This window comes from Hemitrygon akajei, chromosome 32 (genome assembly GCF_048418815.1).
Source record: "Hemitrygon akajei chromosome 32, sHemAka1.3, whole genome shotgun sequence".
Taxonomy (NCBI): domain Eukaryota; kingdom Metazoa; phylum Chordata; class Chondrichthyes; order Myliobatiformes; family Dasyatidae; genus Hemitrygon; species Hemitrygon akajei.
Window position 1 is genome coordinate 4,347,192 of NC_133155.1, and position 55,309 is coordinate 4,402,500.

A 55,309-nucleotide genomic window follows, 5' to 3' on the forward strand; every position below is an offset into this window, starting at 1 on the left:
CTCCATTTGGCCCTTTGAGTCTTCTCTGCCATTTCATCATGGCTCATCCAATATTCCTCTCGGCTCCAATCTCCTGCCTTCTCCTCGTGTCCCTTCATGCCCTAACCAGTCAAGAATCTATCAACCTCTGCCTTAAATATACATTAAGACTTGGCCTCCACAGCTGCCTGCGGCAAATAATTTCACAGATTCACCACTCTCTGGCCTTAGACTCTCCCACCATAGGAAACATCCTTTCCACATCCACTCTATCAAGGCCTTTTACCATTCAATAGGTTTCAATGAGATCATTGAGGTCACCCCTCATTCTTCTGAATTCTAATCAATACAGACCCAGAGCCATCAAACACTCTTCATATAACAAGGCATTCAAAAATGGAATCATTTTTGTGAACCTCCTTTGAGCCCTCTCAGGATTAGAATCAGGTTTATTATCACCGGCATGTGATGTGAAATTTGTTAACTTAGCAGCAGCAGTTCAATGCAATACATAATCGAGCAGAGAGAGAGAAAAAATAAAATTAAACAAATAATAATAATAAATAAACAAGTAAATTGATTACAGTGCATGTATATTGAATAGATTTTATAAAAATGTGCAAAAACAGAAATAGACAATAGGTGCAGAAGTAGACCATTCGGCCCTTTGAGCCTGCACCGCCATTCTGAGATCATGGCTGATCATCTACTATCAATACCCGGTTCCTGCCTTGTTCCCATATCCCTTGATTCCCCTATCCATAAGATACCTATCTAGCTCCTTCTTGAAAGCATCCAGAGAATTGGCCTCCACTGCCTTCTGAGGCAGTGCATTCCAGACCCCCACAACTCTCTGGGAGAAGAAGTTTTTCCTTAACTCTGTCCTAAATGACCTACCCCTTATTCTTAAACCATGCCCTCTGGTACTGGACTCTCCCAGCATCTGGAACATATTTCCTGCCTCTATCTTGTCCAATCCCTTAATAATCTTATATGTTGCAATCAGATCCCCTCTCAATCTCCTTAATTCCAGCGTGTACAAGCCCAGTCTCTCTAACCTCTCTGCATAACACAGTCCGGACATCCCAGGAATTAACCTTGTGAATCTACGCTGCACTTCCTCTACAGCCAGGATGTCCTTCCTTAACCCTGGAGACCAAAACTGTACACAATACTCCAGGTGTGGTCTCACCAGGGCACTGTACAAATGCAAAAGGATTTCCTTGCTCTTGTACTCAATTCCCTTTGTAATAAAGGCCAACACTCCATTAGCCTTCTTCACTGCCTGCTGCACTTGCTCATTCACCTTCAGTGACTGATGAACAAGGACTCCTAGATCTCTTTGTATTTCTCCCTTACCTAACTCTACACCGTTCAGATAATAATTTGCCTTCCTGTTCGTACTCCCAAAGTGGATAACCTCACACTTATTCACATTAAACGTCATCTGCCAAGTATCTACCCACTCACCCAGCCTATCCAAGTCACCCTGAATTCTCCTAACATCCTCATCACATGTCACACTGCCACCCATCTTAGTATCATCAGCAAACTTGCTGATGTTATTCTCAATGCCTTCATCTAAATCGTTGACGTAAATCGTAAACAGCTGTGGTCCCAATACCGAGCCTTGTGGCACCCCACTAGTCACCACCTGCCATTCCGAGAAACACCCATTCACCGTTACCCTTTGCTTTCTATCTGCCAACCAGTTTTCTATCCATGTCAATATCTTCCCCCCCCAATGCCATAAGCTCTGATTTTACCCACCAATCTCCTATGTGGGACCTTATCAAATGCCTTCTGAAAATCGAGGTACACTACATCCACTGGATCTCCCTCATCTAACTTCCTGGTTACATACTCGAAAAACTCCAATAGATTAGTCAAGCATGATTTACCCTTGGTAAATCCATGCTGGCTCGACCCAATCCTATCACTGCTATCTAGATATGCCACTATTTCATCTTTAATAATGGACTCTAGCATCTTCCCCACTACTGATGTTCGGCTAACAGGACGATAGTTCTCTGTTTTCTCCCTCCCTCCTTTCTTAAAAAGTGGGATAACATTAGCCATTCTCCAATCCTCAGGAACTGATCCTGAATCTAAGGAACATTGGAAAATGATTACCAATGCATTCGCAATTTCCAGGGCTGCCTCCTTTAATACCCTAGGATGCAGACTATCTGGACCTGGGGATTTGTCAGCCTTCAGTCCCATCAGTCTACTCATCACCGTTTCCTTCCTAATGTCAATCTGTTTCATTTCCTCTGTTACCCTATGTCCTTGGTCCATCCATACATCTGGGAGATTGCTTGTGTCTTCCCTAGTGAAGACAGTTCTAAAGTACTTATTAAATTCTTCTGCCATTTCTCTGTTTCCCATAACAATTTCACCCAATTCATTCTTCAAGGGCCCAACATTGTTCTTAACTATCTTCTTTCTCTTCACATACCTAAAAAAGCTTTTGCTATCCTCCTTTATATTCCTGGCTAGCTTGCGTTTGTACCTCATTTTTTTTCTCCCCGTATTGCCTTTTTAGTTAAGTTCTGTTGTTCCTTAAAAATTTCCCAATCATCTGTCCTCCCACTCACCTTAGCTCTGTCATACTTCCTTTTTTTTAATGCTATGCAATCTCTGACTTCCTTTGTCAACCACTGTGGCCCCTTTCCTCCCTTTGAATCCTTCTTTCTCTGGGGGATGAACTGATTTTGTACCTTGTGCATTATTCCCAAGAATACCTGCCATTGCTGTTCCACTGTCTTTTCTGCTAGGATATCCATCCAGTTAACTTTGGCCAGCTCCTCCCTCATGGCTTCATAGTCTCCCCTGTTCAACTGCAACACTGACACCTCCGATCTGCCCTTATCCTTCTCAAATTGCAGATAAAAACCATAGAAATGCTGTATATTTTAAAAAAGTGAGGTAGTGTCTAAAGATTCAATGTCTATTTAGGAATCAGATGGCAGAGTGGAAGAAGCTGTTCCTGAATCACTGAGTGTGTGCCTTCAGGCTTCTGTACCTCCTACCTGATGGTAACAGTGAGAAAAGGGCATGCCCTGGGTGCTGGACGTCCTTAATAATGGACGCTCCCTTTCTGAGACACCGCTCCCTAAACATGCCCTGGGTACTTTGTAGACTAGTGCTCAAGATGGAGCTGACTAGATTTACAACCTTCTGCAGCTTCTTTCGGTCCTGTGCAGTAGCCCCTCCATACCAGACAGTGATGCAGCCTGTCAGAATGCTCTCCGCAGTACAACTATAGAAGTTTTTGAGTGTATTTGTTGACATGCCAAATCTCCTAAAACTCCTAATAAAGTATAGCAACTGTCTTCCCTTCTTTATAACTACATCGATATGTTGGCAACTTGAAACTGCTCACAATACTCCCAAGTGAGGCCTCACCAGTGTGTTTTATAAAGTCTCAACATTACATCCTTGTTTTTATATTCTAGTCCACTTGAAGTGAATGCTAACTTTGCACTTGCCTTCCTCACAACAGACTCAACCTGCAAATTAACCTTTAGGGAATCCTGTACAAGGTCTCCCAAGTCCCTTTGTGCTTCAGTTCTTTGTATTTTTTCTCCTTTTAGAGAATAGTCTACCCATTCATTTCTTCTACCAAAGTGCATGACAATACACTTCTCACCATTGTATTCCATCTGCCACTTCTTTGCCCATTCTCCTGTCTGAATCCTTCTGTAGTCTCTCCATTTACCTTGCTATCATCTGCAAACTTTGCAACAAAGCCATCAATTCTATCCTCCAAATCATTGACATATAATGTAAGAAGAATCCGTTCCAACACGGAACCCTGTGGAACACCACTAGTCACCGGTAGCCAGCCAGAAAAGGCTCCCTTCATTCTCACTCTTTACCTCCTGCCAATCAGCCACTGCTTTATCCATGCTAGAATCTCTCCTGTAATACCGTGGGCTTGTAGCTTGATAAACAGCCTCATGTTTGGCACCTTGTCAAAGGCCTTCTGAAAATCTTAGTACACCGCATCAACTGATTCTCTTTTGTCTATTCTTTTTATTTCCTCAAAGAATTCCAAAAGATTTGTTCAGGCAAGATTTTCCCTTGAGGAAACCATGCTGACAATGGCCTATTTTATCATGTGCCTCCAAGTACCCTGAGACACCATCCTTAATAATCGACTACAGCACCTTCTCAACCACTGAGGTCAGACTAACTGGCCTGTAATTTCCTTTTGTTTGCCTCTCTCCCTTCTTGGAGAGTGGGGTGACATTTGCAATTCTCCAGTTTTATGGAACCATTCCATAATCTAGTAATTCTTGAAAAATCATTACTAATGGTTCCACAATCTCTTCAGCCTTCAGAACTCTGGGGCGTACACCATCTGGTCCAGGTGCCTTACTTACCTTCAGACCTTCCAGTTTCCCAAGAACCTTCCCTCTGCTTATGGTAACTTCACACACTTCATGCCCCCTGACTCCTGGAACTTCCACCATAATACTAGTGTCTTCCATAGTGAAGACTGATGTAAAATAATTATTCTGTTCATCTGTCATTTCCTTGTCAGCAATTACTACCTCTCCAGTAGTCTGATATCCACTCTTTCCTTTGTTTTACACTTTATGTATCTATAGACAGGAGTTAGTATTATTGGCTAGCTTATTTTTGTATTTCCTCTTAATGACATTTTTATTTGCCTTCTGTTGGTTTTTAAAAGCTTCCCAATCCTCTAACTGCCCAAGAATTTTTGCTCTAATATATGCCCTCTCTTTGGCTTTTACTTCTCTTATTAACCACAGTGGTGTCATCTTGCCTTTAGAATACTTCTTTCACTTTGGATGAAATTATCTTGTGCCTTCCGAACTGCTTCTGGAAACTCCAGCCGTTGCTGCTCTGCCATAATCCCTGCCAGTGTTCTTTTCCAATCAATTCTGGCCAACTCCTCTCTCATGCCTCTGTGATTCCCTTTTCTCCACTGTAATACCTATACATCTGACTTTAGCTTCTCCTTCTGAAATTTCAGATATAAAACTCTGTATTAGTTCCACTAGTTATAGACAGAGGAATTCATCCAGTGTATGAAATGAACAAAATCGGCGCAGACGTATAGTACAGATAATGGACTTCCTTCATACAATGGTATTGACAACTGCATCCTCCAAATCTTCAATTTCATTACAACATTCAAGCAACCTTCAAATTCCAACTTGTTGAGGTAGTAAAATCACTTCATTTTCATTCCCAGCCATTTCTGGCATCTCCAAGCCTGAACGCCTGAAACCCCACAATGAGTAAAATGGTTCTGAATTGTCTTTCTGCTTATTTCGCATCAACTATCAGTGACACCAATCACTGTTTTTTGAACACAAGCGCATGAAACAGACACTATTTAAAAACTGTTCACTCTAAGTATGTTGTAAGTGCAGGCATTTGATGCTAGTTAAAACTGTTCAGCAACCCTCTCCTGTCCCAATTAAGTGACAATGTGTCCCAAATAAACAAAGGGAATCCTGGCTATTTTCTTGATTAGTTTTTGTTCTTTAAGAGTTGCCCCAAATAAGTGGCTACCCTGATTAAACAATGGCCCAATTAATTGGAATCCACTGTGTGTGTTGTATGTACATATGTGTGGTTATTGAATTTACACGTGTATTTATTTTCAACACTTGAGCATGAAGGGCATAATTTTAAAGTTTTCAGATAATATAAACCAGATAACATAATAAACAGAAGGTGCAGAGCAGGATTCAGGAGAATATGGAGAAACCTAATGGACCAGATCTTTCTGGATCCTGCCTGCTGCCTGGTATTGCTGGCCACACTTGCACAATTGAGATAGATGTGTCTGTGCAATGTTGCCTGGCTTCTGTGTCTAGGTGGTGCTGCTTAAGCCTTAGAGATGCCTCAGTAGTGATTAGACCTCAAATGGTGTAGGGCTGAGTCCCACCCAATTGCATCGATCACACCTTTCTATCCAACGACTCAGAAGTCAGTCATCTTCCTGATATATAATCTCTGAGTCAAGGACATGCTTGAATGCATGTCACCTGCCAGAACAGTCAAGGAATCTGACAAATTTCAAATACCTCAACACTTGTTCCCCATTCTGTAGGGTACTCATTCTGATTCCATTAACTCCATCTACACTTCTTTCTGCAAATAAGATAATCAAAGAGCCCTCCCAACAAGAATAACATGATTTTAAAGTGAAAGAGGAAATGTCAAGTTTAAATTCATTGTCGTTCAACCATACACATGCAAACTGCCAAACAAGACAACGTTCTTCCGTACCACGATGCACAAAACAGTTCATATAACTCACACACATAAACTAGCAAATAATATGGTGGGTGCATATACAACACAAGTTAAAAAGTAAGCAGTATTGGTGCTTCATATGTGATGAGACCTGGGTGGTGGCAGGTAGTTCAGTAGCCTTATGGCCTGGGGGCGGAAACTGTTTCCCATCTGAACAGTTCTTGTCCTAATGCTATGCTACCCATTGCCTGATGGTAGGGGGCATCAAAGAAATTATTGGAATCACTGATAATGCTAAGGACCCTGCGTACGCAAAGTTCCTGATAAATATCTGTAATGGGCGGAAGAGAGACTCCAATGATCCTCTCCGCAGTCCTCGTGATCCTTTGTAGGGACTTGCAAGAATAATATGACTTTAAAGTGACACAGGAAAGGAGAGATCCATGTTTATGTCTGGAAAATGGTACGTTAATGCCGGCAGTTCAAGTTCAGAATGCCTTGACTTTATTACTATAAGAAAGAAAATAATTTGAAAATGACTTGTGTTGATATTTTGTCAAAGATGCATCCAGCTGGGTGTTTAGGGCCACTATTTAGGAAGGATATAAATTTCTTGAAGAGGTAGAGAGAACATTTACTGAAATTATACGAGAGATGAGGGACTTGAATGTGCAGAGGCTGAGAAGCCGATTTTGTTCCCTTGGAAAAGATAAGGTAGAGATGCAATTTCATTAGTGTGTTCAATATAATGAATGACTTTAATAAAGTAGAAATAATTTCCAAGGCAGCAGTTTCAATAATCAGACAACTCATGCTTGAGGTCTGGACAGAAGAACCAGCAGGGAGATGAAATTTGTTAGTCTAAGATCAGATGACTGAAAGGAGATGGAAGCCAATTCAATATCAACAATCAAACTGGATGGAGGAAGAGTCACACTGCTATGAAGAAAGTGGAACATAATCTACTCATGATGGAACCTTTGCAAATAGAAACTTTACCTCTCTTTCGTCAACCATGGATACGGCCCAAACCTGGTACGTAATTCTGGCTTTGACACTAGAAAGGAATTTAAGATCTGAGAGAGAATGCAAACAGAACTATTGGAGTTCTTAGACTATTTCATGGAATTTGGGTGGCAAGTTAGCGTTACAGATAATGTAGTGGTTTACAGTGCCAGCGACCGGGGCATCAATTCCTATTCGACGTACTTGTGACAATTGAAGGTAATCATTCATCTTTAAAAAAATACTATAATATTTCAGTTACAAGGTGAGACTGGGATTGTTCTCCATAGAGTGAAGGAGGTTGATGGACTTGTGAAGGGGTACAGTACCATAAGGTTTTGGTTTGGTTAGGGGAAATAGAAATTGTTTCAATTACCAAGTCTGTCTGTTAATAACATGCCGAATATTTCGGGATTCATTCCCCTTTTATCATCCTTTAATTTAGCTCAGGGGTTTTCAAACTTCGGTCCATGGACTCCTTGGTTAATGGCTTAAAATAAGTTGGGAACGCCTGATTTAGTTATTTGCAAGCATCGAGTAGCTTGGCAGATGGGCTGAGTGGGCTCCCGCCGGAAGGTGTGGGATGGAGGCCGGTGGCAGGGGGCGCTGTGTCAGGAGGACGGCGTGAGCCGGGGCTGCTGTGATCCTGAGGGGGGCGGGGGAGTGCGCGGGGCGAGCTCGGTGCGCAGGCGGTTCTCTTGTAAACTGGGTTTCCGCTGTGGCCCATGTGAGCGGCGCTGCCATTGTGTGAGGGAGGGAGCGAGTGAGCGAGCGGAGCAGCGGGCCCTGACGGGGAACGACCAGTGAGCGGCGAGCCGTCGAGAGAGAGAGCGCTCACAAGACCGGCGGCGCGGATCGACCGGTCGGGGAGGTGGAGGAAAAAAATAAATAAATCCCGATCTCTGCGCGGCGCCCTCCCGCACCCCCACCTTCGACAGGCCGCTGGAGCCCAGCCCACAGCCTCGGGACCCGCGTAGCGACTCTCCCCCCTTCCCCCTCCCCACCCCCCGGTTTCGGTTCATGAAGAAATGTCGGCCACCAGCGTCCTGGATCAGGTATGGACCGTCAGTGTTTACCGGCCGGGGTCGGCGTTCCGATTTCTACACGGGGAGACGGGGCAGGAAGGCGGGCAGGGTGGTGGTTGTGGCTGTTAGGCCGCAGCCTCGGCATTCCATTAATGATCTTTCCTCTTTTCTTCTCTCTCTCTTTGCTCACCGTGGTGGAAACCTGCTGCCGCAGAGACCGAAAGGCCAAGGAAACAAAGGTAAGAAAGTGTGGTTCGCTCCCTCCTGATAGGCCGCCGGGGCGGCGGAAGGCCCTGCCGTTTCGGCCTGTCCGGGGGTTTGATTCTAAAATGGTGGCTGGGGCCGCGTGTGAAAGGCGGGAGCGGGGCTTGGTTCTTCCTCCTTTCGCAAGAACGGGCCTGCCTTCTCGAATCTCGCCCCTGATATGAAGAAAACCTTGTGTGCTTGGTGAGGGCAAGAGGGAAAGGGCAGTAGATAGGCCTGAAAGCCTGGGTCTCGAGTTGAGTCAGTCCCCTGATACATCTGTTGAATTGCCTTCCCGCTCCAATTATCTTTCCCTTCTGACGCACCCCAACCTTTATACCTCTTAAGGTGTGAACCCAGAATAGGAGTTTGTCTTAAAATAAGTTTGTTATAAGACGCACATTTCCCCATGAACAGGAAGAATGACTAATGTATTTTAATACCATCGTCATTTTATATTCTCGAATATTGATCGCAATTCTTCGCGATATTTAGGTTTTTATTTCAATTGTGGCGCAGTTCCACGAGTTGAGGGTGTAAGATTATACAAATAAATAGTCTTTGTATTCCACTTCCGTAAATTGGGGAGTTTTGGTTCAGGGAATCGACCATCGCATTAACTCTGATACTGCTTGACCCTCTTGAGTTCCTTCACCCAGTTTGCTCTTTGCTGCAGATCACTGCACCTGCCGTCTCTGGTGTCACAAGTTTTATTGAATAAGTAATCTTAAATAATAAACTCTCCAATGAAAAGACTACCTCTAACTTTATAAACACATTCACCTGCTGGGGATGCTTGGATCCATTTTGTACTTTTAGCTATGTCATGTCCATAATATATTTCCTGTGTTTAAATGTAAACATTTTAATAAATGTAATTTGGTATCAATTAGGTGAACTAAATATGCTTATTATTATGCTTTGTATCATTTCCTGCAGCAGGCAACATTTTGTTTCCATTTTTCTTAAGTCTTTTTACTGCTCACTCATTTTTTTGAGGCAACAATTTTTTCCCCTTCCATAGTTTATTCTTGTATAGGAAATGAGTTTGTGTTGGTTTGAGTGTAACCTGTAGTTCTGCCTTTGTGGAAAAATAAACATTTTTTCAAATATAAATATGTTTGTAGTTACAACACATGCTTTTACATCATTGTTGTATCAAAATTAAATGCTTTCCCATTCTAATTATTGCATTAATTAGTAATTGATCTCTGCCAAACAGCACATATCCTTTGCCCATAACAAGTTGGTTATTTAAGTCTTGATGAATCTAACCTTCCAGATTATAACATTTTCTTTGTCCTGAAATCTTTTTCTTGTATACTTCACTGGTTATCTGGCAATGGGTCCCAAGTACAGGTTAAATATATGTGGGAACTGAGTAAAGTTAATCCCTAGACAGGTTTCAGGCTGGCCAATAATTTAACTAAAAGGACGGATTAGGATAATCGTTTCACATTTTTGGGCTTGTGTTTGCCAAATTAATGTTTGTGGAAAGATGCATCTGGATTCTCTGCCAGCGTTGGTGTGTGAACTCTAAATACAAGTCCAGCACAAATGAAAGCATTTGTGACTGTGTTCATAAAGGTTGCGTTATCACTTGCTGCAGTTATTAGCATAGTTTAGAAGCTTCCAAAGATTTAGCATTCCCACTTAAAGTAGTGTTATTTTTAGTGTGATTTTAGTTGTGATGCAAACAGCAGCTGATTCGTCATGGCAGGTATCAAACCAGAAACTTGGCTTGATATTTCCAATCTCGATTTTCCTTGTTAATCCCCAAATTTTCTTCCAACTTGTAACACAAATTGTCTGCCACATAAAGATTGGCCATTTATTGCATGTGAGCTCCAATATTGTTGGGGTGCTGTTTGATTGGAAGGATTAAATTTTGTGTTTTATATGTCAAGAGCTTTGCGTTTTCTTCAGGGGTCATTGTATCTTTGTACCTCCTTGGACATGCATTGCTGAGACATTATAGAATGGTCATGGAATCAAATCTGACTTTCCAGTTTGTAACTAAATAGCATACAAGACAGTACACTTATTTCATTTATCTTCTGTGGAGTTGTAGTTCATGTTAATATGAAAGTAATTATATACCAGTATCCTCTATTTTCTGGTGCTTCTGAAGTGTATTCTGGTTAATTGGGACACATCGGGGCCAGTACATTTTAGCTCAATTAAGTGGCTGTCCTAGTTAGCTGAAGTTTCATGGAAAGAGTTAAGGTATTTTTTTAAAAAAGCAGATTACCATCTAACTAACAAATGATTTATTTAAATGAGATTCAGGACAAATTTGTAAACTATTACTTATAATTATTAATGGAGGAATTCATCCACTGTACACTGCCATGTTCTTTTGTAAATGAACTAAATCAGCGCAGATGCCTACTTCAGATAATGGACTACCTTCATACAATGTTTTCAATGATTGCTTCCTCCAAATTCTGATTTTCATTGTAACGTTCGAGGTGATTGTCCATACCTTCAACTTCTTCATAGTCCCCAACTTGTTGAAGTAGTGAAATGATTTCATTTTTGCTGCTGGCTGTTTCTGGCATCTCTAAGCCTGAATGGTTGAAATCGTAGTGAGCAAAACAATTCTGAATTGCCTTGCTGCTCATTTCTGGCCAATAGTATTTTCTGACAAAAATCACTGCTTTTTGAACACACACATGCAACTGACACCATTTTTTAAAAACTGTCCACTCAAAGCATGGTGTAGTGTTATAACAGCCTCACAAATATATGTGACTGATGCTAACTGGAACCTGCTCAACAACATTCTCTTGCTTTAATTAAGCGGTGTAGTGTCCCAAGTAAATGAAGGGAATCCTGGTAATTTTCTCGATTCACTTTTGTTCTTTAAGCATTGTCCCATATAAGTGGCTGCCCTTATTAACCAATGGCCCAGTTTGTCTGGAATCCACTGTACTTATTCCAAGTGTTGGACAAGGAACTTATTATTGGTTGCCTGGAGTTTTAAAAGTGGTGATATGCCCTATTAACAAAAGCATGCAACAGGAAAGCTAAGCTGCTATTCATAGGCATTAAGCATTTTTATCTTGGCAGGAATGCCATATCTTTGAATGGTTACACCACGTGCTTGTCTGGCCTACTGAGTAAATGGCGAGTTAGTGAGTCATGCAAATCAAACCGTTGCTTAAGTGCAAGAGTAAGTGTCTGGTAAGGATGCAAATATGATTAGTTTTGTTGATTCTCTTTCTGAAAGCTGCTCTTTAGGAGAGGCTAAAAGAGGTGGTTTTCTCTTTGCCTGATTTTATATCACTCCTCAATTTTATTTGGAAGCAGATCAATCTTGGTTATTTACTTGGCACTATAGTTGATCTTTGGGTGTTTTCTGCTAGTGTGACCTAAAAATCTTAGGTTTCATTGCATTTTTGTCTCCCATTTCTTTCCCATCGCCATGTAATGCAGGGGCTCCCAACCTGGGGTCTACAGGCCCCCTCGTTTAATGGTAGGGGGTCCATGGCATAAAGAGAGGTTGGAAAGATTAGAGCTTCTGCCTTGCAGCTTCAGTAACCTGGTTTCAGTCCTGACCTGCTGAGCTTGTTTGTTCATGTGACTGTGTGGAATGGAGACATCTCTTTCTCCCTTAGTAGGGAGAACGAGGGCCTGTGGTATGTCGAGTACTGGGTGAACCTGTAGTGCAAGTTTGCTTCTTTGCTGTTGCTTTTGCTACACGCTTGAGTGCTCGGTGGCGGGAGTTGTTGCTTGCTGTTGCTTACGTGCAGGAGGGAGGGGAGCTGGACGGGAGACTTTGGGGTTCTAACATTTAACTGTCATTCATTCTTTGGGGCACTCCTCTGTTTTGCAAAGAAAAAGCATTTCAAGATGTATATTGTATACATTTCTCTGACATTAAATGTACCTTTGAAACCAACCTTTTTTATCCCATGGAGCCTTATCATTAACCGAGGGGCTTGTGGACTCCAGGTAGGGAACACCTGCCCAAGGTGCTCTGGTGTCCTTCATCACAAAGTTAGATTGGTACGTTAATTGGCCTCTTTAAATTGTCTCTAGTGTGTGGATAACTAGTAGAATCTGGGAATGGGATAGTGTCGGAATGTGTGGAGGAATAGATTGTGTTATAGTAGGACCGGTGTTTGTTGATTGTGGTCAGCTGAAGGGCTGATTTCTGTGCTGCATCTCAATAATCCTTTGATTATTTCTTTTATAGTGCAAAATGGAGCGGTTCACCAAAAGGATGCACTGAATGATGATGATTTTGAGCCTTATCTGAACACTCAGACTAGGCAGGTGAGTGTGTGGAATTTTAATAACAATTTGTGCTTTTTGGGAAAGAAAATTATGTTTAATCAATGTTATAGCACAATGGAATTAAGCTGTGATTTATTCTTCCAGAATAATGTTACCAGCACCCCAGCACAAGGTGAAATGAGAGACCAATTTTCTGGTGTTATTTTCAATATATAGCCTTTCTTCAGTTACTCTTTGCAGTTACAATATGTAAATATTTTCATGAGAAACACTTGTGTCCAAGCAGCCCAGTATTTTCAGTGTTCTTGGATTTTATAGGAATATCATAAATAGGCTTTCCACATCCGTTCTGTATCTTTTCTTTTTTTCCAGCCACAGCTTAACTGTGAACCATTTCCTCAGTTGAGGTTGAAATCGGTAGTGTGGCTTTCCATGGAGCAGGAAGATGTGAAATAAAGAAAAGGACATAAAATCTAACTTGGCAAACAGTCAGGACCTAAGTATCAGATTCCTTGACCCAAAACATTTTGTCTTTCCTAACTCAACACTATCACAACTGATTATGTTGGCCCCTCATGGGGTTCTTTAGTTGACCATCAAATTAGTGGGTGAAGAAATTTGTGCTAACTCAGTCATAAAGTACTGTCCCCTTATTCTGAGGCACTGTCAGCTAGTAGTGTATTTACCACTTTTTTCCAGTATTAGTGACCTTTATGTGGCATATTAACATTTTTACGGCTCTTGGTTGTTTAGGCCTTCTGTGACGACACTTGAGCAAGTAGGTGAACAATAGTATCTGAAATCAATAAACTGTTTGCTGAGGAGATGTTTCCAAAATTTCTTGGAAATCCTCTGTTTTGCTTCTTGGTTCCCAACAAATAGTTTTTGATGTGAAGAAAGACACGTTCTTTTATTTCGAGATAATCTGAAAAGCAACTTCCAGTATTTGCTTTAAGACGCAGGATGATTGAAAATTATATTTCATCCTTGCAGGGGTTTTCAACATATGGTCCATAGACCTCTTGTTTTAATGGTGTTGGTCCATGGCATGAAAAAAGATTGGGAGCTCTTGCTTGAATGTGTATTCTCAGCTTGTATTTCTGAATAAATAGATAAACTGCTATGATGGGGGCAAACTATTTTGAGTTCTCATGAAGTTTTTGATGAATTTTTGCTATTGTTTAAGTAATAGTATCCTTTAGTCTACTTCATTGTCCCTGGGGTAAATGTTGAGTTGAATTCATTTTGAATTAATGGCCAGTTTTAGAAAGCAAAAATAAAATATATAGAAGAGCTAACATTTACGGTATTATGTTTAATAGCTCTTTGTATAATTTTTGAAATATGTTTGGTAATGTTTTTGCAGAGTATAGTTGGTGTGAGTTTATTGTGGGAAATTAGAAGCTGTCTGTCCCTCTGATTAAATTCTGACTGTCAAGCTTGTTGAAAAATGGGTGCTTTGGGAAGCTAATCAAAAAAAGAAAAGCAATTTTGTGCTTACTGGTATCTTATGAAACACAAGATGGACAGGATGAGAAAGGTTGGCTTTCATTATTGTTTTTTATTTCCTGTTTTTCTTGATTCTTCACTTCTAAAATCTCCCTTAAGCAACTAAACTTAATTTAGTTCTTCATCTGCATATTCAAGTAGAGTATTGGAATACCCACCCAGGTATTTGAAGCTTTTTTCGCAAAATGTCTGTTGGCCTAGTGCAATTGTGATTGTCTGGAACAGAGGAATTAAAAGGCAAAAATAAAGGACAGGAATGCTGGCAGACTTATTTAATATTTCTAATCTTTGGTGTTTTCATGGCTGACATAAAAAAGCAGTCCACTCTTTCTGAAATGTCTTCTAAAAAATTCTCACCACGGGAGTCTAGTCATAGTTGGTCGACATGATTTAATGTCATTGTTGACTTTGTTGATCCTAATCGGTATGGCTCCAAAAAGGATTAAAACTGGATTAAAATGAAAACCAAAAATTTGGCGGATACTTCATAGTTCAGACCTCATCTGCGGAGGGGTTTAATATCACTGAGTTTTCAGTGCTAGTATTTCCAGCGTGTTTTTATTTCGGGTTTTCAGCATCTGCAGTGTTTAAATTTTAAACGTCCTCTTCCTGGCTCAGGTAGCAAAACTGTAACTGCAGACACTAGAAATCTGAAATATTAACAAAACACAGGAAATAATAGCAATGGAAGATCATTGGCCTGAAATGTTAACTCTTCTGATGATGCTGCCTTGATGCATATACCCCGTACTTCCTGTTTTTGTTTGAGATGGAGAGAAAGTGAAGATGTATTTATTCCTTTTCCACAAGGACTATTCTTGCTAGCTGTTAGATGCTTATTGAAAATAACACTGAGTTCATTAACTCATTAGAAGGTAAATGTCACTTCCAAACGTACAATAACATCCGAACTTCCATTCAAGCTTGCTGTTGTTGGACCAAGCTGTTTATTAAATATTTAGACTTGGATGTTTCACCCATCTTTTCCCTCCTTACTAATTGCCCTGTGCCCCTCTACAACCCAGGCCTTGGTATCCTGCTGAAGCTTTTCCTCAGTCACAGACTCTCATCCTAGACTCCTGTGGTAAGAATTTTTAGAAGACATTTCAGAAAGAGTGGACTGCTTTTTTTTTTAATGTCATCCATGAAAACACTAAAGCTTAAAAATATTAAATATGGCTGACAAGACTTTCATTTCTTGTCCTTAACCACACCCTCTTATTACCAGAAACCTAATGTTTGAGTCATTTCTGGAGTCAAGTCTCCCTTATCCTCCACGCACTATAATGCTGATCTTTTTGATGGAGATAGAGCTGCTGTCACAAATCTGCATTTTGATTCCTGTCTGTAGGGCTATTCATTTATTTTTTACCTGTGTTAAGGTCGCAAATTCCTTTTGGATTTAAAATTTTCTGTCCGCACATTAACTATCCATGTTTCGGCTGTACTTCAAGCTCTGGCTTTTTGTACAAGGATGGCAAAGGTTTTGACCACTTTTGCTTTTTCTTTCTAATTTTATACCTAATATTTTGTTGACTTTTCTCTCATCTTTTCAATTTTCAGTCTTCCAATCAACTCTTATCATTTCAGATTAGCCATTGATAACTTTTTGGATTAATAGGTTTATTTGCTATTGTGGGATCTCTTCATTCTTATGTGTTGCAGTAGACTTGTGCAGACTATTGTGTTGACACAATCTGGTGGCGTAAGTATGATCCTTTATGATTGCCAGATTTAACTTAATTCCAGTCTTTTCAGAAATCAGTAAACAAAACATCATGTGTGGATTGTTCTTTTTAGAGCAATTTGTCACAAAGCTAATTTGCAGTAAAATGAACAACTGCCTCTCTTTTGTGGATTATTTCTTTTTTGAACATTAAAATCCTTATCCCCAAGTGCCTCCAATGTCACAAGCTAAGCATTTCCTTCCTCCTTTCTCCAATCATAAGTTCTGCTCTCCATTCTCCCCTGCCCCACCACATCCCTGCTAATTCTTCTCTTCAGTAAGTTACTATTTCAAATTTGAGCTTTTGCTAGGAGCAATTGAAAACTGTTTTGTTCTCTTTTCCTGTCCCATGACAAATGTCTTGGTTTCTGATTTTTTTTTGATGAAATATTGCTTTAGATATCCTACAATCTTTATGTTCCCGAACTGCTCCTATTTGCATTTTTGCCCCCTACTTTTGGTGAAATTTAACAGAAAGGAAGACCTTGATTTCTAAGAAATGACTTGGAGTATCTGAGGTGTGATATTGACTGTTGATCATAGGTAGCAGTTTCCGTATGTTTTTATAATTGTAGACAGTTGCAACTTTTTCTTGAGTTGGTGCATATTCAGTTTGTTATATTGAGTTCCAGGGATATCTTAAGTTAAAAGTAGCTTCATAAATATAAGTTGTTAAGTTCTTGTCTATCTTTGTTATGCCTTTGAGAAGAAATGGGGGAAGTCACTTTTGCCTCTTCCTGATTAGATATCTAAGTGTGAGAACAGTGGGAATTCTTTCCTCTCCCCTCAATATCTAAGGGTATAATTTGTTGGGTAGTTGACTGTGCAATCAGTTCATGCTGGAAAGCCCCTCCAAATAAGGTATTAATTCAATCCTGCTAGACAATGATGTAATGCTTTTTTTTGTGTGTGCCTTTCCAAAGGATGTTTCTTGGGAGTTGTTACAGCAGAATTGAATCACTTCTCTGTTATGTTCTTGCAATTATAATAGGGTATAATTGTGCATAATTTTGGTTTCAGCAATCGTAAAAAAGATTGCATTTATGTACTTCCATGGAGATGCTTGTAGGCAAGCTCCTTTGCTAAGCCTGGTCTATATTTGATCGAGCAAATTTATTTTAAAATAATGTAATACAAAAAAATAGTAATTGATCTAGCTTAACAAAGATTTATCCATTCATTGTTTTCATTACTCTTCATCAGACACTTTGACTTGTATTGGCTTCTGTATGCTGTTCCTTTTGCAGTTATGTGTGATTTTGACATGTGTAGACTAAAGGAAACTTTCACAAGTTGATTTTAAAAGTATAATACTTGACATTGTGAGTGATATTAATGTAAAGGAAAGGTGTAAATAGCCAGTATAATCCCAACTATGACATTATTTTAACCCATGTACTTCACCTTGAGCATCAAGACATGTGTTGGTGTTTGCTACTTTCTGAAGTACCATCTCGTCTTTCAATAGGCTAATACCTATTTTCTGTTAATTTAGGAGTGATTTTGTGCTAGATTTAGATATGTAATCCACAGTATTTTCACTAAAGATGGAATGCTACCAAAAATAATCTTCATACCTTTGTGCTGAGTTCAACGCATTCTGCCCTTTGACCAGATTTCATGTGTAGAATTTCCCAATAATGCAATTGTATATGCAATCTGTTATCAAAATATCTTGGGTTTGAAAGACCCCTTGTGTAAAATCTGTAAAATAATTTTTTTTTTTAAAAAAGCAAGCAAAATCTAAGGAAATATAAACCTGGGAATCTTAATTTCAGGATTTTTAGTGTAGTTTATGCATTTATCACATGGCTTTTAAGTTCTATACTTCAGTATTAGCCAAAATGCCTTGTACCAAGAAATTCCCAATCATAACTCTGCAGCAGTTTTATAATCACGGAAATAAACTCTATCATTTTGAAACTCCTGTTGAATTTTTTTTTCTATTTCTAGTCGAAGTGATATGTGAAAAACTTTAACCGTAGTAATGGTGTGAAATATTTCCACTTTTTTTTGGCAGTTAAGCTGAAACTTTAAATGTTATTTAAATTCTTAAAAGATACTCATTCCATATGTCTTTCTTTACTGAATATATTCATTTTTGTTTTGCAGAACAATACCTATACTGCCATGTCTGACTCCTACCTACCAAGTTACTATAGTCCGTCTATAGGGTTCCAGTATTCATTGAGTGAGGCTGCTTGGTCTACAGGAGGGGATCCACCTATGCCCTATCTGACATCGTATGGACAGCTAAGTAATGGAGAGCATCATTTTCTACCTGATGCCATGTTTGGACAGCCAGGGACTTTGGGTAATACTCCTTTCTTGAGCCAGCATGGGTTTAACTTCTTTCCTAGTGGTGTGGACTTCTCGGCTTGGGGGACCAGCAGTTCTCAGGGACAGTCCACTCAGAGCTCAGGCTATAGCCCCAGCAGCTATGCCTATCCTCCTAGCTCTCTGGGTGGAGCTATGATGGATGGACAGTCAACTTTTGCCAACGACACACTGAATAAAGCACCAGGTATGAATAGCATTGACCAAGGAATGGCAGGACTGAAAATAAGTGGTGGCGAGGTGGCTAGTAACGTCTCTAAAATGGTAGGTTCAGCTGTTGGGAGCAATCCTATATCGACTATTTCAAATAATGCGATACCTTCCAATCCCATGCCACCAACTACAATTGCTCCTCCCAAGCCAGCTTCATGGGCGGACATTGCAAGCAAGCCTGCAAAACCCCAACCCAAGAAAGCAAAAGGTGGGTCCAGTGGGCCATCTCTACCACCACCTCCAATTAAACATAATATGGATATTGGTACCTGGGATAACAAAGGGACAGTGGCCAAAACTGCTCCTCAGCCGTCAACTCAAGCCAGTGGCCAGCAACAAGGTCAGCCACCTCCTCTGCCGGTGAACCAGCAGGTGGTCAATATGCAGCCTCAGCAAGTGTCCTCAGGCCAGCCGCAGCAGCAGGTGACCCCACAGCCAGTGCAGCAACAGCAGCAGCAGCCACAACCAAATCGTTGGGTTGCACCACGTAACCGTGCAGCTGGCTTTGGCCAAAATGGAGTGGATGCTGGAGGTATTGGCCTGGTGCATGGGAATTCAAATTCTGCCTCAGTGGAAGCACATCCTGTTTTGGAGAAATTGCGTTCTGTCAACAACTATAACCCCAAGGATTTTGACTGGAACCCCAAACATGGACGAGTTTTCATCATAAAGAGCTACTCTGAGGATGACATCCATCGCTCCATTAAATATTCCATTTGGTGTAGTACTGAGCATGGCAACAAGAGACTGGATGCAGCCTACCGTACCATGAACGGCAAGGGTCCTGTTTACCTCTTGTTTAGTGTCAATGGGAGTGGTCACTTCTGTGGTGTTGCCGAGATGAAGTCGACTGTAGACTACAACACTTGTGCTGGGGTATGGTCTCAGGACAAGTGGAAGGGACGGTTTGACGTCAGGTGGATATTTGTGAAGGACGTGCCCAATAGTCAGCTGCGGCACATTCGCCTGGAAAACAATGAGAATAAACCTGTCACCAACTCCCGAGACACTCAGGAGGTGCCCTTGGAAAAAGCCAAGCAGGTTCTGAAAATTATTGCCAGTTACAAGCATACGACCTCCATCTTTGATGACTTTTCTCATTACGAAAAACGTCAAGAGGAGGAGGAGTGTGTTAAAAAGGTTGGTCATACTAAAAAATGTTAATTGGAAAGCTGTAAGATGGTGAAAATTGTCAACTTTTGAAAGTCAATTGAAACTTTTGGAGTATTAAGTTTCTTTTAAAATATATATATATATATATACACACACACACACACAAGCCAATCTGTTTACTTCAACCCTGGTAATCCTAATTTTGTCTGAATTTGATGATTTATGAATGTTACTGGGATCTCAGAAAACAAAATGGAGGGATGCAAAAATGTTCAGTGTACTCTTGCACTGTGATCCCTCACTGCAATTATTAACGTTTTAAGTTTTGTCCTTCCAAACTTGGATAGAATCTGGAAAGTATTCTTGATTTGTATTACAACAGGATGAAGCATTGAGAGAAATTTAAGGTGTCACTCAAGTATATCATAATAAAAGTGTATTGGCATAAATGTGATTTCTTTTTCACTTGTAGTTTGAAAAACAAAACTGGTGATGACGACACTGGCCATGTTAATATAAGATTTAGCTACTTGTATAGTTAAAGGAATTATGTGGGTAATTTATTTAAAGGATTAAGGTACAGCTACTGAACAGAATAGTGGTGATGACCCACTTTTAGTTTTTAAGAAAATACATTTTCATTTTGCGGTGTATCACCAGTAGAAAAAATTCTGACTCTGAAGTCTGGTCAATGAATTAGTTTAAAGGATTCATCTCTAGATTTAAACCACTGTGGTTTGCATTTTAGACCAGATCCTGCTGACAAATTAAATGTTTGTAATGTTTGAAAAAAATTTGGGAGCATCTCTGTTTCAGTTGGATTTTAATGCAATGATGTGCAATATCGCTTACTTTGATATTGTGGTGGCAATCTACAGAAAGATCACAATGGCTGCTACAGTAAACCATGATTTTCTTGAACAGTAGATTACTTTAAGTTCTCTAAAACCAAACAAGGGATGTCTATTTTAGCTGAGAGGTTTGGTTATGTTAGTGAATGAAATCAGTGTTAAATTCCTCACATTAATAGTCTGGATAATCACTAAAGGTAAACCGATCTCTGAAGTTCCATTTTCTGTTGTTCAAGTCAGATATTGTATTCAGTTGTATAAAAATACCAAGTGATGTATCTTGCGAGGCACCTGCTTGTTGGATTTTGTTGACTCTCCATTGTTCAGGTACAGTGATGCAGTAAAAACCATCTGAAAATTGCAGACTGATGCCCCTCAACCTTGAAATCGCATCATTTTAGAAGATTGTGGGTAACATCACTTTCTCACCATCTGCTATGGGCATGAATACCTTCGTTATTGCTGGTCATAACTCTTGAGCCTGGTTAGCAGAATGCTTCCATTATTAAAGTTGTAACACCTCCAAGTTCTAAATTGCAGCTAGAATGACCCTTGCAAATGGGGACCTAGCAAACTCGCCTTCAACGGGATCTGTCTTGTAAGCACGACCATTTGGTAGTTTAGGATTCAGGATGGTTACCATTAGTTTCCATTTAAACTTGCACTATTATACTGATGGAAGGCAAAAGATATTGAAATCAAAGTATTTAATTACTTGTTGTTTGAATTTAAAGTAATTAAATAACCACAAAGGGAAAGTTATTTAATCCTGGTAGTCTGAATAGATCTAAATTAAATATTTATTTCTTCCATCTGATAAAACAGTCTTTTAACCTGAGTAACGCATTTGGCTTTCACCAATTGAACTGGTATTCATTTCTGCCATGGAGTCGCTTGTTCTCTTGCTGAGAAATTTGTTGTAAAAAATGATTAAGTTGGCAGTTTTAAATCAAAAATCATATACATCTCTGCAGTTCAAAAAAATTGAAAACTGCAGATTTGTTGGTAAAGGATTTGTCAAACTTGAATGTATTCCATGCTGCCCTTCCAAAGTTAGGGGTAAGGTGGGTGGGTTCTGTGGTTAGTCCAAGATTTGAACGTATACAGACTTGTTTGACGCTTCAGTATTGTGAGTAAGAGGTTGCATTACTAAAGATGCAGTTTTTTTGGGTGAGAAGTTGTACTTTTAGACTCACTTTTAGTTTTGTGATTAGCTTGGAGGAACAGTGTCCCATTGTAGGAAATTTGTATTTGCTCATAGTAAAAGCTAGATTATGCATTAACCAATATTCTCTCGTACAGTGGAAAAGTTGAGTAATTTTGGTCTTTCTCATAATGCTGACTATATGCGCTAATCCCATTAGGTCAATTTCCTCTGTGCCTTTCCTTTGGGAGTACCTGTCCAAATGAGTTTTCAGTGCTATTATTGTAATTCATACTTACCCCTTAGATCTCCTTTTTAAATTTCTCTCTCCCTCCTACCTTAAATCTGTGCTCTTTAGTTCTGGATTCCCCAGACCTGGGGAAATTATTCAAGACCTTCATCCTTTTATAAGCCTCTTTACAAGTCTCCCATCAGCCTCCTGTATTCTAGGGCAAATAAATCCAGCCTGTCCGAACTCCCTATAAATGCCGTCCTCCATTCCAGGCAACATCCTAGTGAATCTGTTCTGCACTCTTCCTGAATTAAATTTCATTTAAAGCTGTAAGACACTATACAAATTGAGGTAATTGTTGGCCAGGATTTTTTTTCTTAGCCACGATGCCAATAGCCAGATGAGTGGTCTTTAGCTGTGCTGGATTTTGCAAATGCAGCACCAAGAGCAGGCAGCACAGTGACATAATTAACAGCTGCTATCTCAATTCTAGGGACCTGGGTTACATCTCAACTTCCAGTACTCTGTAGAGTGTACATTCTCCCCGTGACCACATGAGTTTCTTCTGGTGCTCTGGTTTTCTTCCACATTGCAAAAAGTGTGTTGGGAAGTTTAATTGTCAATGTAGCTAGGAAAACCTGTGGGGATGGGAGGGTAGTTGATGCTGATGTCGATGACCATTTAGTGTAGATGGGTACCCAGTTGCACTTGCTGTGTCTAGGGGCAGTTTATGTGCTGTGATTCTGACTAGGTGAAATAGTACAGATTGAATATGGGAATAATGGGTAGCTGGATATGGTGATGGAAGAATAAGTAATGGTTAGAGGGATGGGATACTGTGCATATGACAACTGACAGATCAGTGTCTAATAAATTCTGTACCTTAAAAGTAACATTTTGTTCAGTGTCTGGTGTGCTACACTGCTGATCTGTAAATTAACAGTTTAAAGTCTGAATCACCAAAGTAAATTGTGATACTTTAGCATAAATGGCTGATTTAAAACTTCTAATTTTTGTATTTTTTAATAAAGTATTGATATGTACTTTTCAATCAGAGTTTAATGCTATATTGCGGATGGGTGGCATTTTCTATATTTTTTTTGCCACTGTTTCACTTTCAATTTTATGAACATGTTACTTTATTGAATCTTTCTAATTAATGAATTTATCAATTTGGTTATGCAGTGAAAACTTACAATGTAAATATTTAATAAAACTGTCATTGAAGAGTTGTTTAAAAATAGAATGCTTTCCTCTACATGCAAATGGAGAAAAGTGCAAATTGGCTGTCATCTGAAACTGGTACTGCCTGTGTTGGCATTTAGCTGCATTCTAAAGTTGCTGTGTTTCTGTCCACAAAAGTGACTGCTGTTTTCTACAGTACTGAGCAAGTCTTGAGCACACATTAAAAAAATAATTCTATAGAATGAAGATGCTTTCAAAATTAGTGAAATGGAAAGTTTTAAAATATCAAATTTACAATAAAGAGCAGTAAATAGTAAAAAAAAATCAAGTCAATATTTGGTGTGACAACCCTTTCCTTTTATAACTACATCAATTTTCTTAGCTACACTGGTGTACAGTTTTATAAGAAAATTGGCTGGTAGGTTGTTCCAAGCATCTTGGAGAACTTGCCACAGTTCTTCTGCAGACTTTGGCTGTCTTGCTTGCTCCTGTCTCCAGGTAATCACAGACAGTCTCAATGATGTTGAGATCAGGGCTCTGTGGAGGCCGTACCATCTGCTGCAGTGCTCCTTGTTCTGTTCAGTGAAGATAGTTCTTTGTCCTTGTTTTTCAGTTATTGGTACTGCAGGATGAAGTTGGGACCAATCAGGCACATCTGATGATATTGTGGGAGGGATGGTAATCTGCTTGTACTTCTCAGCACAGAGGATTTCATTAATTCTGACCAGATCACCAATTCCATTTGCAGAACTGCAGCCCCAACTCTGCAGGGATCCTCTGCCGTACTTCATCTTTGGCTGAAGACGCTTGTCCATGTAGAGCTGTCCAGCTCTTCTACGAATTGCCTCCTGTTTCAGCTAAACATTTCAAATTTTAACTCGTTAGTTCAAAGCACTTGCCGCCATTGTTCAGCACCCCAGTCCTTGTGTTTTTGTGTGTAGGTGAGTCTCTTGGTTTCAGAAGAATAGCTTTTTGGTGGTAACCTTCCATGAAGGTTCTGACAAGACTTATCCAGATAGTAGGGGTGTATCAGATAGTACTTGTGTTCCAGTGCTTTCTGCAAGTTCAAAGCTGATAGCAGTGCTGGACTAATTCCAATTTAGAACGGATGTTAGTTTAATGTATCTCTTGTCTGGTGCACTCAGTTTCTGTGGCCGATTTCTGTTTCGGGTCCTCAACCTTGCCAGTTCCTTTGTGCTTTTTCAGAAGAGCTTGGGCAGCACATCTTGAAACTCCTGACTGCCATGAAATTTCTGCTTGCAAAAGACCTGCTGATGCTGGATGACCACCCTTTCTTTTCGCTATGCTCACACTTACCATGGTGCAAGAATTGATTTAAAGGTTAACCTGTCACACCCTCATCTTTTAGTTTGATTTCTACTGCAGTCGTTTCTGTTTCAGTTAATAAGTTAGTTCATTCAGCTTATGTTACTGATCATTAGCACCAGTTTGTTATCTTTGTTAATCATGCACTGGGTAAGACACCTACAAAGTAATCAAGTTTTTATTTGAAATGTGGTCTAATGCTTAATATGTTACTTTTAACAAAGTACACAAAAAGCTCATTTGGAAAATGAATGTTTGGATATATGGGTGCCTAAGACTATACCATATATGGTCCAGCTATTTTATTTTCAATGCAGCCCATCTAAATTTGAGTATAGCATTATGCTTTAAATGTGAATGGTTTTGAAATTAATTGTGCGTAAATGTCACCTTTGGGTTGTCTTTACCATATAGGTTGGATTTTAGCACAAAGATGATCATTTTTGTACTTCAGTATGATTTTGCAACTTGGCTAGGCACAGTTCACTGGTTAGCTGAATAGACCAGAATATGCTTGTATTCTAGGTGAGTGCATTAAATCTACCTGGTGCCTTTGGAGTCTTCTACCTTTGAAGGGGAATATCTGATTCTGGTTTGGGTCTGATCATTCTGGTACAATTTTGGGATGGGATAAATGCAACTTTTTTAACATTGTTTTATGTTAAGCTCTAACATGTTTTCCTACAATTTGGAAGGATTGGGTTTAAATTTTATTTTTTGATAACTAAACCTGGAAGTCTAATCTGTATTTTGATTGGTGTGTTTAGATTTTGAGACATATCCTTGTCTTTTCTGGCCAACTTCAAATGAACTGTCTATTGACCATTAGATGCTGTGTTACCTCTGCATCTATAGGGATTTCCCAGGTTATGAATGACCTGACTTGTGGGAATCTGACTTTACACAAATTCCTTCATAAACTTTTAAAACATTTTGAAAACCAATATAATGTTTGACAATATTTATTAATGACTGGATATAGAAAATATTCCATTATCTTAATTATGGATAATGATTATGTGACTATTCAGTGAAATGAAAGAATTATAACAAATGTAGAGAAATACAATACTATAGAAAATGGATGTTTTTGACTTGTGAAAAAATTGGCTAATAGACAACACTCGGATGCAAAGGTCTTGCATAACCTGGGGATTGCCTGTGTTCTGAAATCTCTCCAAGCCCTTACCCAATTGAGATATTAAGGGAATACCACATTGCTTTTGGGAAGGTATAACAGATTCCAAAGCACTAATTTACAAAAAAAAGGCTCTGTAAAAAGATATTGACTCTGTTCTCAAATGTTCGTGCCTTTTGAGCTTCTTTTGTAATCTCTGTGATGTTTTCAGTTCTCTGTAACTGTTCTATTGCTTGAGGCTGGCTTTTTTCCCCTCTGATAAGCAGTTAGAAATGTTTCACTTTTAGTTGCTATATTAATGAAACATCTGTTAACCTATTGAGATAACAGTAACAATGGGTGGTAGAGATTACTACAAAGCTATAGCTTGTTAACAGTTACATGATGTACTAGAAGTTTTGTTTTTGCAGTTATCGGTTTTCTTTTATTAAGCAATATCTGCAGTAAAATAGGCATCAATTTCAAGAGTGTTGGAAATACAGAAGGGGGTGGACAGTGGGTTACGAAACTGAAAATGCAATTGATTGCAAATGTACAATCCTCCTTAACCACTTGGAGAGTCATAATCATAAGGCAAGAAACATGCTATTTGGCTCCCAATTGTACCCATTTTCATTAATTCCACTTACCAACATTATGCCAGTAGTCTTCTATACTTTGTCAATTCAGAGTTGTCCTAATGCTTCTTGAATGTTGTGAGAGTACCTCCCTCTGCTAGTTAAGGCAGTATGTTGCAGACTTCACCATCTCTAAAGGGGTGTGGAGGTGCAAATTTTTGCCCTTGCATCACCCACTAAACCTCCTACCTTCCACACTGTTCCCTCTTAGACACTCTTTGCCAACCACCACTCCTCACCCCACCCAATAAAGAAAATGATATTGGCTGTCTCATAACTTTATTTACCTCTATCAGGTACTTAGCCTTTCCTACTCTAATGAAAACAAATATAGCCTTAAACTTAATAATTTAATCAAGATATAGACTAATAACTCTCCTTACACACCCTCTGACACAATCACATCCTTTATAGAGTGTGACCAATGGAACTCTTGTGTGCCAGACCAATCTTTTATAGAAGTGTAACAGGAAATCCCAGCTCTGTTCATTAACCAAATCCTAGAACCTAGAATTTGCTTTGTAATCCTACACTCACTTGCTTTGCTAGAAGCATTAATTTGTAGTTAGGCTGTAAGATATAGGAGCAGAATCAGGCCATTTGGCCATCCAGTCTGCTCTGCCATTTCATCATGCCTGATGTATTTTTCCCTCTCAGCCCCATTTCCCTGCTTTCTCCTTGTCTATATACTACTAAAACTCTCATGCTCCGTTTGTCTGTTTTTGACCTCCAATTAGCGCAAACGGTGCATTACAGCGGCACTAATTTTGGGTAAATCAACTTAAAATGCGCTAACTTACAGAATGCAGGCAAAGTGAGATTGCTCACTTGCCAAAATCAACAGCGTCGCTTTCACCCAAGAGACAATGTCAGCCATGATGGAAACCACGATGCATGCACACGGCCAGCCTCAGAAGCTACTCACGATTCTCACAGCAGCGACACCAACTGGAGCAAAAGGGCAGGGCAGCTCTATTTCGAGCGGTCACATACTGCTGATCACCATCAGCATGTGCAGGATTGGGACAGATCTAACTCCCACCCATCAATAAGAGATAATTAAATCTTATTGTAATAACGTACTTTGAGACACCCATCAAATCCTTTGATGCAGTCAAAGGACAGTGGGGACTATATCACGTCCATTTAGGAGAGCGCCAACCACATCATCAAGAATAATCAGCATCCTGGAGGGTTTGGTGTTACTGCTTCATATCTTCTATCCAGCATTAGGGTAAAAACAATATAGTCAGCCTAGTTATGCCGCGTGGCAAGAGAAAGGGGTATATTATGATCAAGAGATGATGCCAAATGTCGTTGGAAAGCGGCAGGGAGAGAACAAGAATCAGATGAGGCCACGGCTGCACGACTCCAGGATCAAAGAGTCAGGACAAAAAAGATGAGAGAAGAGACAGAGGAGGGGAGGAATGCACTTCTCCAGATGACAACAGCTGGCACAGAACGAGGAGAGGAAGAGACAAAGGAGCTGAGAAAAGCACATCTCCAAGCTCAGAGACAAAAATAAGCAGCAGAAGAGATGGCAGATGAAAGGATTGCTCGTCTCCAGAATGCCAAGGAGAGGCACAAGGGTGGCAGATCACCAGGAATTATGCCATCAAAAGTGTCCTGTGTTAAATGAGGAGGAGCTTGCTACGCGTCGTTCTTTAATAAACTGAGGTTTTATTCAATTTTCAAAGCAAAGTGAAACCAATAGCATACAGGAAAATGTAATATTCATTATGGTCACGTCAGACTGCACTACCCTTCTCTCAAAGGGTGCCCCAATGGGTCACCCTGTTGCCTAGTATTCCTTCATGGCCTGACCAATCAAGAATTTATCAGCCTCGTCTGTAAATATACCCAATGGCTTGGCCTCCACAGCCACCAGTGGCAACAAATTCTACAGATTCACCACTCTGGCTAAAGAAATTCTTCTTCATCTCCATTCTAAATGGACGCCCCTCTATTCTGAGACTGTGTCCTCTGGTCTTGGACTCCCCCGCCGTGGGAAAAATCCTCTCCATGATTAAAAGCTATTGCTTTGCCAAATTTTTCCCAGCTGATCAGTGACATGCTTTCTTAAACAGCCTCCTTTGCTATCAACAACGTCAACTTCATATCATCTGCAAATTTATCCTGCCTTGTATATTCAATTCCCAGTGAACACAGTGTAATTGTGGGGGGAAGCAATGGTGTTTTGTCTTGTGCTTGAGAACCTTTGTGGATGGGAAACTAAAATTGCATTATGTTGTGCCTGCTGGACCTGTGGACAAGAGTCCTACAGCCATACAGAAATGTCTTTTTAGCACGTCTACACCACTCATCCGGCACCCGTCTATATTGGTCAGGTTTACCTGCACTTGGTCTATAGACTCTTATGTTCATCTGGGTACTGTCAGTATCTGTTTGCACCTTCTCAGTCAATGCTTTTAAGATCACAGCTATCCTTTGGGTGAACAAATCCTTCCTCTCATCTTCATTAATTCTTTTACTCCTTGCCTTAACTTTGAAGGCAGAGGTTTATGGTGGGGGGGGGGGGGAATTTAATGCCTGTCTGTGCTTATAATTTTGAATAGTTTACCAGGTTCCCTCTTAAGCCACTGCCTTTCCAATGAAGCAAACCTGGCCTATCCATTCTCTTCCTAATTGAAATGTTCTAAATAAGTCGCATCATTCACCTCATCTAAAAGAATGTTGTTCTTAATTGATCAAAACTTTGTTTAATATTATCAATAATGTAATTGTATATATTGAGATTCAGTTACAATTTATGAGCTCCCCCACTCCCACCCATTGTGCTGTATTCACAGCAGTTAAGCTAATTCTTACCAGCGTTTAATTTATTTGCCTGTTCTTTGGTAATTACCTTTGTTATGTAACTGGTGTGAGCTCTATGAATGAAATGTGTCAGAAAATACTCGCTTCATGTAGAACACAGACTGAAAATTATACTTTAGTGAAATATTCAATTATCATGTTTCATTAGTGATGATGCAGCCGATTGTATATAAAAAAAAGTGGAGTATTCTATGTTCAGATTCTGAAGGTTGGCATTCAATGCCAGCCGTTTATTTTAGTAACTGATTTTGACCACAAACCTTTGGGTCCATTTCATAATTGTTGGCTGGATGTATTTGCCTCAATGATATGCAAACTTGATTTAGGAAAACAATGCATTTCTCCAGGACCCAGTTCAAAATGGCTCCCTTGTTGATTTTGTCAATCACTTGGAGGTTGTGTTGTATCAGCATTTCTTGTGGAGTGCTTTTAATTGCTGTTTCTAAATATAACTCACATATTAAATCCCAAAAGCATTTTAGATGTTTGTGAAATGAAGTGCGCACATTAATTTATATATGAAGTAAAATCTAATGCTGAATATGGGTAGTTGAGTATTAGGTGTGCAGAAGGCTGTGAAGACAGCATGCAGCAGGTAACATTAGTATGCTATGCAAGGACAGATAAGTACTATAGAGTGACCATTTTTGCCACAGCTGAGAAATACTGTGCTTATTTTTTTAAATCTGTTAGTGAATCCAGCACTACTCAGAATCTTTGTTACTGAAGTAAGGTGGTACTTATACTGAATACCTCTGTGCTTTAAGTGAATTCTTGTAATATTGGACAAATGTTGGATTTTTATGTCCTTGGGTGGTACAGAAACTTGCAAGGTAGTTCAGCTTTTCCGCAAGTGTAACTAGTGTATCATTGTGCATGGAGGTTCTGTAGATGCAGCATTACATTTGGAGGAAACAAATGTGATCCAGGAAAATCAAATAATCCTCAGTGATAAGAAAACAGAGGGCTGGGTTGGATGATAATTTAAGGTAAAAAGTAAAAGGTAAAAATAATTATGTGGAATTAGGAAGAGTTTATTACTGTATTTTTGATTCTTGTTCTAAGTGGTTCAGATGAAGTTGTGGTACTCTAACAATTTATTAGTAATCATAGAAAAATATTGATTGGGTTTTTGAGCAGTTAACATCCAAGGTAATGTACAAGGCTGAACTAGATTAGACATGATGCCATATTTCTGTGCAAAAATTGACCTAGTAAATTTCATTGTCACGAGGAAAAGACTAACCCAGAAAATGTCATTGTCACAGTTGGACTGAAGTTGCTCCCAATTGAAAACCTTACCCAAAGTCAGCTTTATTATGGAATGGGCCAACCACTTCCATGAATATAAATGGTATTGGCCTATAAACAATTTGTCATAGGAAAGCATGCTAGATCTCCAAAGTGATTGTACTTGGATGGTATGCTGTAAGTAATTGCAAAAGCTATGTTTATCATGTAAATATTAATCAAGCATTCTTGTTTAATTTCTTGACACATTAATTCTTTGAGAATCTAATTTAGCAAATGCTGAAAAAGAAATGGCAAGTCTCTGATACAAAATTACTAAGGGCTCAAGCATAGACCCCTTATTAGAAATCTGATGGTGGACAGTGTTTAATGGGAATGTCAAAACTGGAGATTAAATCCATCAAAAAAGGAAACTGGCCAGATAGATTTGTTTTGTAGGTTAAAACATCATAGCCTAGATAGCCACCTCTATTTAGACTCTGCATTGACAATTATGTACGTATGTCTGGTACTGTAAAGAAGGAAGGCTTGGTAGCCTAGTGGTTAGTATAATGTTATTACAGTGCTAGCGATTACTGTTCACGATTCAATTCTTGCCACTGCCTGTAAAGAGTTTGTACATTCCCCTGTGACCCCATGGGTTTCCTTTGGGTGCTCTGGTTTCCTCCCACATTCCAAAGACAAACATACAGGGTTAGTGAGTTGTTGGCATGCCAAGTTGGTGCCAGAAGTATAGTGACACTTGCAGGCTGCCCAGTAGAATCCTGGCTGATTAATTTGATGCAAGCATTGCAGTTCATTTGATAAATAAAGCTAAACTTCAATGTTGCATTGGTGTTCAAGAATATGACTTGAAATAATTGGGGGGGAAATCCTCTAAGCACAGCCTCGCAGGCTTCACTTTACTCACAAAAGCATCTGTTTTCTATTATAAGGAGCAAAACTGGTGGTGGTTATAGACCTGCGGGGGGGGGGGGGGTAGTGGGAGAGTAAACCTGTAGCATAGGGGTGGGGGTTGGGGAAAATAATAAATGATTTACTAAGCTATATATTCAGCAAATTAAAGATTGTCCAATTGCATCATGTGGAAGAACCTCACCAACCTAAGACGACTTTTGTTGTGGATTTCTTCCTGATTGTTTCAGGCGGTGTGCTTCAATCAGAATCAGCCTTATTATATATGTCGTGAAATTTGTTGGCTTGTGGTAGCAGTGTGGTAGAAGACATTTAAAAAAAATTCTGTTACAATAAAATTACTGCAAAAAAGGGTTGGTGAGGTAGTGTTCATGGTTTATGGGTCTTTCATAAATCTAATGGCAGAGGTGAAGAAGGTATTCCAAAAACACTGAGTGTGGGTCTTTAGCCTCATACCACCTCCCTGATGGCAGTAATGAGAAGAGGGCATGTTTTGAGTGGTGAGGGTCCTTAATGATTCATACCACCTTTTTGAGACATTAACCCTACATTCAGGACTGCTTTTTGAATCCGCTTTTGTCTTCCTTCTCAAAGAAATGTGTATACAATTATTGCAGAGTCTATGAGTAACATCTTAGGAAAAGAAGTTAATTAAGCTTAATTTTAAGCTATCTGTTGGGTTCATAATAAATATATCTTATTTGGTTCTATAACTTTTGATTAAACTACTGCCTAGAAAATTTTCAAGCTCCAATATACTCATTCCTGTTAACCACTGTTCGTTGCCCCCTGCTTAAGATATTGTTTTAGATGCTGAAAGTTCCAAATTTCTCTTTTGGTTGTATTCTTTGGTGGAACCTCTTGTTTAAGGATGACCTGCTGAAGTTTTTTTTATCATTTCATCTTCAGAAAATTCCCCATCCTTGATCCTTGAATGCAGTTCTATTCAGTACATTCTCTTCATTATTTATTCACTCTAGTCAAGTTAAAATCATCTGCTGTCATAGTCTGGCCATTGAGGTGCATCTGTGTGTTTGTTATGTGTGTAGTCACAAACATCTTGCTAGCCTCCTTTCTAATTATCTTTGAGACTTTTTGAGGTCTGTTTTGGTGGGAAGCAGCTAAGTAAAACTGTAATAGGATGGGAAAGGTGAACGTGTCTATTTGTGGTCATGGTCAAAACCAGGAGTTGTCAATGCATAATAATGAATAATAAATCCATTGGGAATTTGGGTCATACTTCGCTGTGCCCCCTCCACTTTGTCTATACTTTCCAGTATTTGGTGGTTTTCAATTCAATCAGATCCCTCCCTTGTTCTTCTAAATTCCATTGAATATGGGTCCACAGCCATCAGAACGCTGTTTATATGCTAAACCTTTCATTCCCAGGTTCATTCTCGTAAGATAGAGTAAGGTCAAAGGTTGGGGGAGAATGGGGTTGAGGAAATTCTAAAACTTCAGCCATGATTAAGTGGCTGACCAGTCTTGATGGGCCAAATGGTCTTTCTTAATTTGTAGTTAGTAAGAATGTGAAAATTATTTCCATGTTGCCTAGCTGGAGGTGAGCAGCACAGGAGGAAACATTTGAAGGATCAGGTGAAAGGATTAGGCAAAATATTTTGGGAATTAGATTGTATGCTGTGTGAAACATAAGCACTGTCCAAGTGGATGTAATAGGCTCTCTGTTATATACTCAATAAAGCACTAATCCCATTAATTTCCTGGATACTTTATGTATCTAGATTGTCGCTGTCTGCACAAACATAACAATTTAGTTGTTTGGGAAAAGGATTAAAATGAGAGGTTTGCGCTTAATGACAACTTCCATTTTCTCACCCTTCCTGTAGCCAATTAAAATAGCTTAGGCAAGAATCTATAAAATTGTGCATGAGTTCCCATGACTAATTGGTTTTGATGCTGGTAAAATGAGCTTTGGGCATGACAGTGGGGAGAAGTCACCTGCTTTTCATAGTGCTGTGGGATTATCCACATCCACAAGAGGAGACAGCACACAAGTTAAGCTTCCTTTAAGAGTACACATTGCAGACATGTTGCTGTTACTGTTTCGAAACCCAGAGCAACTTTAAAACCACTTCTACATATGTTTGTCTGATAAACAAATACTAGGAGTTGTGAATGTAGAGTGATGAATAAGAAACCCATTCAGAGTTTGGCGCAGACTTGTTCAGAGTTCATTAAGATTGTGCAATAGTGTTGCGTACCTGCTCTGTCTGCTACTTGGATCAGGATCTCACGGTGGCTATCCTTTTCAATTCAAATTGCCGTTCCAATTTTGATATTTGACCGTGGGTTCCTCTACTGCCATGACAAGGCTGAGCGCAGGATAAAGGAGCAATACCTCATTCTGTCAGAATAGCCTCCAACCTGATGGCATCAACGTTAATTCCTCTAACTTCCAGTAATTACTATCTCCTCTCCACCCCCCCTTTTTTTTCCCTCTCTTTCTCCCATTCCACATTCTGGTTACCCTCTCACACGTTCTCTTCCTCAGCTGCCTCTGGTTCTTCCCCCTCCTTCCCGTACCCCTATAGCCTACCTGGTCTCACCAATCTCTCGCCAACTTGCACTCCTTCCCTTCCCCCACCTTTATCTGGCTTCTGCCCCCTTTTCCAATCCTGATCAAGGGTCTCGTCTGTAAACATTGACTGTTTATACCCCTCCATAGATACTGCCTGATGTGCTGAGATCTTCCAGTATTTTGTGTGTTACTCTAGTTTTTCAGCATCTGCAGAATGCTTTGTGTTTGCAAACAAATACTTCTCCCACAGTTGAGTCAACACTCATTCCTAAGAATGTTAAACAGTTTTCAGCATTTCTTAAATAGTTCAGTTATAAAGGTGTAATTAACATTGTAAAAACATTTACAATGAATTGTTAAGGACAGCCATTAATGTTTCTAGAAGTCTGGAGGCATTGATCCTCGGTAATCAATCTGAAAACATTTATTATTCACATTGGTTAGATTTCAAGATTCCTGGGCAGCATTTGGGTAAGTTTTATTTTTAAAACAAACTCATTGCACATCTTTCAGAACTTTCTTGATAGTTTATGCTTGAATAGGTAATCTAAGCCCACGGTTTGGAATTCCCCGTACCTTTTCATCTGTATTGCTCCCCTTCATTTGATCTGGTGTTCCGTGGCCCAAAGAACTAAAAATCAAGCTCAGAAAGTCAGTTGTGGATCCAGAAAAATGCCTCTTTGCCTATGGATGGATATGGAATGCTGAGTGAGGTTCGATAGATTTTTAGTGAGGGTTGCATTTGTTAATGGAAACTTCACCTGGAAGACAGGAACTGGAAATTGAGTCGTAAATTGAGTAATGCAGTTAATGTGTAAGGAAGGAACTACAAGTACAGCAAGTAATAAAACTCAACTCCTTTGCAAATAGTTTGCTGTACATTGTATTGGTTGTGTTGTAGATTGTTATAATACCTTTTATTCTGATGAACTCCATTTCCTTCTTTCACCTATTTTTCTATCCTGTAGTTTGGTGTGCATCTTTAGTATATCCCTAGCTCATTTTATTTGCATACCAACACAAATCGGGCTCGTAACGAGTATAATTTTTGCTGGAAATAAACAGAAGTTCTAAGATCAGGTTGGTAAGCCTTGCAATATCCTCCAATGCCATGCAACTGAATCAGGAAACTTGAATGTTCAGATATAATGTTGTGCTCTGTAATATGGGGTTAATGTAAGTTTGTCATGAGTGTACTTGCTTTTTCAAATAAAAGTTTATTTCTCAATTTAATCGATCTGTTTCCACCAGCTGAGAATGAAAGTAATGAATTCTGACAATGGATCTTTGAAGTATTAGCTCTGGTTTTTGTTCCACAAATGCTGCCTAACCTGCTGAGTGATTCCAGCATTTTGTGCCTTCATTTCTGTTTTCAGAACCTTCTCAGGCACTCTATTGTAAATCCTGCCCAGGATCATACATCTGAAGTCTATCCACTATGAAACTGCCTTGCTGGTTAGAACCTTTGTTGTTATCACCCAAAAAGGCATGCACAATTTGGATGTGATTGGTATAACCACCAATAGAATTTCAGTTCTGTTTTATGGTAGGACTGCTGGAATTGATTGTTGCAACACATCAGAGCAATTAACTACTTAATTAACCAGTTCCAGTTTATTAACCAAAACGGTATAATTCTGGCCAAGTGATGTACTGTTAGGTGGTGAGCTAGCTAGGCTGATTAATTTAGTAGTATCTTTGAGTTCTTTGGGCCTCTCTGTTACTTGAGTACTTTATGATTCTACCCTCTGAAGATAGATACTGCACTGAATCGGGCTTTTCAGCACATGCCTGTGCTAGCTGTCAACCATCCATTTACAATAATCCTGCATTAATACTTTATTTTCACCAGTTTCCACATGTTCCCATATACCTACCTACATTTTAACCTTCCAAACAATTTTAAACCGAGAATAGGAAACACAGGTATAGAATTATGGGGATTTGACTGTGTTGCTGCCAGGGCTTGGTCACCATTCTATGGAGTCAAAATGAAGGATCAACAGCCTTGGCATGAAGGAATAAAGTACTGGCACAAACTGCCTTTGCAGTTGGTCCACTGGCTTTTATTTTAACCTTCGTTGCACAGGTGAGCAATGTTTCTCGTCATCAGGTTTTTTTTTGAAGTTCTAAAATTTGTCAGAGAGAAACTTCAGATACACATCTCAGCTCCCACAGCTGCGGAATGTATCTCAGTGAACTGCTGAGATGTGTGATGTCTGCCACTGGCCATGTCATTGCCAGCATCTACTAAACACCTCTTCATGGTCAGAGTTGCACCCTGAATTGCATTGGGAATTCCATCCATTTACAGCTTAATAGATGAAAGTCATTGCATTAACTCCAAGAAGCGTGGGTAACTATTGACCTCAGAAGCTTTCTCTAATTTAGAGGAAATGTGGAAGCATCTTGTACTTGGTTACTGAGATTCATTCCATCTTGTATATTTGTTTCATAATGGTATGCAGGCCATGATTATAGCCAGCACATCAAAATGGAATCTATGTAAACTGAGCTTGAAAAATGCAACATTGTTATCCCAATCCTTTCAATATTTCTGGCCACATAACTGCACTTTCAAAAAAAAAAATCTTTCTCTGAATTTATAGGACAAACAGGAAGTTGCTTAATCTTTCATTATCTTTATAAAACAAAGGCCACCTCAACTTGGAACAAACATCTGCATATGTGTTCATTCTGTCCTTCATCAGATTTCTGAATGGACAGTGAAGACTGCCTTAATATACACCAGTGATATTAAACCTGAGGCTGAGCTCAGTCATGTTAACTCATTCACTTTCATAAGATTGATGGTTAGTAACTTTCCCACACTGTACAATACAGATCAGTGAAGGGGAAGTAGACATTTAGTTTCCCCACACACTTCTCAAAGGAAGCAAATCTTAATGAACCACTATCAGAGGATCAGTAGAAAAGTGTGCTTCAAGATCCAATTCTCAAACCCCCACCTCACCCAAAAGGCAGAAATCAGAGCTTCTGATGCTGAGGTACAGGGTACCACAAAACAATGTGTTTTAATATTGTCTGTAAATTGTGCACATCCAGTGACAAAAGTGTCATTGGAGTTCTCTCCTCAGTACTAATGCCTTAATTAACTGAAATTACTTGAATGGTTAAACTATTATTATTTATATGCCAAACACCATATTGCCAAAACATTTGAGCTCTATGGCTTGAAGAAAGCAAACGGCAAAAAATATTGAAAAATGTGTAATATCCACAATCGTTCAAATGGTCCATGACTGCTTAAAGTGGAGGAGAGTCATTTGGGTGACATTGATTCCTGTTCATATTTCTGGAGCACACAAAAGCCCGGTATAAATGAAGGAGGTCATTGCCTCCCAAATTACCACTTGCTTGGCCTGTCATGTATAGTACTGTGCAAAAATCTTAGAGACAGACAGACAGCTTAAGATTTTTGCACAGTACTGTGGTAATTTTATGTATTGTACTGCTACTGCAAAAAAAAGAATTTCATGACATGTGATTGATAAACCAGATTCTGATGTGGGTCTTTATTGTGGTCTGAGAGTGGGGGTGGGGGGGGGGGAATCATGGCTGGGAAAAGGGGAAGGCTGAGGGGACAGAGTGGGAAGCACCAGAGAGACATTCTGTAATCAATAAACCAATTCCTTAGAATCAAATGACCTTGCCTAGTGGTTTCTCTGGACTAGGAATTAATGCAGCTGTGGCATTCCTCTGCCACCTATCCTACATCCCTCTCACAACGTTCCACCCTGCCATTCCCAACATCTTGTTCTCTCACCAGATTTGCAAACTGGCTCTCCGCTCCACATTGACAAATATAGTACTATGCAAAAGTCTTAGGCACCCTATGTGTATATATGTGCCAAGGACTTTTGCACACTACTGTACCCATAGCAGAAGCTACAGGTCCCATGTTGCTTCATCAGGCACCTCAGAGCATAAACAACTTCAATGGAAACAAATCATTCATGATCCCAAAAGAGTGCCTCATTAGATCATCGTGTAGATTAAACAAATGCTAATGTTGATAGAAATATGCTAAGGCATATTAAAATATTTTCTACTTTATTTTCTTAATTCTTTTTTTAGCTGAACATCTTAAGATTGTTATTTATTGAGACAAGTGTGGAACTGGTCCTTCTGGGCCTTTGAACCATGCTGGCCAGCATCCCCTGATTTAACCCTAGCCTAATGACGGGACAGCTTACAGCAACCATTTAACCTACCAATGGATACATCTTTGGATTGTGGGAGGAAACTGGAGCACCCAGCGAAAACACACGCATTCCATGGGGAGGGTGTACAAACTCCTTGCAGATGACATCGGAATTGCGCTCCAAGCTGTAATGGTGTCGCTCTAACTGCTGCTACACTGCTACATTATTTTTTGTAAATGCCAGTTCTTCATTTTTCATGTTGGTCATTTTATTTTGGTAGATGAACACTGCAAATTAACCTTTTGGAAGAACTAGTATTGTGGACTTCCTTATCCTTTCTCTTTCGGGGTAGTTGAAAGGATTTCGTGTTAAGTTTGGATGAGCTAGGCTTGCATTTCTGATGTGTGTGTAAGAAAGTTAGCATTTGACCAGTGTGAAAGCCCTAACTGCAAATACTGGTCTGGGTAGATAATTTGACTGCAAGCAGCATATATAGCAAAAGTAGTAAGTATAGAGTGGCAGTGGAAGGAAAATGGAATGGAAAAAGTGGATCAAATCCAGAAACGTGATTTTTTTTTTTGCACTATCATTTATTCTCTCTGCATTTTCTGCTACAAATATATTCTCTGCTGCAAACAAAATGGATGAGTGGAAAAAATGAATGAAGCTTAACAACGGAGGAAATTTTTTTCTCCCTTTTTATCTTTAGTGTTTAAGCTGTAAATGCTGTTGCACAAATAAATAGCCTCAGTCATCTACAGCACATACTTACAAAATTTTAAGGATTATATAAACTAGAAATCAAGCATCTATTTCCCTTCCCCAAAATCAATCTGTTATATTAACCGTTTTGCCAAAACTGCTATTATCGAAGGATTTTGCCTTTGAAATAAGAGGAATAGTTTTTATGGAGAGAAATTATGGAATGTTGGTACTTCAGCATGAAAGAGTACAGGTTTCCCCCTAAGCTTCTATAAGTGGGGGGAAATAAGCAAACACTTTAGATTAAAAAAACTTTGGATATCTTGGAAAGTTCTGACAGTTTTGAGATTTATTTGGATTGCTTTTGTAATTTGCATGATTTTATATCCAGGGTTCAGGAAACATAAATGTTTGCATTTGACATAGTTTGCATTATGCAGTGCACAGTACAGGTACGATCTGTTACACACATCCTTTGTGTATAAGAATATATATTTTTTTAAAGTTCTAGTTATTGTAAATTGGAACTATTAATTCATCTAGGACCGTTAAATACTTTAGAAACAAAAATAAAAATTGCATAGTGCCACCAACTTTGAGTAGGCAAGATTTGTAAATAGAGTGGAAATATCTTAGGATTTCCAGTTATTAGTTTTCTTTTTGCTTTCAAAATCATTTTGTGGAGAGCTCGTTCTGTATTTTAATCTGTAAATTTAGCCTGTTTTCTCATTTTCTCATTAAGTTGTAGAGTTGTGCAGCATGGTAATAGGCCTATTGGTACAACTTGTCCATGGAAATCAATCTCTCTATCTGAATAATTCTATTTACGTGCTTCTTGTCCAGGAGTTTCCAACCTTTTTTATGCCATGGACCAATACCATTAGGTAAGGGGTTGGGGAACCCCTGCTCTAAATCTTTCCTGTCCATGTACCTGTCCAAATGCCTTTTCTAAAAATGTTGTTACAGCATACTTAGAAAAGTAATAGGACTGGGCAGTGTGAAGGTGGATTTATGAGATGAACAGTGTTTGGAGATTGTTATTAGCAGAATGGATAAGAACAAAACAGTTGACATGTCTTTGGATTTTAGGACGACGCATGTGCTTGTTAAGGGCAAAATAAGGTTAGTAAAGAGAGCAAAGCAGGAGTAACTGTAATTTTCAGGTTGGGAAGCTGTGACTAAGGGAATACTATAGGGATTGGTACTGGGAACCCAGCTGTTCAAATTTCAGTTATTTGGATCAGAGGTTCAAGTGCAAAATTAAGTTTAGTATGAAGTCAGGTGATAATGAGCTGTGGGGTGGAGCTAAAGAAGTTTCAAGTATAAATGATTAAGAATGGGCAATGCTGTCATTGTTGTCTTAAGCCCATCATCCCTAATGGGCAGACAGAAGCTTGCCAATGTCCTTCCTCCCAGGAATGAGGTCTTTGGAGCTTCTGTAGATATTTCAGTAACACTGTTTTTACGGGATGGGATTGCTAGCTAGCCCTATGCCCAACCCTCTTTTTGCATCTGGGTTTGGGATGGATGTTGGTCAAGGATGTGCAGATGAAAAATAAGTTGGGGCAGATTTGGGGGGAAGGGTGTATTTTTTTTAAATGATGACCTTGCAGGGTTTTAATATCAATAGGAACTTGAGTATCCCTATTCATGAATCACCAGCAGTAAGCATGCAAATAGAGCTAGTGATGAGGAATGCAACTCCTGTTTTGGCCAAAGAATTTGAGCACAAAGGTAGAAACGTACTCGATTACGTAGAGCCCTGGTGCATAACTGGCATATTGTAATTTCTAATTTGCACAAGTATGAAAATTGTTTGGCAGATTGAACAAACAACATGTAGATTCTTGTAAGGGAAATGTTTTGTATATGGTAGATGCACAGTTAACATTTCCCTTGGATGAGGTGTCTAAAACCAATTTTGGTCATTGAGGATAGAGATGTGAAGAAATTTCTTCATTTTGAGTATTGTGAACCTTTGAAATATTCATCTGGTTTATCAATGCATAACAACTGGGAATGTGGACGCATTAGGACAAACTTGATGTTTTATTTTACTCTATTTGTTAATGATGTAGTTTCCTGAAAACTGATTCAATAACACCTTTTAGAAGGGAATCTGGTATATAGTTGTGAAATAAATTTTGGAAGAGTGTGGAAGATCAAGTGCTTCCAATTAATTAGCTCCTTCAGAAAAACAATGAAGGTGTGGCAGATGGGATACCTACTTCCTGCGCTCATTCTGATTCTGATCACCCATTTCCTCACCAGCTTCTTCCTTTCTCTTCTGGAGCATCTGAGTCTTTTTGGGAATATTGTGCTCTTGAAGGTGGGCATGCAGGTACAGCAGGCGGTGAAAAAAGCAAATGGTATGTTGGCATTCATAGCAAAAGGATTTGAGTTCAGGAGCAGGGAGGTTCTACTGCATTTGCACAAGACCTTGGTGAGACCGCACCTAGAATATCGTGTGCAGTTTTGGTCCCCTAATCTGAGGACAGACATTCTTGCCATAGAGGGAGTACAGAGAAGGTTCACCAGATTGATTCCTGGGATGGCAGGACTTTCATATGAAGAAAGACTGGATCGACTAGGCTTATACTCACTGGAATTTAGAAGATTGAGGGGGGATCTTATTGAAACATATAAAATTCTAAAGGGATTGGACAGGCTAGATGCAGGAAGGTTGTTTCCGATGTTGAAGTCCAGAACAAGGTGTCACAGTTTAAGGATAAAGGGGAAGCCTTTTAGGACCGAGATGAGGAAAAACTTCTTCACACAGAGTGTTGAATCTGTGGAATTCTCTGCCACAGGAAACTGTTGAGGCCGGTTCATTGGCTGTATTTAAGAGGAAGTTAGATATGGCCCTTGTGGCTAAAGGGATCAGTGGGTATGGAGAGAAAGCAGGTACAGGGTTCTGAGTTGGATGATCAGCCATGATCATACTGAATGGCGGTGCAGGCTCAAAGGGCCGAATGGCCTACTCCTGCACCTATTTTCTATGTTTCTATGAACTGGATTTTAGTGGCTATAAAATTGTACCAGAGTCCATTAAATTCCAAAACAGTGTGATTGTATATGTGTGATAAATGTAAAAACTGAAACATTTGTGCCCTTTCTCACTGCTCATGGCTTTGCATCAGTACATGCTGATCAGAAAGATACTGTTTTTAAGTGTGATCTGTAAATGCCAGGTTATGCTTGTGCACTGGTACCAATGCAGGCATGAGGAAAATAGCCTTGTATGAATGATGGTCTTTCTTTGAATCCCGAATCCGCTTTGATGATCACAGGTGGAGATGGGAAATGAGCTGCATTAAAATTATTTTTTTTTTTTAGTGCAACCCAGAGGTAACCTCACGGGGTTTATGTTTGTGCACAATCCATTAAATTAACAGCATCAAATGATGAGTAGGATTCCATCTGTGACTTGTTACTGGGAATATAAAATTATTCCCAAGTTATTTTCCAAAAATCTCCTCTTTCTAACCAAGATGGTGGAAGACAGGCAGGAATGTAAAATGACTTATTTGTTCAATGACTCATAATTAAATTTAAAAGTTGGTTATGTTCCGGCAAAATTAAAAGTTTGAAAGACATTGATGGAAGTGGGAGGAATGGTGGGTTGAGGTGGAAGTCGTAATTTTCCATGATTAATGGTAGTATTACTGTAGTTGTGCTTTTGTCAACTTGTGGTTAAAGAAGTGCTTTACTGGTTAGTCTGGCAAAACCGGGATTTTCTTGAACTTCACTAGAAAATTGTCTTTTTTTTTACCATCTGTATTTGCCCAAATGATGGCTACTTTTGGTGGTGGTGTGGGAGACAGAAAAGAGAAATTTAATTATATAATGACGTGTTGTCTCATTGCTGAGGGCTTAGGTTTACAAAATGTGCTTTCTTATGAAAAATAAGATGTTCAGGTCTGTCTAACCTCCCCCACGTGGCTGGGGTGTCTGTGTCCCTCTGCACCCCAGTTGTCTGCTGGTAAAGGAGCAGAACCTGATTGATTTTATTTATTTATGAAAGCATTGAATCAAAATTCTGAAGAATTATTGATTAACTTGAGCAATCAGTGCCAAGCCAAGGATGTGCCTTGGTCCTGAATAACAGAAGGTATAGTGATCATCTGCTTGTAGTGAGAAATAAATCCGACTTTAATTTTTAAAAAAAAATTGAATAAATTGTTGTTCATTGTATGAGCTGGTAATCTGTTTTCACAGGTTCAGTATGCGTGGGCACTGATATTTCATTACTCTCAGCCTCCAATATTTTAGCTTTTGTATACCTTGCAGGAGTTCATCCCTAACTCAAAAGTACCAAACTTAAAGTGTGAATAAGACCCAGATTGCATCAAACCTGATGCATTTCCAACCCACTTCCACCATGGGCCATTGATGGCAATGAGGACTTTAAGCCCTAGTTAATTTTTCTCAAGCCTCCTCTCACCCTCATGACCTCATTCACCATGTAGCCTGCCCCACACAAGTTCTGGATATTAGGACCAATTATTGTATCCTTATCCTGGCCAAAATTTCTTCCCTTATTTGATACGATCAAAACAATAGATGAATTGGGTGCTGGTGTTTGATTGTTGAAGTATGCATTTAGTTGTCTTTATTTTCTACAAGGTGATGCTTTGGATGTAATTCACTTGGATGTGAAGTGCTTCAGGCTTCTAAGATTGTGGACCAGTGTCCATGTTCCACTGTGTTTATTTCCTAGTAATCCCCCACATAATATAATTCATGCTGCACAGTGATTCTGGGTTACTTCAGGTATGGAAATCTCAATTTTACACTGCTTTTATCAAGTAGGCAGTTAGCAGATTTTAATTGTTTGCCACAGTGAAGAATAGGCTTCAGCTTTATTAGGTTCTTGTTGACAATCAATAGAACCAAAGGTTCTTCCAGTGCAGTCTTTGTAAGTGTTGATTCTCTTGAAGAACAATGTAATTAATTGCTGTCTCTTCACACTCAGCGGAAGCCAGTTCTCCTTTCATCTGTGCATTGATGGCAAATACAAACTAATAATGTCATAGTTGCTTTTGGAGCTTGCTTCTCTTTATTTATTTATTTTGTATGATTAGAGATTCGGGCCCTTCCAGCCCAACGAGCCCATGCTGCCCAGTTATACCAATGTGACTAATGAACTTACCTGGAATGTCTGGAATATGGGAGGAAATGGAGCACCCAGAGGAAACCTACGTGGTCGTGGGTACAAACTCCTTACTGGCAGCGGTGGAAATTGAACCTGAGCGGCTGGCACTGTAATAGCACTACACTACTGTGCTTCTCCATTTTATAAGCTCCACAAGTAACAGATATTTATAAGAGAGGATTCCACATTCTAATTTCCCAGAGCCTCTAATTCAAAGGGTTGACTTTACTGATGTCTTGGTTTAATTTGTTGTCACTGAAACAAGAGAATTGTACATTGAACCTTTTCCTTGTTTTTACAGGAACGCCAAGGTCGTGTCAAATAATACTGCAGTCTCTGGAAATGTGACGTCGACCTAAATGTCATATCCTGAATTTTCGTCAAGAAATTGAGTGATAATGAAGATTCCCTTCTCCACCCCTTCCTTCCCACCCACCCTCTTTCATTTTCAGTGAATTCTACGACTTTCAGCCATGTAGTTGTCAAACTTAATCCTCTTCTGTAGCACTATGGTAATAATAGCAAGAACTAGGTGGGGAAACAAAACGTTTTAAGGATCCTTTCTCAATTATCAGTTGTGACTTTATAAAGTGGTACATTTGTTTTCCTTGTTTAAAAAAATATTAAAACAATGAATCATTTCTTCATTTTTATGGTCCATGGGCTGCATTTAAATGCAGTTCCATGGAGAAGAGACCAGTTGCTTCGCAACATTATTACCCAGCTGGGTTCAACGTGTGAACAGATTCCTTCTCCAACTCGGTTTAATTTATGGAGCCTAAATTGTTTCATTCAGGCTTTCGAGGACTGCCCACCCCACCTCACCCTTCATTTTACTGAAAATGCTGCTTGTTTTGTTTTAAAAAAAGGCTCCTGGGAAGAGCAGTTACTTTTGTGTTTGTCCCGCCTTTCGTTCAAAATATTAAAAGCAAGTTACTCTTGACAAAAGTTAATGTGAGCAAGTTTAAAATAAAAATTGCCACCAGTTATGTCTAAAACCTTAAAAAAAAGGAAGACTGGACTAAAGAAATACTGTAAGGAATTTTTCAAACAGTGAACTTTGAGAAACAAAAACTGCTTAGAATCTTTTTTCAATCCTCGTCAACAGTGGAAAAACTGGGAACTTACCCTTTCTTCATTATTAATCACTTCTCAGTAATAAATGTGATACCCTGTTCAGCAGAATGGATGCGTTGAATGCATTTTTGTTTGGTGTTTCATTCTTCCTGGTGTTTTAATGTTACTTGCTAAGTGACTATTGTGGAGGTTAAGGAGAATGTTGTATACATATCTGATGTAGTCTGTGTCCATCCAGTTAAATTTAAGTTCTGCCATCCTAAGATCTTGCACTTTGAATACAAACGGTCAGGGGAATGGTGAAATCTCCAGCTCCTGGAACAGATTAGTCAAACTAATACGGTACTTTATTGAGAGTGTCGTGTTGTTGAATGTGGCATCGTTCAACTCAGATGTTAAGTAAAGTCTCCATGTTCTCTGAGTTGATTGTTTTTTTTTAAAAAGCCTGGGGCACTATCTGTAGTAGTAAGATGGGGTTATTCATGATCTCTTTCCACTGGAGCAGTTTGTGTGAAATTGCTGGCAAAATGATGTAGTGCTGTGTTGTAGCATGTCACAGTTCCAGCAACTATCTGTGTGGAGTTTATAACCTGTGTGGTTACTCCTTGTAACCACATAGGTTTCATCCACCTGCTCCAATTGTTTCCCATCCCAAAGTCATGGGTTGGTAATTGTCCACTTAAATTGCCCCTAGAGTGTGGGTGAGGAGTACAGTCTTGGGGGGGGGGGGGGGGGCGGGGTGTGGAATAAAGGGTGAGAGTTTTGCCATTTCATGGCTGCAGAGAATTACAACACAGAAATAGGCTCTTCAACTCATCCAGTCCATGGAGAACTATTATTCTGCCCAGTCCCATTGACTCGAAATAGCCCTCCATGTACTTACCAAACATTTCTTAAATGTTGAAATTGAACCCTCATCCACCACTTCTGTTCGCAGCTCATTCCACATTCTCACCACCATCTGAGTGAAGAAGTTCCCCATAAACATTTCATCTTTCAGTCTTAACTCGTGACCTCTAGTTCTTGTCTCACCCAAACTCAATGGGATTTGCCCTATTTATACCCCTCTTAATTGTGTATACAGTACAATGTATATTTAATAAATTGACACTAATAGAGTATTTCCAACAAATTTGTTATACTTAATATATCCTTTAAATTGTAAATCAGTATCAACTGTTTAAAAAAGCTTTATTATCTTTTGCAAATAGCGATACAGACTGTCAGTAGGATGAACTGTCAAAGACAATCAGGGAATTTTGAGTGGAATGGATTGAAGCTGTGAATCCTGGCAAGTCTCATTCCCGGTTGTTCTTCCCTCTATGATGGAGACCTAAGGATTAGTATGACTGCAGGGTTAATTGGATGGGATGTGTAGGGCAATAGTGTGTGTTTCAATGTGACAAGTTAGGTGAACAGAACAAATCCAACAGCATCTTCTGTAAGGAGTCTGCATGTCCTCCGCGTGAAATGTGCGGCTTTCCTCTGGGTGCTCCAGTTCCCTCCCACAGTCCAAAGACCTCTGTTACTATGTTAATTGGTCACTATAAAAATGTCCTGTGATTAGGCTAGGGTTGAATTGGAGGTGGCTGGACAACGTGGCTAAAAGGGCCTAATCTGTGCAGTATCTCTAATTCATATTAAAACAAACAGAAGGGAATCTACAGCTGGAGGGGAGGAAGCGGCGCAGATATTGACAGGAGTAGAATGAAATCCGTGTTTCAGTGCACATTGACAGTATCTGGCTGTCAGCTTTGATAACAGTTCTGACTCCCCATCAGGCAGAAGACACTCCAACTCAGCCCACAGGAGAAGGTAAGGAACCTAAGTGCTGCCATCTGGTGGAATGGGCTGCAATCACCAACTCTACGCTTGATACATCAGCGATGGTGGGAGGGGAAGGCTTGCAGAGCTTTAATTCTTCCTGTCTCAAGGCAGTGTTGCAACATCGTTTACTCTTTCTTCCATGCTGTTCCTACTCCCTTTGAGTTAATGGGTTGCCTTGGTTTGGAAACCTACTGGTCGGATTTTAGCCTTTTCATGTGTTGCTCCCAGCTTCATTTTGGTAATTCCTTATTTAGGACTGGGTTGGCTGACTTGCACCAGACTGGCTGAATTTGGAAGGGTTCTGAAGTGTTTCTTTTACTACTTTCACAAACTAAATCCATTTAAATTCGGTGATTAAGATAATACCCAAGATGCTAGTACAGAAGACTGGTTATAATTTTAAGGGGTAAGATGTGTTGACCAAGTTTTTCTACTACTACCATACTTAACAGATTGAAGGGATCACTTTATGAGAGTTCATTTGTTATGTGTTGTGTCATGACATGGGCAATCATGGTCTTTCCATGACCATCCCCGCTCTTGGCAAATTTTTCCACTTGAGTGGTTTGCTGTTGCCACCTTCTGGGCAGTGTCTTTACAAGCCAGGTGACCCTGGCCATTATTGATACTCAGATTGTCTGGCTGTCAGTGGTCACATGGTCAAGATTTGTGATATGCACCAACTACTCATTGGACTATCCACCACCTGCTCACATGGCTTCAAGTGACCCTGCTTGGATGTGGTGGGAGGGGGAGTGGCTAAGCAGGTGCTACACCTTGCCCAGGGGTTACCTGCAGACAGAGGGAAGGAGTGCATACACCTTTTTGAGAGTAAATAGGGAGATCTTGCTGAGCACATTATTTCCAACTGGTGCTTTGTAACAGGCTGATGTTCAGAAATTGGCCCAGTGAGAGTTACTAGCTTTTTGTCTGTCCTTCTCTGTGGGTTCAGCAGAGAATGGAGAATTGAAACTGAGGAATAGTAGATAGGGTTGCTAAGCTGAATGAGCGGATCCTACTCCTCCTATAAATAGTAATAAAGGTCCGAAAAGGAACTTAATGAACCTTTGAAACTGAAATTTACATGGTGTCTTTAATCAAACTGGGAATTAAGCCTGATGGAGTCTGTATTTTGTATTGATCAATCAATCAATCATTTAGGCCCATCATCGCCATCAGCTATTACAAGGTTAGACTTGTGTTGCTGCAGTCAATAATTTAGTTGGGTAACTCCTACTGCATACTAAGCATTAAAACTGGGCATTTCCCTGTGTTGTAATTATTTAATCCTACCCATTAAAAGTTGCATTCTCAATTTTGTGACACCCTCTAAAGTGGAGATCCTCAGGCAGTTTCACTTCGTTCCATAAATGATCCCCCTCCGATCTCTGCTGTCCTCCGACTCTTCACGTGTACTCGCCCATGTCTGTTTGTTTGTCCTTTTAATCTGGCATCTTTCCCTTCCTTTCCAGACCTGATAAGGGATCTTGGCCCCAAGCGTCAAATGTTCATTCATTCCATAGATGCCTGACCACCTGAGTTCCTCCAGCGTTTTGTGTATATTTTGCATTTCCAGCATCTGCAGAATCCCTTGTCTATAAATGGTTGCAAGGTTTGCAGTTTAAAATGGGAAGTAAAATCAAATTTTTTAAGAGGAAAGTAGAAAAGTATGACTTGAAAAAGACTGAATTTTCTCTACACTGCTCTAATTAACTCCTGCCCTCTAACTCCAATTCACGTGAAGCCTGCATTTGGTTCAAGTCCCTGAGTGGATTGTCATGGGAGATGGACTACTTAGTGTAGCTTAAATGGCCTACAAACTGATTTCCTTAAAACTGCTGCAGGTCTCTAGTGCTGTTTGATAGCTGATGGTGCTGCATGTACCCCTCTGTGTTACCATCACAAAGCTTTGGGTAATTTACTTACGTAATTGCTCATTTGCTGACATGTCTGCAACAGCTGATCACATTGCAAAGTTGTACTGCCACAACAGTGCACATACTGCAGTTGTGACAGTGGTTATGTTTTTGTAAACCGAACCTGATTCAAGTCGATCTTGTCAGAGCTATTCAGTGCGGAGTGCAGTATATTTATAGTGTATGTTACCGTGGCCTTCTGAATAAAACACAGAATTATCCAGAATTATCCCCTTTAGAAACAGGTTTTGGCCTATCAGCAGTTAATACTCTTCACCTGATTTCTCACACCTCATTCTTTATCTCATTGAGGCCAGCTGATGTGTTCCGTTCAAGCAGTTATGTGGCTTGAAACGCTTCCTGTGTCCCTCACCCTCACACTTCTACATAGGGTTCTGAATTTCTTACTTTTCTTCAGTAATTACGAGTGTTCCTTAATTGATGAGTATTTGATTTTGGATCTTTCCCTATAACCCCATTACATCCAAGGGCATGCACCTTTGAGGTATAAAGTTATTTTTGCTATAATAAAGAGCCACCACTCCCAGTGTGTCAAACGATCCATTGTCTCTAGCCCAGCCTTTTCCATGCATGAAATTTCCCTTAAAACCTTCATTCTTGGGGAAGTATAACCTTCAGTTAATCAAGATGTTACTCTTGCCATCTTGTTTCACCTCCAAAAGAGATAACATTTTCACTACATTTAATCCTATCACGTTGGATGAAACAACTTGTTTCTGTATTATAAATACTCCATGCACATAATTTAAAATGCTTCCATCTAGTTAGTTCTTAGCCGCTTTTCTGAAGGAAAGAACCCCAGCTGGTTCAGCATTTGGTCATGGTTATAACCTCTCAGTTCTGGAATTGTCCATGAACAATATGGAGGGAATACGCAGGAGGTCAGGCTGCATCTGTGGGCAGAGGAACAGCTTTTGAATTAAAGTTTGGTGACCCTTCGTTGGTGTTGAGGAGAGTTGCAGCAAGGAAGGGGTGCAATGTATCAGGATGACTGAAGGTAAGCTGTAAACAAAGTTACCTGGACAATGAGTGAATGAGATTTGACAAGAATGTGAGTGGTGTAAAATCAACAAGAAGCCATCCTGGTCGGTCTGATTTAAGAATTTCCTCTGCTTTCATAGGGGTTGGAGGAACGGGGTATATAAACAAGCTGAGCCAGCCTCACAAATGGATAACTGATACTGACAAATCAATTTACTCGAAGTAGAATTCGATATTAAGTGCAGAAGGCTTCATTGTGTTCAGACGGAAGATGAGGTGCGGTTCCTCATGTTTGTGTTAGACCTTGTAGCAGTATATGTACAGATAAAATTCAGTTGCATTTGGGATGTAACTCACAGGGCAATGATAAATTTATTATGGGTGATAGATCAGATTATACCGAGATTAATGGAAAACCTGATTAGTAAGTTTCTGAAGCTAAAAAGCGAGTGACAGCAACATTAAATGTTCTGAAGGTTTTGGGCAATTGCAGGGCGACCTTAAAGATGAAATCATCATACACAGGTGAAGTTTTTGCTGTTAGGTGAACAGGCGCTATACTTCCATCTCTGCGAATCGGGCGCCATGGTAGCATAGCGGTTACTGTGATGCTATTGCAGCTCGGCGTGTTGGAGTTCAGTTCTGATGTTATCCGTAAGGAGTTCCTGGACGTTCTCCCCGTGGAATGTGTGGGTTTTCTCCGGCTGTTGTGGTTTCCTCCTCCTGTACAAAGATGTACTGGTTAGTAGGTTAATTGTCATTGTAAATTGTCCCGTGATTAGGCTAGGGTTAAATTGGGGGTTGGTGGGTGGCGCAGCCTGAAAGACCGGAAGGTCTCACATTCCACTCACCACTGACCTTCTCGTTCCCCACTCTATCCCAATAAATAAGTAATCCTGAGTGAATCTCAGCCGGAGAATGATGCAACATCTGTTTTATGTTCACAGATTTGACCGTAGCCTGGAAGAGTTAATGAATAATAAAATAAGCAAGGCCAGGCTGATTTTATTTGTTTTTTTATTATTCCTCCAAGAATACCTGCATTTCCTGCTCACTCCAGAGCTGTTGAGAAACTTCATAACCTAATTGGAAATAATGCAGATATGTTAACAGGAATACTGCAGTGGTAGCATATACATGGCATTCCATTTATCCACTAAATTTGTCCCACTCTCACCAGGGAGGGGGTTACTTAGCTTTCACACCAGGAACAACAGTTGCTTGCCCCTGTCGGCAAGGCTGATCAATGGCGCCACTACACCAACTATCGCAACTTTATTAGCTCCTGCCAGTCATAGCATCACTTTATGACCATACAATCATAGAGTTATAGGACACTACAGCACAGAAACAGATCCTGTGACTCACCTAGTCCGTGCCAAACCATTAATCTGCCTAATCCCGTCGATCTACAGCCGGACCCCAGCTTTCCCATCCACGTACCTATCCACATTTCTCTTAACTGTTGTAATTGCCACTGCACGCACCACTTGTGCTGGCAGCTCGTACCACACTCTCGCCACCCTCCGAATGAAAACGTTCCCCTTAAACATTTTACCTTTCACCTTTAACCTATGACCTTGTTCTAGTCTCACTCAGCCTCTGTGGGAAAAGCCTGCAATCAGACTATGTATGTAAGCTATCGGATGCATTCATATGTTGTGCGTTAATTAGAATTTTAAAAATCTTATTACTTTTTTTGTGGTGCATTGGACCTGGAGTACCAATTACTTCATTTGCACCTGTATACAGGAAATGGCATTAAACAGTCTTGACTCTTGAAGTAAAAGAAAACTTTTACTGCCTTAGGATATTCCATGAAGTTTGAAGTATTTTAACAATGACTGCACCCAGTTTGATCACAGCATGCTCCCACGTATACAAACCAGATATATTTTCATGATGTTGACGGAAGAATAATTATTGGCCGGAGTTGATGAATATTCCTCTTCACATCACTGAAATAATCTCAATGGATCGTTTTATCCCACCCCCAATGACAGGTGGGTCTTACTTTCGTGATTTGATAGCAGGGCAGCACTGCAGTGTATGTTTCGATTATATAGCCAAGATGTCAAATGTAGTCTGAACCATGGCCTTCTGAGATCAGCACTCATTAATCAGTGTTTGGCACTGGTTTTGAGCAGGTGCTTAGCCTATGTCTTAATTTTCTGTTGACCCTCAAGCACTGGGATGAGGAAATGCATAATCTTGTGGATAATCATCAAATGTGCAGCTGGAGAATTTAGTACTCTATCCTGTCACCCATGAGACACCCATTATAGAAATGTAGAAAACCTACAGCACAATACAGACCCTTCGGCCCACAAAGTTGTACTGAACATCTCTACCTTAGAAATTACTACGGTTACCCATAACTCTCTATTTTACTAAGCTCCATGTACCTCTCCAAAAGTCTCTTAAAAGACCCTATTGTTTCCACCTCCACCACCATTGCAGTCAGCCCATTCCACATACTCACCACTCTGCATAAAAAAACCTACCCCTAACATCCCCACTGTACCTACACACTGCCAAGAGTCTTACCATTAATACTATATTCTGCCATCATATTTGACCTACCAAAATGAACCACCTCATACTTATCTGGGTTGAACTCCATCTGCCACTTCTCAGCCCAGTTTTGCATCCTATCAATGTCCCACTGAAACTTCTGACAGCCCTCCACACTATCCACAACACCCCCAACCTTTGAGTCATCAGCAAATCTATTAACCCATCCTTCCACTTCCTCATCCAGGTCATTTATAAAAATCACGAAGAGTAAGGGTCCCAGAACAGATCCCTGAGGCACACCACTGGTGACTGACCTCCATGCAGATTATGTTGGGTGAATGGCCTCTGTCCTGTCACCCAGGAGACATTCATTACATTGGGTGAATAGATAGTACTCTGCTCTGTCGCCCTATTTTTGCGTGAGTGAAGTCACTGGAGAAAAGTACTGGGAGATACAAAGCGGCTTTTTTATTTGACAAGACAAAGTACAGTAGGCATGTGGAGACACTTTAGGCCCGATATTTTATGTGCCAAGCATCAAAGGATGCCACATTTACAATGAATGAACAGGAGAAAATCTGCAGATGCTGGAATTCCAAGCAACGCACACAAAATATGCTGGAGGAACTCAGCAGCCCAGGAAGCATCTATGGGAAAAAGTACTGTCGATGTTTCGGACTGAGAATCTTCGGCAGGACTGGAGGAAAAAAAAGATGAGTAAATGTGGGGGAGGAGTGACCTTGTGTTTCTCTCTCTCTCCCTTCCCTCACCTTTTAAATCTAACTCCTCATCTTTTTTTCTCAGTCCTGCCAAAGGGACTCGGCCTGAAATGTCGACTGTACTTTTTTCCATAGATGCTGCCTGGCATGCTGAGTTCCTCCAGCAGATTTTGTGTGTGTTACAACGTATGGCAAATGCTTTCTTTGAAACTACATACAACGTTCATACCTCTCGATTCGCACCCAAGCCACAGACATCCAAAATGAATCTTAATCGGCATTGTCTGGGATCATGGATTTTAGGAACCCATTGTTCGGAGCTGCACTCCAAATTAAATCCACAATACATTTTTATATGTGAAGACTGGTAACCAAAGTCAGTTGCTAAATGTAAATGTCCTAAACCCAAAAATCGCTCTAACACACCCATTATTTTGGGTGAATGGCCTCCGTTCCGCCACCCATGGAACACTTAAAAGTTTTTACCTGTTATACTTGTGAGTGAATAGTACTCTGCTCTGTCACCCACGGAACACCCAGTGTTGGGTGACTGGAACTTATTAGAAGATGATTTGGTGTAATGGACCTTGAGGCCACAGTATTTCATCGGTAACCTTGATGGCGCCTTTAACATACTGAGGTCCTTCATAAATGTTGGCAATTCAGACTCCACGAGGAGATAACGCACAGAAAATGCTGGAGAAATTCAGCCGCCTGTTTATTCCTCTCCATAGGTGCTGCCTGACCTGCTGAGTTCCTCCAGTGTTTTGTGTGTGTTGCTTTAGATTTCCACTATCTGCAGAATATTTTGTGTCTATGAGGGGGTATAGAGAATTATTCCACTTATCACGCGCCAAAAGCCGCCTTCACCGCCTGCCTACCTGCGATGCTACTTTCTGCAAACCACCCGGTGTATTTGGGTCTCTCTCTGGTCTACAGCATACCCTGGAGCCCTAATGTTCACTGTGAAAGTCCTACACTGATTAGTCTTTCCAAACGCCTCACTCTTATCCGAATTATAACTCCCGGGGCGGCATTCTGCAATGTACTGCCGTGTGGTAGGTCGACAGCACACCCCATGTCCCCAGCTGGTCCAAAAATCTCACTTACTGTAGTCCAGATGGAGGGTCGACTATCCATTTCCCTTCACAGGTACTTCCTGGCCCACTGAGTTCCTCCAGCAGTTTATTTTTAACTGTCCCACATACTGTGCTGCCTCCGGGAAATTATATTTAACGGGAACTTGTATTGACGTAAGTTCCTTACGTCCCCGGAATTAGATACATTCTCGAAAAGGGAAAAAACGCAGTGCTGTGGTAGAGGAATAAGACAAGTGGTACTACTTGAATAAATCTGTTAAGGCATTGTGAACTTAACAAAGAACTTCTGATCAAATTAAGGACTAAATATCGGAAACTACTGATTAGAAAAGAGCACGTGGCGAAGCTTGGTGTACTTCATTTCGGTCGCCAGAGGGAGCTGCACCCTAACTTTCCGATTTGTGACCGCCTGCATCTCCCGTCTTTTAACACCATTGAGAAGAATCCGTCAGGATTGTTTTGGGAGAGGAATGATGGAAAGAAATACTGCTAAAGCAATAACTATGCATGCAAACAAAAATTACAGTCATTAAGGGACCCGCGCTCCGCCACATACCAACATTTAATATATTAAATGCTTCGCCATTATACATATTGTTGAGCCTAGCTCTCCTTAATTTTGAAAGGTGAGTCTTTATTGCATTATTTCCTTCATTCAGGTATCGCATTCACATTTAAATATATGTCATAAACAGTAATTTTATATAGTTTAGAAAGTTGAAATGGAATCTCCTCTCTGTGGATTTGGGATTCTCTGCTACTGAATCTAAATTTAATCAGGACAATTGGATTGATTTTCGACTTTCTAACAACACTCTTAAGAATACTGTAAATTTGAATCATTCTTCAATACTCGTGAGAGTATAGTCCCAGTCTCCTTAATTTCTCCTCATTCATTAAACTTATGCCGATTAAATAACATGATATATTTGGGAAGTAATTAATCTTGTAATGCAGCGAATGAGTGACGTAATAGGATCAGCTCTACAATCAACGTGACGTCAGAGATTGTTGTGCACAATTGACAGGGGACCTCATCCTCTGTACTCCCCCTCAGCAAAAACACCAGAGCTTCTGCAGATGCTGGAAATCCACAGCAACACACGCAAAACGCTGGATGAACTCAGCAGGTCAGGCAGCATCCGTTTCGGGCCGAGACCTTTCATCACGGCTCATCACTTTATTTCAAAGTGTTCTGTTGCCTCTGGCAAAAGCAATGAGCTCTCCCGCCCCCCCCCCCCCCACCTTTCCTAGGTTCATCAATTTGCAAAACTAACTTCTAAATTGTTAGCCCACACAGGATAGGCCTGTGGCAGAGAATCAGAAAGTGACCAGCAAAAACAAACCTGGGTTGACGCTACCAGAGTCCATTCGAAGTGGCTGCTTTTGATGGAAGTGACATCGCTCGGATGATATGCCTCAGCAGGAGCCAGCACACCGCACTGGGGGCGGTGGGGATG

The 55,309-nt window shown here is 40.0% G+C and overlaps 1 protein-coding gene across 2 annotated transcripts; it reads left to right on the forward strand.

Moving 5' to 3' along the window:
- Window positions 1-7,877: 7,877 nt before the first annotated feature.
- ythdf2 (YTH N6-methyladenosine RNA binding protein F2) lies at window positions 7,878-44,876 on the forward strand. 2 transcript variants are annotated; one of them, XM_073034457.1, is made up of 5 exons: window positions 7,878-8,279; window positions 8,464-8,488; window positions 12,694-12,773; window positions 18,082-19,659; window positions 43,993-44,876. In XM_073034457.1, exons 1-5 carry the CDS (start codon window positions 8,253-8,255, stop codon window positions 44,014-44,016), a joined length of 1,734 nt encoding a protein of 577 aa, XP_072890558.1. In that variant the 5' UTR covers window positions 7,878-8,252; the 3' UTR covers window positions 44,017-44,876. The 2 variants fall into 2 exon arrangements, with proteins under 2 accessions (XP_072890558.1, XP_072890559.1); XM_073034458.1 differs by having other exon boundaries at window positions 7,878-8,095.
- The last annotated feature ends 10,433 nt before the right edge of the window (window positions 44,877-55,309 follow it).

Excerpts from the sequence above, each read along its gene's own strand:
- ythdf2 (XM_073034457.1), top strand. The coding sequence starts at position 8,253 with ATGTCGGCCACCAGCGTCCTGGATCAG. Across the intron at positions 8,489-12,693 it reads GAAAGGCCAAGGAAACAAAG|TGCAAAATGGAGCGGTTCAC; the intron begins GTAAGAAAGTGT and ends TTTCTTTTATAG. Across the intron at positions 12,774-18,081 it reads TGAACACTCAGACTAGGCAG|AACAATACCTATACTGCCAT; the intron begins GTGAGTGTGTGG and ends TTTGTTTTGCAG.